Source organism: Pseudopipra pipra, chromosome W (assembly GCF_036250125.1).
Source record: "Pseudopipra pipra isolate bDixPip1 chromosome W, bDixPip1.hap1, whole genome shotgun sequence".
NCBI lineage: Eukaryota > Metazoa > Chordata > Aves > Passeriformes > Pipridae > Pseudopipra > Pseudopipra pipra.
Genome location: NC_087580.1, coordinates 18,949,836 through 19,019,286, shown reverse-complemented (window position 1 = coordinate 19,019,286; position 69,451 = coordinate 18,949,836). Strand labels below are relative to the sequence as shown.

At 56.0% G+C, this 69,451-nt stretch overlaps 1 protein-coding gene and 2 long non-coding RNA genes across 3 annotated transcripts; all 3 read right to left on the bottom strand.

Moving 5' to 3' along the window:
* Window positions 1-20,833: 20,833 nt before the first annotated feature.
* Window positions 20,834-30,035, bottom strand: LOC135406435 (uncharacterized). The gene is made up of 3 exons (XR_010426248.1): window positions 29,880-30,035; window positions 28,432-29,690; window positions 20,834-27,926 (listed from the first exon to the last, which is right to left on the bottom strand). It is a non-coding gene; the product is annotated as an uncharacterized LOC135406435 (long non-coding RNA).
* An 83-nt stretch (window positions 30,036-30,118) lies between these two features.
* LOC135404899 (serine/threonine-protein kinase pim-2-like) lies at window positions 30,119-32,419 on the bottom strand. Its single transcript, XM_064639628.1, has 4 exons — window positions 31,690-32,419; window positions 30,824-31,484; window positions 30,302-30,478; window positions 30,119-30,153 (listed from the first exon to the last, which is right to left on the bottom strand). The coding sequence occupies exons 1-4, from the start codon at window positions 32,335-32,337 to the stop codon at window positions 30,119-30,121; spliced, it is 1,521 nt and encodes a 506-aa protein (XP_064495698.1). The 5' UTR covers window positions 32,338-32,419.
* Window positions 32,420-46,761: 14,342 nt separating this feature from the next.
* Window positions 46,762-54,408, bottom strand: LOC135406451 (uncharacterized). Its single transcript, XR_010426259.1, has 3 exons — window positions 53,548-54,408; window positions 52,618-52,730; window positions 46,762-52,113 (listed from the first exon to the last, which is right to left on the bottom strand). It is a non-coding gene; the product is annotated as an uncharacterized LOC135406451 (long non-coding RNA).
* Between the last annotated feature and the right edge of the window lie 15,043 nt (window positions 54,409-69,451).

Below are 69,451 nucleotides of genomic sequence, written 5' to 3'. Positions count from 1 at the left end.
ATTCCAACACCTGCCTGTGTCTGCCTGGAATGGGGAGGGAGTGCAGGGTGGCCCCAGCAAATGGCAGCAAGCAGATCCAGCAAGGCCCAAAGGGCACCAAGGGCACCCAAAGGGCACCCCGGGCCTGAGTCACTGCCAGAGGTGCAGGCTCTCACGCAGGGTCACTCCCCTGTCCCCTTCGCCTGGGGAAGCAGCCCTTTGGCGTGGCAGCCAGGACACATGGGTCCCGTGCAGGACTCGCGCAGACGGCCCCACGCCCAAAGCAGCCCTGAGCAGAGCCTGGGCACCATCCTGCCGCTCTGGGGCTTTGGAAGGCTGCTCCCAGTGAGCCCACCGTGTCCCCAGTCACCCCAGCGCAGCCTCAGACAGGGCTCCTCCGGGCTGCCCTGGGGCTGCATTGGACAGGGCCCATAAGGGAGAGGGAAGAATGCGCTGGCAACCACATGCGGGGCCTCACAGGAGCCCAGGGAGACGACATCCGTAGATCTCGGGGAGGTGACACTCGGAAGGTCTCGACCTCTGTCTTGGGGGGGATGGCGAGCCACTCAGGAGTTGATGGGTCAGGATCAAAGGGCGGGCAGGCTGGGAATGGGCACACTGCTGTGGGGGTTTGCTCCAGGCCTCCTGAGCAGGAGCAAGATGGGGAGGAGACCTCTACAGGCAGCTTGAAGCAGCCTCCAGGTCACAGTCCCTGCTTCTCGTGGAGACTTCAACTGCCCTGGTGCTTTCCCCGGAGGGTGGTCGGGCACTGGAACGGGCTGCCCAGGGCAGTGGTCACGGCCCCAAGGCTGCCAGAGCTCAAGGAGCGTTTGGACAACGCTCTCAGGCACACGGTGGGATGGCTGTGCTGTCCTGCACAGGGCCAGGAGTTGGACTGGGCGACCCTTGTGGGTCCCTTCCAAGGCAGGATGTTATGTGATTCGAGCTCTTTGGTTAAGCCTTCCTCTGGCCAGGAAGAGCTGGCAAAGCTGTTGGGGGTGGGGCAGAAGAAGGGAAGTGTGGCAGGAAGAATGTAGCAATGAACCATGGGAGTTGTGGTCTCCCGGGTTCTCAGACAATATTTGATTGTCTTTGGTTAGAGGGTCACGTGACATGTTCAGGCGTGGTATTTAAACCTGGGCAGTTTGAATAAATGGTATTTCTGCTCTGGCACTTGTTCGTGTCAGAGTGGGGTTCGTGCCTTGAACAGCACCTCAAATGGAGCCCGAACAGGGTCTTCAGCAGGTTACCGGCAACCAGGAGCAGAAGCTCTGGGGAACCTGTCCGGGGGTGTCCATATCGCCAAAACCAAAAGGAAGAAAAGAAAGAATTCAGCGCGCTGGGTTACCTCTGCAAAAAGGAACAAAAAAGGAAGAAAAAAGGACCAGAAGAAAGGACAACAGAGCTTCCGCACAGAGGTAACCAAAAATTGGCGAATATGGGAGGGTGGTTTACCCGTCAGGAGGGAATTACTCCAAAAATCAAACAAACAGCAGAAGCTGTCTCTCAACTTTTACAAGAACAACCATAGAAGAAAGTAAGTTATGGGACTTGTTATATTGGATTTCGTTGCCTGAACCTGCATTCCCTCTGACTGGACCTTGTCAAGTGTCATCTTGGAGGAAAATAGGGAACAAAATTATTGAAAAAGCCAGTGAGGGAAAAACAGACGCCCTCAAGAATTTGCCTACATGGAAAGACATTATGATAGCCTTGAATAAGCACTACAGAAAGGCAAATGCACCCGGGAGAGTGGACTTCCCCCCCCTTCACTCCTTTCCCCTCAACCCCCCCCCCTTCAACCCCAGCCCCCCCACCGACCGAGTGGGGCAGGGGGGGAATGCACGTTGGTCAGGGGGGATGAGGGGGAGGGGGAGCCCTTGGGGGGAACAGTGCAGTGGCAGCGTGTGGTGTGAAGGAGCATGGCTTGGGGGCTGGCAGCATGAGCATGGCAGCCGGGGGGGATGCTGGCTTTATGCCAGCGCCCATGGCTGCAGCTGAGACCATGCCATACAGAGCAGCAAGCAGTGCTGTTGGAGCCGAGGACCATTACAGAGCAGTGCCGACCCCTGGACCGTTACGGGGCGACCGCTACACGGTGGTTGCACAGTCAATGTGCAGAAGGAGAGTGGCACCGGAGGCACCGCCATGTTGCCCCTGCCGTGTGCCGGAAGTGAAGCCGCCACCCCCAGGTTCAGGCATTTCGCCGGGAAGGGGGGAGGATGACTGTGACGGACAAATAGACAGCGAGTCTATAGAGGACACAGAAGAGAATCTGCTAGCTCCCTTTAGCCAGGGCGCTCCACTAACACCCTTTGGCTGCGCAGCGGCCATGAGACCGCTGCAGAACAACCACGCAGCAACATGGATGCAGCAAGCTTACTCCGGCCGTGAGGCGGAAGTGAAAGTGCCTCTTCCGTCACCACCAGTTCAACCAACTCACAACAAATGCACAACAGTTAAAGCATCACTGTGGCTCTCCTACCCAGAAACCAACCCACAGCCCTCACCAGCCTCAGAACAGCTTCTATGCCGAAGATGGCCTGATGGAGGAGGAAGAAGAGATATTGACTCCCTAGAAAGCTTAGCTGAGCTGTGGCAAACTGAACTCAGTGAGACAAGAGAACCAGAAAAAGGACAAGCAGTTTTGAATCCTGCAAAAGAGGAAGAACAGCAAACATGGCTACGGCTACTACTTCAGCTCGAGGAAGAAGATGTAGACTGGGAAAGCACACAGAACATCTGCCTACCCAAGCCCAGACCATCAGCAAAGTCAAAGCTACCAACGTTGAAGTGGACAGCACGTGTACTGACGGCGTTGCTGGCAATGACAGTGGTTGGTTTTGTACTGCGAGAATTTCAGCTGGGACAACACCATCCACCTCCTGACAGAACCAACAACCTAGAGGTAGCATTGCAAAACACAGCAGACATACAGCTATCAACTACCATGTTTAATTTTCTAAGTCACAGAAGGGCAACTTTACTAATTGACAGATGATCTGCTATTATAAAAAGTTCTTTTGTGTTACAGAGGGTAAGAATAATAATAAGAGGGGCCCCAAATCAAGTATTTACTTCTCACTATTTTAAAATGCTGTTAGACAAGATGCCATACACAACATGGAAAGCCAAACTTAAACAAGTAGCAAACAAACAACCAGTTACAATTTCAACTGCAGAAACACATAACTCTTTATACACAGTCACTGCAAGAGCCTTGAGAAAGCAAAACAAACAAAACCTTCATACAACACAAGCCCAAAGATGCTCCACAAAGTTGCAACATACAGCAATACACACCTCTAGATCTACTCAAAACACAAACATGCATAAATTGACCTATACCCAAATTGAACAATTAGAATGGGAGGCAAAGACAGGAATATCAAACATCCTGATAGCAGCAAAACACGGGACTGAACTACAATCCACCTTGACTGCCTTAACTGACGCCATCCAAAAAGCAGGTCTGCAGCTTGCCCCAGAAAAAATTCAACGCACCCAACCTTGGACCTACCTCGGATGGAGGATCACTCAACAGGAAATCATGCCACAACCAGTGACTTTCAAAGTAACGGACACTATGACCCTGAATGATTTGCAAGGGCTTTTAGGAGCCATTAACTGGCTGAGGCCTGTCTTGGGCATCACAACAGAGGAATTGCACCCCCTCTTCGAGCTACTTAAAGGCGACCCAACTCTCACATCTATTCGATCCCTAACCCCAGAAGCAAAACAAGCTCTGGAAGTATGCTCCCAAGCTGTCGAAAACAGGCAAAGCAGACGACAACCCCCTGACCTGCACATTCGCCTCGCCATCATATCCAGCAAGTTCCAACCTTTTGCTGTCCTTTTCCAATGGGATCAGGCAGAATCTGACCCTTTGAGAATTCTAGAATGGTTATTTCTTCCCCACTCTCCACCTAAGACTGTTTGGACCGTTAATGACATGCTTGCTAAGCTCATTATGAAAGGTAGAGGACATCTGCAGGAGATGGATGGAAGGGATCCTGAGACGATCTACATTCCAGCCACAAAAGACAACTTAGACTGGCTTCTTGCAGAGGACACTGGGTTTCAGACTGCATTAGCGGACTTCCACGGTAATATTTCCATTCACTTCCCGAAACATAAACTCTGGGCGGAAATAGGAAATCTACCCCTGATGGCCACGCGTCGCTGCAAACTACGACCAGTAAATGGAGTCACAGTCTTCACTGATGCATCTGGACGATCGAAAAAAGCCATCGTGACATGGAAGAACCCTGCCACAGGACAATGGGACAATAAGGTACAAACCTTGGACCAAGGTTCTGTACAGGTTTTAGAACTAGCAGCTATCCGCATGGCATTTGAATTGTTCCATGATCAACCTATGAATGTTGTCACAGATTCTCACTATGCAGCAGGGTTGGTCTCACGTCTCGAAGCCTCCTTCCTTCGAGATGTCACTAATCCTCACTTATTTACAGAAATTCGTACCATATGGTTTCTTATCAACCACAGAAAATTTGATTTTTACATAATGCACACTCGGTCACACACAGAACTTCCAGGACCCATAGCAGAGGGCAATCAAAAAGCTGATGCAACTGCTATGGCAACTACAGTTCCCAAAATTCTGGAACAGGCTAAAGTCTCACACCAGTTCTTCCACCAAAATGCACGTTCATTAAAGAGACAATTCCAAATTACAATAAACCAGACCAGAGACATAATTATGTCATGCTCTGACTGCCAGCGAATTACCCCCATGCCAGCTAAGGAAGGGGTTAATCCCAGGGGCATAACAGCCAATGAAATCTGGCAGACAGACCTTACACATATAGCTGAATTCGGTAAACTAAAATATGTCCATGTTACAGTAGACATGTATTCCAGATACATTAATGCAACAGCACACACGGGAGAAAAAGCCAAAGACGTTATCAGACACTGGCTCAGTTGTTTCGCAATCCTAGGAATTCCAAAAACCATAAAAACCGACAATGGCCCTGCTTATTGTTCTGAAAAAATCAAAACATTTCTCACAGATTGGGGAATACTCCATTCCATAGGTATACCGCATTCACCCACAGGACAAGCGATTGTAGAAAGAGCTCACCGTACACTAAAAGAAATGCTTCAAAGACAAAAAAGAGGGGAGTCGGTATATAGCCCCCAGGAACGCTTACGGAAAGCGTCATATGTTCTAAATTTCTTAAACTGTGATGATACAGACCATAGCAGGTATGAACGCCAACAGAAAACTCAAATACTTTCATCTTCCAAACCACCAGTTATGATCAAAGATCTAATATCTGGGCAATGGTCAGGACCAGTAGATCTCATAACATGGGGAAGGGGATATGCCTGTGTATCCAAGGGTACCAAATTACAATGGGTCCCTTCTAGATGTGTCAGGCCTTATATTAGCCCTCCACCACAACAGGAGCAACCACCAGAAGAAATAAGTGAAGGATTTGGATTAGTAGAAACATGACCAACAATAGTAAACACATCACACAGTGGGGAGAAAAAAAAAAAAAAAAAAAAGGGGGAAAAGAGATATGGGTCTGTTCCCTATGTGTGTAAATCTACATTAACATTTCCTTAAAACAGGGAGAATCACAAAGAAGCAGTAAATGATACAACAGAACCAAAAGAAACATATAAACAGTAACCAAGGCAGAACCAAAAGAAACACATAAACAGTAACCAATACAGAACCAAAACTCCATGAGTCAAACACAATAAAGGGTTTAAGAGTGCATTGTAAGGAGAGAATGAAACGGTGGCCACCGGAGTATGAATGAGAAAGTTGAGTGGAAGCATGTATATGTGTGTGAAAGCAAGTACACTTTATAGCAAGACATCTTAAACACTACTTCAGACAACACCACCTCAGACACAACATCTACAACCCAACACATTTCCCTTTTAAATAAAGATGATGCCATTACACAAAGTCACCCTCAGATAAAAGGTTATCCACACCTACAAACCCTGGGTAATTTGAGATTGCTTGAATATTGCACGAACCAATAAAGTTGTCAACAGTTCAATAAAGGCCTTGTGACGATAGGCCCTGTTTTTTATAATTAGTTGAAATAAGATTGGTTCTAATAAGAATGTTAAAAACATAGTGTTTCTCAACTTGTTAATAAAAAGAGGAGGGAGATGTGGCAGGAAGAATGTAGCAATGAACCATGGGAGTTGTGGTCTCCCGGGTTCTCAGACAATATTTGATTGTCATTGGTTAGAGGGTCACGTGACATGTTCAGGCGTGGTATTTAAACCTGGGCAGTTTGAATAAACGGTAATTCTGCTCTGGCACTTGTTCGTGTCAGAGTGGGGTTCGTGCCTTGAACAGCACCTCAGGGAAGCCCCAGCATTACTGCTGTCTCTATGACACAATGGGAGGCCCGACATTCCATCCCTGGAGACACTCCAAGAGGAGCATCCAGACCTGTGTCCAGTCAACAGAAGCGACCGGCCACCGAGCGTGACTGACCATGGCCCTGTCAGCTCTGTGGCGCCGCTCTGTGAGCTGGAGATCAGCCCTGACCCGGCTCGTGCAGCTCTTCTGCTCCCCCCAAAGCTCCGGCACCAAAGGTGAGGACAGAGCCTGACCCCGAAAGCCCCGCAGTGCACGGTGGGGACATTCACAGCCCTTCCTCCTCTGCACCTCGCCCTCCTCCTCCTCCTCCTCAGTCCTCTCAGCGCCTGATGGCCCCAGCTCGGGATGTGACTTCCAGGCTTTGCTCTTTCTCACAGGCTCAGCCAACCTGCCTCCACCAGCCCCACTGGCAAGCAGCCCTGGCGTTGCTGTTCCATCCAACACTGCCCGGGGGGGGCCCCAGGGCAGTGGGAAGCCCCTGGCTGGGGCAGACCAACGTGCCCCCCAGGGTCAACTGCAGCCCTACCACCATCAGGGGAGAGCAGTGGCCCCGGTCCCAGCAGCGCGGCACAGCCAGCGCAGCCCTGCCAGCTCAGCCAACCCCTCCGGGACACCCCTGGGCAGTGGCAGCCCCCCAGACGGGAGCACCCCCATGGATGTGGACGTCACCCCGGCACTTAACATCAGCCTGGCCAGTGACGTCTCCATGGAGGAGGACGCCCCCCGCGGCTGCGACCTCTCACTGGCCACCGACGTCCCCATGGAGGAGGACACCGCCCGCGGCTGTGACCTCTCGCTGGCCAGCGACGTCTCCATGGAGGAGGACGCCCCCCGAGGCTGCGACCTCTCGCTGGCCAGCGATGTCGCCATGGAGGAGGACACCTCCCCGCCCAGGCACACCACCGCCAGCCCCTCAGCCGCACCCCAGCTCCAAGCCACCAGGGAGCCTGGGGTGACTCCAACCAGCCGCGCTCTGCTGAGTGGGAAGGTCCTGCCGCAGGGGACTCAGGGGCACTTGGCTTCCTCCCCGGGGGCTGCAGGGACCAGCCAGGATGGTGGCAGCAGCGTCCCCGCGCCCACGGACCGCAGAGACACCAAGCTGGAAAGGCGGGGGGCGAAGAGGAAGGGGGGCTCTGAGCCAGGGCCTGCCATGAAGATCAAGGCTCCCGCAGCCGGGGCTGGGGCAGGAAGATTGGCTTAGGCCTGTTAAAGGGATAGGTCGTTTGGGGACCTATCCCTGTTTGAGGGATAGGTCGTTTGGGGACCTATCCCAGGTTGAGGCATAGATCGTTTGGGGATCTATGCCAGTTGGAGGGATAGATCGTTTGGGGATCTATCCCAGCGGGAGGGAGGGAGGGTGTTTATGTGGGGAAGATGTAGATAGAGATGTAGGGAAGATGTAGAGATAGATGTAGACGTAGATGTCGGTGGACAGAAATTGTGTGAACAATTTCAGCTGCATTTCTGAGACCTTCCCCTTGGCATGGCTGGGTGCAGAGAGTAAAAAATACTGCGCCACTTCTATGGCGCAGGCCTTGTGCCAAGGTGAAGGAGGAGTTGTTCTGGCAGGAAAACAAGGCTTATGGACACCTGCTGATATCCAATTAGTACTGTACACCACAGTATGTTTGCCTTATGTATCCAATGTAACCTGGGGAAGAACCACATGTCTGTGTGTCGCAGGCAGCATATGAGCTGTCTGTCCTCTAATAAAGCGGACATTTTTGCCAATCCTGTTGATTTGTGTGCATTTCTGTCTGACCCCCTCCGCCGTTCCGTAGATATAGTTAACAGTTTTCTTCTGGTTACGGAAGAAAAGATTTTATTCCAACACCTGCCTGTGTCTGCCTGGAATGGGGAGGGAGTGCAGGGTGGCCCCAGCAAATGGCAGCAAGCAGATCCAGCAAGGCCCAAAGGGCACCAAGGGCACCCAAAGGGCACCCCGGGCCTGAGTCACTGCCAGAGGTGCAGGCTCTCACGCAGGGTCACTCCCCTGTCCCCTTCGCCTGGGGAAGCAGCCCTTTGGCGTGGCAGCCAGGACACATGGGTCCCGTGCAGGACTCGCGCAGACGGCCCCACGCCCAAAGCAGCCCTGAGCAGAGCCTGGGCACCATCCTGCCGCTCTGGGGCTTTGGAAGGCTGCTCCCAGTGAGCCCACCGTGTCCCCGGTCACCCCAGCGCAGCCCCAGACAGGGCTCCTCCGGGCTGCCCTGGGGCTGCATTGGACAGGGCCCATAAGGGAGAGGGAAGAATGCGCTGGCAACCACATGCGGGGCCTCACAGGAGCCCAGGGAGACGACATCCGTAGATCTCGGGGAGGTGACACTCGGAAGGTCTCGACCTCTGTCTTGGGGGGGATGGCGAGACACTCAGGAGTTGATGGGTCAGGATCAAAGGGCGGGCAGGCTGGGAATGGGCACACTGCTGTGGGGGTTTGCTCCAGGCCTCCTGAGCAGGAGCAAGATGGGGAGGAGACCTCTACAGGCAGCTTGAAGCAGCCTCCAGGTCACAGTCCCTGCTTCTCGTGGAGACTTCAACTGCCCTGGCGGCAGCTGGAGAAGCAACACAGCCAAGCACCAAGAGTCCAGCAAGTTCCCGGAAAGCGGTGACGACAACTTCCTGGCCCAGGGGGCTGGAGCCTCTGACAAGCCAAAGGAATGCTGTGCTGCTCCACCTCTTCCTAACACACAGCAAAGACCTTGTTGGAGATGGGAAGGTGCGGGACAGCCGGGGCTGTAGAGACCATGGGATTGTGGTCGTCTGAAATTCCAGCCAGTGGGAAACACAGAAATAGCCAGGAGATCGAGGAGCCGACGAAAAAAAATAAACTTTTATTGCAATAAAAGGGAGACTTCACTGGACAAACCGCAGTGAGGTGGCTCAGCTCAGTGGAGGTCGCAGCCCCCTTTTAGCCCCTTTGAGTGGCGGTCTGAAAAATAAAAGCTAGACACAATCCCAGTATGGGGAACTGGAATAGTTTATTGAACACGAGAACACTATTGTAAAGGCATCTGGGGCTGTATGTTAATGAAGGGGACAACCTATGTTAATTGGGGAGTTACACAAATTTTTACTGCAATTTCCAAACAGTTAATTTTTCTTCTAGTAGGATTACATGGGGGACAGAGGGATTACAGGGGTTTAGACATGGTTTGATACAATCATCTGAAACGTCCTTTCTGATTTCTGCTGGAGCCAAGCTTGATCCATGAGGTAGAACTTTAACAGGTCTTCTGAGAAGGGTCCAGCTCCTTCAGATCACGAGGTTTTTGTCAGCCTATGTTTTCCTTTGCTGAAAGCTGGGTTTGGGTTCCCACACCTTTGCCCCTTTTTTTTTTATTTTTCTAAAAAAATAAATGCCATCCCGGGACACGGCTTTGATGGCCACCTGCAAGCCAAGGGGAAGGGCGGGTTGAGCTCGCCGCCCGTCCCGCCCTCCTCCTCCTCCTCCTTCTCCTCCTCCTGCTGCACTCACCGGGGCTCCGTCCGCCAGGCAGGTCCCCGCGTAGACGCGGCCGAAGCCGCCGCTGCCCAGCAGCGAATGCAGCCGGTAGCGCTCGTGCAGCGGCTCCTTGGCCTTCGGTGCGGGCGAGACGTGGCCGTCAGCGTTGGGGCCGGGGCCCGGCACGGCCCCCGAGCGCCCCTCAAGCGGCCCGGGCCGGGCTTCCCCAGCCGCAGCGGGCAGCGGCGGCTCGCTGCCGGCGGCCGGGCTGGCGAGCGGCGGAGCTCTGGCCGGGGAAGCCGCCGAGGAGGCGGCAGCGGCCGCGGCGCCCGCGGCCCCCGCCGGCCCCGGCAGGCGCCGGGCTCGAGCCAGGCGGAGCCAAGGGGCGGCGAGGCCGAGCCCGTCCCACAGCCAGCCCCACAGGAGCGCCCAGCAGCGCCACAGCCGGCGCGCCGGGAGCCGGGCGAGGGCGAGACCGCGCCGGGCCGCCCAGGGCCGGGGACGGGGCGGCCCCGCCCGGCACAGGGGAACGGCCGGGGCCATGGCCCGGGCCGGCAAGGGGAGGGGGGACCGGGAACGGGACAGGGACAGCGGGAGTGGGACACTGGCACAGGGACACCGGCACAGGGACACCAGCACAGGGACACTGGGACAGCGGGACACCGGGAGAGGGAGAGGAGGACGAAGAGCTCGAGCAAGGAGAGCCCGAACAAGAGTCAGAGCGAGAGCGCGTCGCTACAGTCGCTGCTGCTGCCGAAGCGCAGGGGCCGTTGGTCCGTTGGTCCGTTTGTCCGTTCCCCGTTGGCCCCCGCGAGCCCCGGGGGCAGCCCCGGCCGCTCCGCTCCCAACCAGCCCCGGCCGCAGTCACGGAGCTCCCCTTCCTCCCGCCCCCACGCCAAGACCACGGCCTTTTGGAGCTGCTTCACTTTAGTTCAACTTCTTGGCTGCCAAGTTTGCAACTTCCCGCCGCTGCTCGGACCCCATCCCGCCCGCTCGGCCCGCGCTGCTGTCGCTTCCTCCCAGGCCAGCCGGGCTCGGCACTTGCCCCTCAACTTTGGCAAGGGCTTTGCTCAGTGAGGAGCCCCGGCACGTCCGGCCAGCGCCAGGCAGAGCCAGCCCCGGGGGAGGGCAGAGCAGGACGATCGGCAGGGGAAATGCAGCCCTTTGGGGTCAGCGCTGCTCCCCGACCACACCAGGGCTCTTCCTGTTTTCCCGCCTGGTTTGAGGGAAAATCGGCGGCTGCAGAGAGGATCAAGCAGAAGAGAATTAGAAGACTCTTCTTGCTGCCCTTTGGATGCCAGTCCCTCCTAAGAAATGCAGGCTTAATTTGGAATGGACACGATGGAGCAGCTTTTTCAGCACCCAATACTTAACAGCTGCCTTTCAGGGGACAATGGGAAAAGGGGGGAGAACGGGAGAAAAGGGGGGCTGGGACCTCCAAAGTGAGCGAGGAGGGGGCTGAGACTGTGAAACCGAGCAGGGCACGGGGAAGAAACACCCCCAAACCGAGCTGGGGGGGAGCTGGGGACGGTGGGGATGATGGGAAAGGGGTGGGAGAGGGGAGAAAAGGGGTGTTGGACAGTGGGCAGGGGGACAGAGGGCAGGGGGTTCCCACATGGGTCTCCCCTGTCCCCCATCACTTGAGCCCTGGAGCGGTTCCCTGGGGCTCTGGGAGGGGGCAGATCCACCCTGGGAATGTCCACTGCTTCTGTAACCCTTTGTGTGCTTGCTCTGGTGACAATTGTGCACAGGTGCCCAAGCCCCCTGTCCGTCCCTGGGGGGCTGATGGGGGGACTCCCCCACCCAGTAACTGGTGCTGCAGCAGCTGTGGGGCAGAGGGGGGTGGGAAAGGGGGGTCCGGGGTGGCCCCCTGAGCTCCCAACCTGCTGGGGGGGCTGAGGGCTGCTGGGGGGGCACCCCCTGCCCTGTGTCCCTGCACACCCAGGGCTGTTCCAGGTCCTGGGAAAAGCCGAGTGAACGGCCCCGACCGGGAGAGGTTCCTGCCCGGGTACATCTCCAACTGGGAGCAGCTCAGGCACTTCAGCAGAGATTTGGGCACCTGGGGGGACACCCCGTGTGGGGAGACCCAGGCCAGGCACTGGAACAGCCAAGGGGAGTTCCTGGAGAACAGACAGGATCAGGGGACATGAACTGCTGGCACAACTACGACAATGTGGCCCTGTTTGCCCAGGCTGGGAACCCCCATTTTTGGGGTAATCTCCCCCACATCCCACCAGAAACTCCAAATCCTCCCAAATATTCCCCTGGATCTCCAAATGACCCCAAATGCCAGTAAAATGGTGGGGCTTTAGATGTCTTTGTTGAATGTCTTTGTTTTAAATTCAACAAATCAGCTCTTCCCACTGAATTTTCCAGGTCAGTTTGTGACCCCATGGATGTTTCTCCCACTGTGTTCACCCAGGTGCCTGTGGGGAACCAGGAGGATGTGGAGACCACCAGCCAGGTGTCTTCCCAATGTGGGAAGACATCACTCCTCCAGTGGGTGATGGAGTTGGAGCAGCAGACAAAGCTCTTCCCACAGTCAAGGCACCTTTAGGGCTTCCCTTACTGGTGGGTCCGTTGGTGTGAGGTCAAGGCAGAGCTCTGGCTGAAGCTCTTCCCACACTCCCCACACTTGTAGGGCCTGTTCCCGCTGTGGATGTGCCAGTGGGTGACGAGGTGGGAGTTCTGGTTGAAGCTCTTCCCACAGTGGGTGCAGAGGAAGGGCCTCTCCCCTGTGTGTGTCCGCTCATGCAGGAGGAGATTCCCGCTGGTCTGAAACCTCTTCTTGCATTCCAAGCACCTGTAGGGCCGTTCTCCAGTGTGGGTGCGCTGGTGGCAGATCAGGTTGGAGCTGCAGATGAAGCTCTTCCCACATTCCCCACACATGTAGGGCCGTTCCCCGGTGTGGGTGCGCTGGTGGCAGATCAGGTGGGAGCTCTGGCTGAAGCTCTTCCAACAGTCCAAGCACTTGAAGGGCTTTTTCCTGGTGTGAGGCTGCTCATGGACATCCAGGTCAGGGCTCTGGCTCAAGCTCTCGTTGCCTTCCTGGCACAGGGTGGGTCTTTCCTCCTCAGAGCACCCTGGGCTGGCTTTGGAGACCCTCCTCCTGGGGTACCTTCGTGGCTTTCCCTCCCCGCTGCCTTCCTGCGCCGTGGAGCCCTTCAAAACGGCCTCTCCCACCAGGCTCTGCCGGGGGGATTTGTCCTCCGGGCTCTCCGTCCTCAGCTCGGGGCCTGGGGCAGGAGGGAAGAAGGACAGGGAGGGGATTTGCCTCCGGCCCACAGGGAAGGCCAAGGACATCCCCCCCAACTCCGGCCCCGGCAGGACGGTGGCGGCAGCGGGGTTGTCCTGCAGCCGGGGGCGATGCTCAGCTGGGAGATACAGGACAAGACAGGGGCAAAGGGGCACTGACTTCCTCCTCACCTGCCTGGGGGTCCTGGGGCATCTTCCTCTTCCTCGCAGCCTCCTCCTCTATTCGGCCAAGCTTTGGGAAGGAGAAATCCTGCTGTGTGGGGAAAAACAAAGGATGAGTGCTTTGGCTGGGGGTTCCTCCTGCCCAAGGCCATCTCTAGATGTTACTGGGCGGCTTCTGGCCAAGAAAACCTCCAAACCACCAAGATTCAGCCCAAAACAACCCTCTCAGCAGTGGAGTTCCCCCTCGCTGGTCCATCCACTTTGGGGTTCTGGGGTCCCTCCTGGGTGGGCTGCTGGAGGTCTCACATGCATTGGGGAACCCCCTCTCCAGGGTTCCCGCCCTCTCTGGGCTGCCGGAGATCCCGGGAATCCCAGGGGTCCTTCCTTTATGGGCTCCTCACTTTGCCATTCTGGGGATCCCCCTTCTCTGGGCTGCTGGGGGTCCCGGGGGTCCCGGGGGCTCCCCTCTCCGGGGGCCCTTTTAGGGTGGTCGGGGGGTTTCGGGGTCCCAGGGTCCCTTCTCCCCTGACTCTCGCCTTCGAGGTGCTGGCGATCCCAAGGTGTCCAGCCCTCTCTCCAGGCTGCCGGGGGTCCCGGCTCCCCCCACCGCCCTCGCTGCTCCCCCCTCCTCTCCAGACTGCCGGGAGCTCCCCCTCTCCGGGCCCCCGTTTCAGATTCCAACCCCCGCCTGTCCCAGGGGTCCCCAAAGCCGGTGGGTTTGTCCCGTGTCCCCCCCACTCCCCGCCGGTATCCGGCGATCGCCACGTGGCTCCGGGGACCCAACATCCCCCTGCTCATCGTCGGGGCTGTGCCGGGAACCCACCCCGGGACCCCAAAAAACACCTCCCGGGGATCCCCAATATCCCCCCAAGGGGCATTTGCGGCTCAGCTTGGGGGTCCTGCAAGATCCAAACATCCCCCCGCCCCCCCAAAAAAAAATGCCAGAGTGCCTCAAGATATTTGGGGCGAGCTCCCCCTCCCCGGTCACCTGCGGGATGCGGGGGGCGATGCTCCCGGGACGCGGGGGCTGCGGATACAGCGGGCCGTGCATCCACGTGCGTTCTTTCTCCTCCTCCTCCTTCCCCTCCTCCCCCTCTCCCTCCTCCTCTCCCTCCTTCTCTTTCTCCTCCCCTCCTATTCCCACTCCTCCCATTCCCGTGGGAGCTGGGGCAGGTCGGGATGGGGCAGCGCTGGGCTCTTGGCCGCTCCCGCCCGCACTCGGCCCCCGCCGCAGCCGCCACGGCCGGGGCGGCGCGGGGGGGCCCGGCCTGGGCACCCCCCACCTCCCCTTTGCCCAAATTCCCGTCCCGGGGGGCGCTGGGGCCGAGGGGGGACCCTGGGGGGGTCCGGGGAGCGCTGGGCGCTGCGGGTCTGGCTGGCAACTGATGAGTCATCAGCGCTGCGCGCTCGGATTGGCTGAGCACTGCTTTGGGGGTGGGGCTGCAGGAAAGGGGGTTCTTTGCAGGGAAGACATTTGGAGCTGGAAGGACTCCAAAGCTGAGCCGCAAATGCCCCTGGGGGGGATCGGGGGGGGTCCGCGGGAGGGGATTTGGTTTTGGGGGTGTACCGGTGGCGGTTCCCGGCAGAGCCCCGGCGGTGGGCGGGGGGATGCGGGGTCCCCCCCGCGGTGGGGGTTGGTCTTGTTGGAAATGATCCAACTTGCCCAAAATTTTCGTCAGTGGCAGCAGCTGACCGGGTTTCTTTTCACGGGCTCTTGTCGCTTTGATCTTTAAAGCACCCAAACTTGGAGTTTCTCTGCACTGGCTCTGATGAGCTTCCATAAACAAAGCCCGAGGGAGCTGAAGATTGGACATCTGGGATCTTAAATTCCTGGTCCTTCAAGGACCTGTTGGAGGAACCAGAAGGTCCAAAGGGGATTAACAAAGACATTGCAGCCTGAGAGTTGGAGACTCTGTGTCTGAGGAGGAGTGCTAAGAGGACCAAAGAACGTGGACCAAATTAGCCAGTTAAGGATAGAATACTAATTAGAGTCTTAATTAATGAAGAGAATTCATTAGTTCATTAATTGGGGTAAATTAGAAGCAATGAACATGAATTTGTTTGTTTGTTCAAATGTAGAAATATGTGAAAAGTCTGGAAAGGGACAGGTGGGGCTGGAATGATTGGCTCCCTGTCTCTGGGAGCCAGAACAAAGCAGTGCCTGGCTCACCAACACTTCCCAGGGGCGTTGGAGGGTTTCATTTCTTCCCAACGATTTTCAGGGACAATTCTTGGTGAGCCAGGTGGGACAATGCTGTCGACCCTCCAGGGATTCCGGGACCCTGAGGACTCCAGCGAGCAGTGAAAATATTCTTCTGGGAGATCTCAGTCCCTGGATCTGGTGAGTTCAAAGCAAGATCCCTGGAATTTTATTAAGGCATTGCTGAGCATAGAAAAGGTATACCTAAGCATCCTAGAAATGGAGCTCTAGAACAGAATAGAATAGAATTGGGTTGTGAAAGTGATGCTAGAACTGTAAAAGGAGGAGTGTGATATTTGGCTTATGAGAAGAAATCCCTACTGACTGAGTGAAAGGGGTGGGTTCCAGGCCCCAGGTGTGGGTCAGGGGTGGGTTCCAGGCCCCAGGTGTGGGTCAGGGGGTGGGTTCCAGGCCCCAGGTGTGGGTCAGGGGGTGGGTTCCAGGCCCCAGGTGTGGTTCAGGGGGTGGGTTCCAGGCCCCAGGTGTGGGTCAGGGGGTGGGTTCCAGGCCCCAGGTGTGCTTTGCCCACAGATCAGTCACACACAGAGCTCTTGCCCATAGAGCTGCTTTGGGGAGGGCTTTGCTCAGGGAACTGTGTTTGTCAAAGCCAATGGTCAGTGCTGGAGAAAGTGAAGTGTTTGGGGAGTGTGTGTTACTGGGAGTGTGTGTTATAGTATTAGAATCCTGTCTGACTCGGGGATGCCCATAATAGATATAAAAAAGAAAAAATTCACTTGCTGTAAGTGTTAAATGCAGTAGTTTGTTCTTGGGTGCATTTTAAAGCATTTGATGCACATTAAATATTTGAAGGAAGGTAAATTGCCACAGCAGCTGTTAAGCTGGGATTGTGTGTTCAGAGCATTCTTTAGTGTCAGCTTTAGTGTTTGCAGGGGTTGGATTTGTGTTAATTGTGCCGATATTCCATTAGTGATTAGTGAATTAGAGATTCAGTTTGTGGATTATAATACGTTTTTTCAGTTGCTGTTGTTTTGTCAGAGAAAAGAGAAGTGAACTGAAATCTCTAGATTTGTTCTTTGAACTGAGCAATAGTCAGGGTTTGGGAAGGTGTGGTTTGATGCCAGGGAGCAGCAGCAGCTGGGGAGGTTCCTCCAACTGCAGGGGAAGGAGGCAGAAATGGTCCCAGTGAGAGAGGAGCAGAGGAAAGGATTTGGGTTTGGAAAGCTTTGGAGGGTTTAGTGTGAGAGCAGGGATTTGGAATGTGCGTGGGGAAGGGACAAACAGGAGCTGCCACAGCCTGGACTCCCCCCAGGGCTCCTGGCCAGGCAGGAAGGCTCCTGCCCTTGGAAGGTGTGTGGGGGCCCAGAGGTGTCATCCCCAGCTGAACCTCTGCTCCATGGACACTGGGGAGGGAGAACATGGATTTCTTGGGAGATCCTGGAGTGGCGTGTTGGGTTTGAAAGAGGAGGAAAGGACAATTTAGTCAGAAACAATTCCTGTTGTTGGTGGCACAGGGCAAAAGGAAAATGGGCCTTTCTTTCAACCATTAAAATTTGGAATTGGTAAATGGGTGTTGGCCCTTCAAATTCTTTCTGTGCCTGACTGTGCTGTACCATTCCTAGGCAAGAGATGGATTTAGTGAGTTAAATGACATTTGAAAAAGGGAAAATCCAAGTTAGTGGGTGCAGCTGCTCTGTCATTCCTGGGTTTTGGTGTCATTGTGTCACTCAGGGATCCTGAGGAGGGTGAAGCCCTTCTGTGCAGGACATGGAGATGGTCCCTGGCTTGTCCAAATGCATTAAATGCTGCTGCTGAAGGAGCCCCCCCAGTGATTTTATCTGCATTGACCCCCTGGAGCCCACGGGCACCTGCTCCTGCCTGGACAGAAACCAGGAGTTTCCTTGGACTGGTGTCCCCCAGGAAGGACGTTTTCCCCCCTGTTTCTGAGGCTTTTAATAGTCTTTGATCAATAAATATTTCTCCATGTGATTTCTCCTGTGGTGTCTTCTTGAAGCCTGAAGCAAGCAGAGGAGGGGATGCCAAAGATCCGCCCTCCCCTCTCTATTGTCACTCTGCACCCCCCAGGCCCTTCCTCTGCAGTGTCCTGTCTCCCTGGACATCCCCCCTGGAACTTGTGCCCTTCCCTGCTGGCACGGGTGGGCACACCCCCCATCCAGTCATGTTCCCAAGCGCTGCCAGGGCCACCTGGGTGACCAGCAGGACATGAGTGGGGGTGGCTTGTGAGGGAGTCCCCAAACTCTCCCTGTCCCCAGAGAGCAGAGCCACGGGGAACAGGGCAGGTCCCCCAGCAGGTCCCACTGCAAATGGCCTGGTTTGTGCTCCAGGGAGGAACAGGCAAGGACCCAGCTTGGGAGAAGATGCTCCAGGAAAGGACCAAGAGGGTCCAAGACACAGGATTTGGGGCAGGAACACACCTTAGTGCCCCCTCACATACATGTGGTGTGAGTGAGAACAGCCCAGGGCAGAAACACCCACCTGCCCGGGGGCCCCAGCAGTGGGTCAGCACCAGGCTGCAAACAGGGCAGGGCAAAACTTGGCCCTGCAGACCCCACAACTGAGGCCAAAGAGAGACCAGCCAGGCCACCACCCCCAGCCCAGCCTATTGCACCTCCGGCCACAAGAGTGGGGACCAAAGCTGTGCTTCTCCTTCCTCCTCTGCACCCAGGAGCCACAGCCCGGGGCACGATCCTGCCCCCAGCAGCACAGACTGCCAGGTCCCTGAGCCCCTGGGGCAGGAGCTCCTCGGGGTGCAGCCCCTGGGCCCTGCAGCACCACAACCTCCTGTAGGGCTGCCCCTGCCTGGGCTCCAACTGCCCAGCATGAGGGAAACCAGGAGCCAGAGAGCAGAGCTGGGGGCCTGCAGAACATCAGCATTCCCTGCCCTGCACAGCCAGGACAGTTTTCCAGAGCTCACTTAAAACAGCCCCTCCAGAACTTTCAGGGTGTTCCACAGGGCCCAGTCAGTCCCAGGATGATCCCAGTCAGTCCCAGGATGATCCCAGTCAGTCCCAGGATGACCCCAGTCACTCCTGGTCTCTCCCAGTATATCCCAGTTGCCCCCAGCTGCCCCCCCACCCCGAGCTGCCGTCGGACGCCGCCCCCCAAGATGCTGACGGGGGTCGGGGGCTCCGTGCTGGGGTTCCTCTGCCTGGGCCTGCATGGAATGAAGGGGCCAAGGTGACACTGCAGGGCCTCCTGGAACCAAAGAACCCTGAGACATTTGGGAACCTCCTGCAATCAAGGGACAATTGGGAGCCTGCAGGGCCTCCTGGAAAAAAGGGACCCTGAGACACTGTGGAAACTCCTGGAATCCAGGGGCCTTTGTGACATGGGGGCCTCATGGAACCAAAGGAACCTGGAAACATTTGGGAAGTTGTGGAATCAAGGGACCATTGTGACACTGCAGGGCCTGATGGAATTACAGGCACACTGGGACACTGTGGCAGGACATTCCCCCCTGGAATGGGACCAAGACAATGCCCTATTTGCAAATGTATCAGTGCTGGGCTGAGAGGGGCCCAGGCCAGGCCAGGAGATGTTGGAACCAGTCTGGGTTCAACCCTGAATTAACATCCTGATGGTGAGGCAACCCCTGGAGTCCAAGGGCTGTCAGTCCATCACTTTATACTATAAAGTTCCAGTCCCCTTTCCCAGGGGCAGGTTCTTCCAACATAACCCCTCTTGGGGTGTATGGTTGGAGATTCCCCCCTTGGCTGGGGAACCCCCCTCAAGGTCAGTCCTCGAGGGTGAGCAAAAGAGATCTCCCCAGGAGCCTTGGTCTGGGGGAGTTACATCACATGTCTACTTAATAATCATTTATTTTTTGCCAGTTTTAGTATAATTCCTTCAATTATATTGTACTTATCCTGTACTACTGGTAGTTTTAGTGTTTATATTGTGTAGTAAATAATTCTGATTAAAATTTTTTGTCTGTTCATCTGTGATAATGATGAGTTCATTTTATATCAATATATCTGATTTTCCATCATTAAAACCTGCAGGACAAAAGTGGTTCAATCACAGCTCTGTAATTCCTTAAATTCCAACCCTTGGCATAATCCAGGACTGAGATTGGATCCAGCCGCCCCCAGGCTCCTCTCTGAGCAGGAGTTTAGAAAGCCAGGGAGTCCTTTCTGCACCTCGGGACTCAAGGGCAGGACTTCTTTAATGAACTTTGTCTAAGCCTTCCACTCCCCCCGGCAACAGGGGATGACAGGGAAAAGGGAGGGGAAAGGGGAGAAAAGGTGGGAAAAGGGGGTGGGACCCCTTCAGCTGAGCGGTTGAGGGGGTGGGACCCCCAGAGCAGAGCACGGGGAAGCTGTGGTTTGATGGGATGATCAGAAAGGGGTGGGAGAGAAGGGAAAAGGGGTGGGATCCCCAAAACTGAGTGTGAGGGGGGTTGCGACCCCCAGCCTAAGTGGGAGGGGTTGGGAGCCCCTGGCTGAGCACGGAGGGGGTCTGGAAACTGGGGGGACGTTGGGAAAGAGGAGGGAGAGTGGGGAAGAGGGAGGTGGGACAGAAGGTCGAGGGGTCCCTTTGTGTCCCCCATCACATGAGGCTTGGAGGGATTCCCTGGAGCTCAGGGGGGTTGGATCCACACTGGGGGAGTCCCTGTCCATCCCTGCGGGTCTGATGGGACACGTCACAAGACCCTGCCCTTAAAATGTGGGGCTTTTCTCGTATAAAGTGCTGGACTGTCAGTCAGGTGTGTCCAGGCTGTGCCAGCCCAGCAGCCTTGGAGAAGTTCTCAGGGGTGAATTAGGAATGTTGTCCCATGGAATTAGGGGACCGTTGTGACACTGCAGGGCCCCAGGGAACTCTTTTGCCCGCGACGAGGGTCAGCACAAGAGACACCGACACCAACTTTGGAGAACAAGTGTGTAATTTTCCTGCAGTGCAGAGCAGCAAAGAATGACAAAAGGCTGAGCTCAGTAACGCACCTCATCCTTCCTACCAAGAGTGCCTGGAGTGAGTAGAAAAGCTCCCTGCCCAGTTGCCCTCATCTGTTCCCCTCAGCCAGGCCCGCCCGGCAGCGGGGGAGCCCCGGTCGCAGCCAAGGGTTGGAGAACCCCTCCCGGGCACGGGAAATCCCACCCAGGGCGTCCACTCGTAGGGGAGGGCTCCATCTGTGCTGGGAGGGGGTCCAGCTTTTCTGGCCTTGCAGAAACAAGCTCACAGAGCTACGAGTGTGCAAAACCATCTGGCTCCCTTCTCCTCCTGGGTTCCACCCACAGCCTGGCCAGGGCTTAAGGGGAAAACCCAGGCAGTCAACCTGCCCCATCTGCTGCCAAACAAGGCCACACATCCACTGCCAGGGCCTTGACCACTCTCTAAAGACAGGAAGATAAAGATCACATTTTGCTCACAATCAGACATAAGATTTGATTAAGGAACACATTCAAATATCATTCACTAATGAGCTGAGACTCACAGATCTCACTAAGAAGCACATTTATTTTGTTCAGGGGCAGGTACACGGGGAGTCTTTCCACACTGCATCTTTGACCAACAAACATACACAGTTTTAGCTAAGGAGCAAATACAGGGATAAACAGACTGTTAGGTTGGAAGGTTCATCTAGAGCTCAGCTTTGGCTCAGGGCCTGTTGTTCAGCCTCAGCACTTCAGTGACAGCCACACAGGGCTTTACATGACACACACAGTTTCCAGATTCATTAGATATTCTCCCTTACTTAAGACATAGATGTTACTTTGCTTTACACAGTCAGCCCCCCTATTGCAAGTCCTTAGTTGGTCCTTTGGGGTCTCCTTCAGGGCTCTCTGGTGGGTTTTTTGGTATCTGGTGCCCCCCAAAGTTGAGGTGTCCACTTCTTGACCTCGGTTCTGAGCAGACACAGTGTCATTACCTTTCACCACAAAGACTGGAACGTTTGGGTTTGATCTTCTCTGGGCCCACAGAGCTCAGCTTCCATCCTGTTTGCTTAGTTACATCCCTGATCCAGTTCTCCAGGACCTCTCCAAGATTACAGTTCTCCTTCCTTGGCCATAGAGAAATGTTGGGAGCAGTCTTCTATATCCCACATCAAATCCCCCTTTTTTCAGACTAAGCTCCTGAAGGGATGGAGTGTCTTAGGAGCTTTATTTCATTTTACAGCTCAAGGCATTAGAACAGCTACAGCACTGAATCCTGATGCAAGCTGAAATACAAATGCCCTTCCAGCTTTGGGGCAACCCTTCCCAGGTGTTATTTCCACACACCAATCCCACCCCGTTCCTTTGGGGACCGGCCAAGGATCAGTCATTTCCCCAGCAGGAAGGGTTTGAGGACATTGGGGGTGATTTCCCACAAACGGGCCACTCTCATTAACACAATCCACTTGTCCTGTTCCTTTAGTGGGGGTCACAGCTTTGGACACAGGCAGGATTGTCAGAGGTGGTGGGGGGGTACTTGCACACTGACTGCTGGTCTACTTTTTGGGGAACACAAGTGCTCACCCAGTGACCAGGAATCATTTCTGCCAGAACAGGGAAGGCAGAAATGGTGAATGGCTTCCTTGTCTTTTCAGGTAAAGGAGTGCACACCCAGCAATCCCTTGGAGGCAACACTTGGGTCACGTTTGAGACTGAAAGGAGATGTAAATTTTGCTCCCAAGTCAAGACCCAATTAACTATTGTCAGGAGAGCCAAAGCAGACTTAAGCATTTGGTTTCTTCTCAGACAACCTCTCAATTACCCAAGGGGCTCTGGCCTTTGGAATTCTGCAATAATGCATCCCTGATTTGACTTGCTGTACCACTTCTACAATCAAGTGAGCTCCTCTGTCTGATGACATTCCCAAATGTACCTCGAATCCAGGGATTCTTGGATTCAACAATATTCCACTCACTTCCCCAGCCCAGTTGGTGTGACAAGGAACAGCCTCTGGCCACCCAGAGAAGGTATCCCCCAAGACCAGGAGATCTTTACACCCCCATTTTCTGGGCAATTCAGTCACATCCATCTGCCAACATTCACCTGCAGCATTTCTACATTTTCCATCACCTGTTCCCACTCCAGTGGCAGGGTTTGGATTATTTCTCTTCCACACACCACACTGTTGACTCACTGCTTGTACAGCTGGGGTCAGTTTTGGACCAAGAACCCACTTGGACAAATGTTACAGTGCAGAAACAAATACAAACACAAAACAAGGATCAGTGGAGAAAACAAAGCCAGAGACCAAATGGGGGAACACCAAATAACCCACCCAAAGAGCTGGAAGATCCACACGTCTTAGAGGGACAGGATTCCCCAAAAGAATGCCTTATTATCCAATGGGATCTTCCCCCATCCCAGACCAGTCCAGGGATCTGTGGTCTTCTCCAGGAAAGTCCTGGGGCCGGCGTGAAGATCCAGAGATCCCTCGGATCCACGGGAGATCAGGCAGAGGGTCCCATCTGGGGCCAGAAATGGTGCCCAAAAGCAGCAGAAAGCAAGTCCTTAACCCCAGCTGGGAGGTGTTAAGAAGCAGGCATTCTTTAGGGCAGCGTGCTGGACGCCTGCAGGAGAGTTCTTCTAATCCAGCCTGCTCAGGGACACAGGCAGGGCTTGGGATTACACACACTGATTCCAGAGGCATTGGATATTCCCCCTTACTGAACACATGTCCATTACTGTGCTTTACACAGTCACACCCCTATTGCAAGTCCCTACTTGGTCATTTGGGGTCTTCTCTGGGGGTCTCTGGTGGGTTTTTTGGCATCTGGTGCCCCCCAAAGCTCAGGTGTCTGCTTCTTGACCTCGGTTCTCAGCATCACTGCTTTTCCCCACAGAGACCGTCATGTTTGGTTTGATCTTCTCTGGGTCCCCAGAGCTCAGCTCACATCCTGTTTGCTTGAGTTCCAGCCCTGATCCAATTCTCCAGGACTTCTCTAAGATTCTGTTGTTCCTTATTTGGCCAGAGCAGAATCTTGGGAGCAATGTTCTACTTCTCCCAAACCAAGGCTCCCCCTGCACCAGCCACTGCCAAACAAGGCCAGACATCGACTGCCATGGCCTCCACCACTCTCCAGATACAGAAAGATCAGATTTTGCTCACAATCAGACATCTTTTGTTAAGGAACAGATACAAACAGGATTCACTGATGAGCCCAGACTAACAGATCTTCCTAAGAAGCACACCTGTTTGGTTCAGGAGCAGATACACAGGTGGAGTCCCATCCCACCACATTTGTACCAACAAATAGACCCAGTTTTAGCTCAGGAGCAGATACATGGAGACACAGCCCATTAGGTTGGAAGGTTCATCTAGAGCTCAGCTTTGGCTCAGGGGCTGTTGTTCAGCCTCAGCACTTCAGTGACAGCCACACAGGGCTTTACATTACACACACAGTTTCCAGATTCCTTACAGAGTCTTGCTTACTTAATACAGACACTTGTGGGCAACACTTGGATCACCTTTGGCACTAAAAAGACATGTAAATTTTCCTCCCACGTCAACAGTGTTTGAACTGTTGTCAGAAGAGCAAAACAAGAGTGAAGCATTTTGTTTCTGCAGTCAAGTGGGAACCTCTGTCTGATGACATTCCCAAAGGCATCCCAAATACAGGGAGGATTGCACTGAACAGGATTGCAGTCTCTTTCCCAACCTGCTTAGTGCAACAAGGAACAGCCTCTGGCCACCCAGAGAAGGTATCCCCCAAGACCAGGAGATCTTTACACCCCCCTTTTCTGGGCAATTCAGTCACATCCATCTGCCAACATTCACCTGCAGCATTTCTGCATTTTCCATCACCTGTTCCCACTCCAGTGGCAGGGTTTGGATTATTTCTCTACCACACACCACACTGCTGACTCACTGCTTGTACAGCTGGGGTCAGTTTTGGACCAAGAACCCACTTGGACAAATGTTACAGTGCAGAAACAAATACAAACACAAAACAAGGATCAGTGGAGAAAACAAAGCCAGAGACCAAATGGGGGAACACCAAATAACCCACCCAAAGAGCTGGAAGATCCACACGTCTTAGAGGGACAGGATTCCCCAAAAGAATGCCTTATTATCCAATGGGATCTTCCCCCATCCCAGACCAGTCCGGGGATCTGTGGTCTTCTCCAGGAAAGTCCTGGGGCCGGCGTGAAGATCCAGAGATCCCTCGGATCCACGGGAGATCAGGCAGAGGGTCCCATCTGGGGCCAGAAATGGTGCCCAAAAGCAGCAGAAAGCAAGTCCTTAACCCCAGCTGGGAGGTGTTAAGAAGCAGGCATTCTTTAGGGCAGCGTGCTGGACGCCTGCAGGAGAGTTCTTCTAATCCAGCCTGCTCAGGGACACAGGCAGGGCTTGGGATTACACACACTGATTCCAGAGGCATTGGATATTCCCCCTTACTGAACACATGTCCATTACTGTGCTTTACACAGTCACACCCCTATTGCAAGTCCCTACTTGGTCATTTGGGGTCTTCTCTGGGGGTCTCTGGTGGGTTTTTTGGCATCTGGTGCCCCCCAAAGCTCAGGTGTCTGCTTCTTGACCTCGGTTCTCAGCATCACTGCTTTTCCCCACAGAGACCGTCATGTTTGGTTTGATCTTCTCTGGGTCCCCAGAGCTCAGCTCACATCCTGTTTGCTTGAGTTCCAGCCCTGATCCAATTCTCCAGGACTTCTCTAAGATTCTGTTGTTCCTTATTTGGCCAGAGCAGAATCTTGGGAGCAATGTTCTACTTCTCCCAAACCAAGGCTCCCCCTGCACCAGCCACTGCCAAACAAGGCCAGACATCGACTGCCATGGCCTCCACCACTCTCCAGATACAGAAAGATCAGATTTTGCTCACAATCAGACATCTTTTGTTAAGGAACAGATACAAACAGGATTCACTGATGAGCCCAGACTAACAGATCTTCCTAAGAAGCACACCTGTTTGGTTCAGGAGCAGATACACAGGTGGAGTCCCATCCCACCACATTTGTACCAACAAATAGACCCAGTTTTAGCTCAGGAGCAGATACATGGAGACACAGCCCATTAGGTTGGAAGGTTCATCTAGAGCTCAGCTTTGGCTCAGGGGCTGTTGTTCAGCCTCAGCACTTCAGTGACAGCCACACAGGGCTTTACATTACACACACAGTTTCCAGATTCCTTACAGAGTCTTGCTTACTTAATACAGACACTTGTGGGCAACACTTGGATCACCTTTGGCACTAAAAAGACATGTAAATTTTCCTCCCACGTCAACAGTGTTTGAACTGTTGTCAGAAGAGCAAAACAAGAGTGAAGCATTTTGTTTCTGCAGTCAAGTGGGAACCTCTGTCTGATGACATTCCCAAAGGCATCCCAAATACAGGGAGGATTGCACTGAACAGGATTGCAGTCTCTTTCCCAACCTGCTTAGTGCAACAAGGAACAGCCTCTGGCCACCCAGAGAAGGTATCCCCCAAGACCAGGAGATCTTTACACCCCCCTTTTCTGGGCAATTCAGTCACATCCATCTGCCAACATTCACCTGCAGCATTTCTGCATTTTCCATCACCTGTTCCCACTCCAGTGGCAGGGTTTGGATTATTTCTCTTCCACACACCACACTGCTGACTCACTGCTTGTACAACTGGGGTCAGTTTTGGACCAAGAACCCACTTGGGCAAATGTTTCAATAATTTGCTTCACTCCAAGGAATCCCCTCATGTTCCCCATCCACCAGGTCACAGGAGATTGGCTCAGGGACTATTATTTGCCCACTTGGGGGAACTGCCCAGCCTCCTGGAGCAAAGTTTGCTCTACGGTTTCAAGGAGTTGACAATCCTTAGCACTAGACTCATTTTCTTCTACTGGGAGAAGGATCTCTGTCAGGATCTCTGACCTGGTGGTGGGGAGTTCTGTGCATCCAGAGAATTGTTTTCCATGCCGGACAAAGCTGCCCCCACTGGGAAACAATTCCCAACCAGGACTTTCCAAGGGGCTGTCTCCTAAGTCAGCTCTGCCCCAATACACTTCTCCTCTAGTCTGGAAGCAATCCCGCTCTGGGCTTCCTTTGCTGGGGCTGGGGCAGTTGACAGGTTGCTTCTTTCCTTCCTGGCCCAGCCTCCCTTGTCCTTGGAGAATTCCAAAGCCCACGGAGGCTCCTGGGCTCTGGACTACTTGCACTTTGTGTTTGGGATACCCCATATCCACTCAGCCCAAGGAAATTCCACAGGGCCACAGTCTGACCCCAACGTTGCTGCTCAGCATCAGTGGCATCAAAAGATCATCCCCACACTGCAATAAGGCTCCAAGAGGGTGGGTTTGGACTTCTCCATTCCTCCAGTCCCTTTGCCAATTGAGTTCCAAATATTGGGGCCTATTTTTAAACCCCTGCAAGAGGACCACCAAAGTCAGATGGGTTTTCCTCCCCGGCTTTGCATTTTCCCATTGGAAAGCAAAAAGCTCTTGACTTTCCCAACTCAAAGGGAGACACAAAAAGGCAGTTTTCAAACCTAATGCTGTGAAACATATTAAACCCTCATTTAGGGGAGTTAGCAAAGTGTAAGGATTCACTATGACTGCTTGTATATCTTCTACTCTGTTCTTTACAGCTCTAAGGTCTTGGACTAACTGGCATAGCCTTCCATTTGCCTGCTTGACTGGCAAAACTGGAGCATTCCATTTAGATTCACATTCTTTTCACAAGCAAAATTTCATCAATTGTTCTACAAAGGGTGAGAATCCCTTACAACTTTCTATTTGCAAAGGACATTGCTTTGGCCTCACCAACCCCACTCCAGGTTTCTCTGGAATTCTCACGGGTTCTGCTCTCTTGGATCATGGAGGCACCTCTCCAGCCCATCCTGTTGGAACCACTGCATCCCCAAGTGATGGTGGCAGATGGATTACTTCTGCTTTGGGAGACTCTCATGCAAAACTAGAAACTTCCACAGAATTAGGCTCTGCAATAATAACCTATATTGGACCATTTTTCAATTGGATTGTGGCATTTCATTTTGCCAAGAGATCTCTCCCAAGCAGAGGCTTTGGGGAATTGGGGAAATACAAAAACTGGGGAGCCAACCACTGTTTTCCCAATTTCAAAGCCACAGCATTAAAAATGGCCCAGTTTCCCAATTCCCTGGCACACCAGACAATTGTTCTAGAATTGTCCCTTGAGTTTCATTTCCCTGCATTTAACACAGAGGAACAAGTTCCCACAGCCACAAACAATTGTGCTTAGCTTGGCTGGAACCAGATGTTCTGATGGGGAAGAATCCTCTGGTGCCCCCTCAGTCGTCTTCAGTGATGCCACGAGAGGGTTCGGAGGGTTCTGAAGTTTCAGTTGCGGACAATCCCATTTCCAGTGTCCATCTTTCTTACAGGATGCACAGGGACTGATCCCAAGTCTCCTGGGGGGATGTTTGAAGCAGGCTGCCCACGCTCTCATCCTCTTCCTCTCCCCGGGGCACCATTTCCTCAGGGATTTCTTCCAGAACTGCAACTCCAACCTCCAACAATGTCCCCAAATTAGACTGATCTTGTCCCTCAGCTTGATTTTCCTTTCCGGGCTCACACCAAGGGCTCTGAGGGCGCTGCATTCACACCACAATCTTTCTGCCCTTTCACACGTTCTGCAAAGGGAAAAACACAGCACCAGACATAACCTCCTTCCACTTCTGTTCCCCTTCTCAAACAGCATCAACTGGAACAATGGATTCTAATTCAGTGTTCCAGAACAGCCACCCATTGATTCCAACACTCCATTAAATTCTCCCTGGGAGCTGTTCCTCCGGGGGGGGCCGCCAATCTTCATCCAATATTGCAAAATGCAACCAAGGGGGGACTTCTTCCAAATTCCCCCTTCAGATTGCCCACTTCCCAGCTCTAAACAGTAGACCCAAAATGGTACAATACAGAAACAAATACAAGTACAGAACAATAGTGATCCATAAAACAAAGCCAGAGACCAAATTCCAGAATACCAAAGGACCCACCCAAAGGGCTCGAAGATCCACAGGTCTCAGATGAGCAGGATTCCCAAAATACCAAAGAACCCCCCAGTGCGCTGAAAGATCCATACGTTTGACATGGGCAGGATTCCCCAAAAGAATGCCTTGTTATCCACTGGGATCTTACCTGTGTCCCAGACTGGGCTGGGGATCTGTGCTCTTCTGCAGCAAAGTCCTGGTGCTGGCGTGAAGATCCAGAGATCCCTCGGATCCGCGGGAGATCAGGCAGAGGTGTCCTGTCTGGGGGCCAAAAATGATACCCAAAAGCTGCTGAGATACAGCTCGAGCAAGCTGAAAACTAAACTGTCATTTGGGGTCATCCCAGATCGATTGGATTTCAGCAATTACTCAACACAGGTGCCACCTCCTCCAGCCAAGCCCAGGAGATCAACCTCCTCAGCAGCTGCAAGAGCGGGATGTTCATGTGCCTGCTGCCATCTCCCCAAAGCCATTATCCCACTGCTGCTGACAAGATGGGCAAGATGAGCATCTACCTCCCAAGATCTGCTGCCGCAAGAAGAGCGTGTCCCAAAGGATGTCCTCAGCCTTCTCAGAGGGGACGTCAGATCCTCTCCAGGGATGGTCCCAGCCCTTCCCAACCCGGACTGGGCACCAGCTCCAACTCTTCCCTGGAAAACAAACAACAAATTCATGAACAGAGATTACAAACCAAAAGTGGAAACAAGAAAAAAAGGTAAAATGTTAACCTTCTGTCAGGGTTCTGAGGAAGGCCCAAGCCCTGCAGGCCAAAGAGAAACCCCACCTCCTCCAGCTGAGGAAAACCCAGGCCTTCTCCCTGCCCTGCTGCACTGGCCCAAAGAAAGGCTCCTAAGCCAAGGCAGCCCAAGCCTTTCCTGGCCTGCAGCCCAAAGCAGCTGGTGTTCTGCAGCCCCGCCTTTGCTCCCCCCACGGGGGTTTGTTTTTGGCAGGCTGGCTGCCCCTGCCCCAGCCCCGCCCAGCAAAGGGGCAGTGGCAGAGGCTGGGGGCAGAGCCGGGCTCCCATTTCACACCCAGCCCAGAGCACCCGCCCGCCCTCCTGCCAAGAAGCAGCTTGGCAGCCGGCTGAAGAATTCCTCAGGTTCCCCATCAGCAAAGGGGGAACCTTCGGTGCCCAGCCAGGCTGAGCAATGCCCGTGTCCGGGAGCACCCCCTGGGTGTGGACTCATCTGCAAACGGCGTGTGGAGCACGGCTTGGAGGAAGGGGCCAGAATCAAAGGCCATCCTCTTCAGCTCGCCGGCGTCCAGGTCAACTGAGAGCTTGTCATCCCTGACATCGTCCTCGATGTCTCCAGCAGCAGGCCCACCCGGCACAGCTTCTCCAGAGGCCCCTTCTCCTTCCCTGGGGGCCAGACCAGGCTGTCAGCGTTCTGCTGAGGGCCCAGCTGTCTGTGAAGCGGGACGAGCAAAACCAGGTTGGATGGTGGCCACCAGCACTTGGGAGACCGGGTCTGCAGCCCAGCTCCAGCACAAAGAGGGGCGTGTTCCCATGGGATGACCCCCCCCCAGTGCTACAGGCTGACAAAAAAGTCTGGTTTCCTTTGGTTCTTATTGCCAAGAGATGTGTGGAGGTGTTACCTGCCAGGCCCCGGGATCAAAGGGAGCACGTGGATCTCTCCCGTCTTCTAGGGCAGGGGAATGCCCTGCACCCAAGGATGGCACAACAGGTCTTCCAGTGCTGGCCTGTCCGAGGGGCGGATGGACAAACACCACCTGATAAGGTGCTGGCAACCTGGGGGGAAAATGGCCGGTCAGTTGGAGAAGGATCCTGTCCCCTCTGTCCCACTGTCCACGTGCCCAGGCTGTGCTGGCTGTGCTCAGAGCTGTGCCCAAACTTCTCCATCGATTCTCCCTTTTGGAGGAGAGCAGGATGGCAGGACACAGGCCACCTCCTCCAGCCACCCATGGGACACAAACAGCTTCAAGAGCGGCGTCCTCGTGAGCCCGCTGCCCTCTCCCAACACCGTTATTCCCCCCGTGCCACAAAGATTGGTATCCACCTGGAGAGACCCGTGCTGGGAACGGGAGCTGGGCCCAGATGGTGTTGGGGCCTTTGCGGAAAGGGTGCTTCCCGCAGACCATCTGGTAGAGCAGGATGCCCAGGGACCAGATGGTCGCCTCCTCGCCGTGGTAGCGCTTGAGGTAGATCCACTCTGGCGGGCTGTATGACAGTGTTCCTACGGAATACAGACGCAGTTCAGCAGGTGGATGCTGCCTGCTCCCAGAGCCTCACCCCAGCAGCCCTGGCAATGTGGGGCCTGCCCCAGTGGCACACGCTGTGACCCACTGCCTTCTCGCCGGCCCCTGACTCTTGGTTACAAACTCTGGGTTGGAGAAGAAGCCGCTGGTGTCCAAGAGGGCAGCGGAAGCCCTGGCAAGGCCCAACCATTTCATGCAAGGGAAAAACCCACCCAGTGGTGGGGAAAAGCCGTGCCTTCTCCCCGCCCCACTGCACTGCCCCCAACAATTCATCATAAGCCAAGGCAAACAAGGCGAGCGGAGCAGCCCAAGCCCTTCCTCGCCTGCACACCAAGCCATCTGGTGCACAGTTCTGACCCCCTTCTCTGCTACCCTCACGGGGGTTTTGGTCAGGCTGGCTCCCCCCTGCCCCAGACCCAGCCCGGGACAGGGTGGGTGGCACAGGCTGTCGCCAAGGCCGGGGCCTGTCTCACAGTAACCCCCAGCCCCATCCAAAAGCAACTTGGCTGAAGAACTAATCCTGTTCCCCCTCGGCCAAAGGGGCAATCTCCACTGCCACACCCGGGCATGGCCATGCGATGCCCGGCACCAGGAGCATCCCCCGGCTGTGGGCTCACCTGCAAACTGGGTGTAGACCGTGTCCTTAAGGAAGGTGCCACATCCAAAGTCGAGGAGCTTGGCCTCGCCGGTGGCCAGGTGGAGGAGGATGTTCTGGGGCTTGATGTCCCGGTGCAGGACGCCGCAGCTGGTGCAGTGCCGCACGGCCTGCAGCACCTGGCGGAACAGCCCCCACGCCATCTCCTCCGGCAGGAACCCCCACGCCCTCAGTAAGCGAGAGAGGTCCTGAGACGGCTCCGGATGCTCCATCACCAACAGGAACCCGTTGGGGAGCTCGAACCACTCCAGCAGCTGGATGACCCCAGGGAAGCCATTGGACACCTTGTCCAGCAGCACGATCTCCAGGGGGGCCCGGGTGCCGTCGGGCTGCGGGGGGACCACGGGGTCGTCAGTGGGGCTGATGCCGTGCCTGTCTGCCTGCTCCCCCTCGGCCAGCCCTGGATGCTCCCCGTCCCCCACCGAGCCCACGCCCACTCTCCCTCCAGGTGTCCCGGCGGCTTCCACCCTGCCGGGCCTCGGCTCGTCCCCGCCCGTCCCGCCCCGCTTTCTGCCGCTGGCCCCGCTCGCTCACCAGCTCGCCCCAGCGCCGGATGCCATCCCGGGACACGGCTTTGATGGCCACCTGCAAGCCGAGGGGAAGGGCGGGTTGAGCTCGCCGCCCGTCCCGCCCTCCTCCTCCTCCTCCTCCTCCTCCTCCTGCTGCACTCACCGGGGCTCCGTCCGCCAGGCAGGTCCCCGCGTAGACGCGGCCGAAGCCGCCGCTGCCCAGCAGCGAATGCAGCCGGTAGCGCTCGTGCAGCGGCTCCTTGGCCTTCGGTGCGGGCGAGACGTGGCCGTCAGCGCTGGGGCCGGGGCCCGGCACGGCCCCCGAGCGCCCCTCAAGCGGCCCGGGCCGGGCTTCCCCAGCCGCAGCGGGCAGCGGCGGCTCGCTGCCGGCGGCCGGGCTGGCGAGCGGCGGAGCTCTGGCCGGGGAAGCCGCCGAGGAGGCGGCAGCGGCCGCGGCGCCCGCGGCCCCCGCCGGCCCCGGCAGGCGCCGGGCTCGAGCCAGGCGGAGCCAAGGGGCGGCGAGGCCGAGCCCGTCCCACAGCCAGCCCCACAGGAGCGCCCAGCAGCGCCACAGCCGGCGCGCCGGGAGCCGGGCGAGGGCGAGACCGCGCCGGGCCGCCCAGGGCCGGGGACGGGGCGGCCCCGCCCGGCACAGGGGAACGGCCGGGGCCATGGCCCGGGCCGGCAAGGGGAGGGGGGACCGGGAACGGGACAGGGACAGCGGGAGTGGGACACTGGCACAGGGACACCGGCAATGGGACACCGGCACAGGGACACTGGGACAGCGGGACACCGGGAGAGGGAGAGGAGGACGAAGAGCTCGAGCAAGGAGAGCCCGAACAAGAGTCAGAGCGAGAGCGCGTCGCTACAGTCGCTGCTGCTGCCGCTGCTGCTGCCGAAGCGCAGGGGCCGTTGGTCCGTTGGTCCGTTTGTCCGTTCCCCGTTGGCCCCCGCGAGCCCCGGGGGCAGCCCCGGCCGCTCCGCTCCCAACCAGCCCCGGCCGCAGTCACGGAGCTCCCCTTCCTCCCGCCCCCACGCCAAGACCACGGCCTTTTGGAGCTGCTTCACTTTAGTTCAACTTCTTGGCTGCCAAGTTTGCAACTTCCCGCCGCTGCTCGGACCCCATCCCGCCCGCTCGGCCCGCGCTGCTGTCGCTTCCTCCCAGGCCAGCCGGGCTCGGCACTTGCCCCTCAACTTTGGCAAGGGCTTTGCTCAGTGAGGAGCCCCGGCACGTCCGGCCAGCGCCAGGCAGAGCCAGCCCCGGGGGAGGGCAGAGCAGGAGCATCGGCAGGGGAAATGCAGCCCTTTGGGGTCAGCGCTGCTCCCCGACCACACCAGGGCTCTTCCTGTTCTCCCGCCTGGTTTGAGGGAAAATGGGCAGCTGCACAGAGGATCAAGCAGAAGAGAATTAGAAGACTCTTCTTGCTGCCCTTTGGATGCCAGTCCCTCCTAAGAAATGCAGGCTTAATTTGGAATGGACACGATGGAGCAGCTTTTTCAGCACCCAATATTTAACAGCTGCCTTTCAGGGAACAATGGGAAAAGGGGGGAGAACGGGAGAAAAGGGGGGCTGGGACCTCCAAAGTGAGCGAGGAGGGGGCTGAGACTGTGAAACCGAGCAGGGCACGGGGAAGAAACACCCCCAAACCGAGCTGGGGGGGAGCTGGGGACGGTGGGGATGATGGGAAAAGGGTGGGAGAGGGGAGAAAAGGGGTGTTGGACAGTGGGCAGGGGGACAGAGGGCAGGGGGTTCCCACATGGGTCTCCCCTGTCCCCCATCACTTGAGCCCTGGAGCGGTTCCCTGGGGCTCTGGGAGGGGGCAGATCCGCCCTGGGAATGTCCACTGCTTCTGTAACCCTTTGTGTGCTTGCTCTGGTGACGATTGTGCACAGGTGCCCAACCCCCCTGTCCAACCCTGGGGGGCTGATGGGGGGACTCCCCCACCCAGTAACTGGTGCTGCAGCAGCTGTGGGGCAGAGGGGGGTGGGAAAGGGGGGTCCGGGGTGGCCCCCTGAGCTCCCAACCTGCTGGGGGGGCTGAGGGCTGCTGGGGGGGCACCCCCTGACCTGTGTCCCTGCACACCCAGGGCTGTTCCAGGTCCTGGGAAAAGCCGAGTGAACGGCCCCGACCGGGAGAGGTTCCTGCCCGGGTACATCTCCAACTGGGAGCAGCTCAGGCACTTCAGCAGAGATTTGGGCACCTGGGGGGGACACCCCGTGTGGGGAGACCCAGGCCAGGCACTGGAACAGCCAAGGGGAGTTCCTGGAGAACAGACAGGATCAGGGGGACATGAACTGCTGGCACAACTACGAGAATGTGGCCCCGTTTGCCCAGGCTGGGAACCCCCATTTTTGGGGTAATCTCCCCCACATCCCACCAGAAACTCCAAATCCTCCCAAATATTCCCCTGGATCTCCAAATGACCCCAAATGCCAGTAAAATGGTGGGGCTTTAGATGTCTTTGTTGAATGTCTTTGTTTTAAATTCAACAAATCAGCTCTTCCCACTGAATTTCCCAGGTCAGTTTGTGACCCCATGGATGTTTCTCCCACTGTGTTCACCCAGGTGCCTGTGGGGAACCAGGAGGATGTGGAGACCACCAGCCAGGTGTCTTCCCAATGTGGGAAGACATCACTCCTCCAGTGGGTGATGGAGTTGGAGCAGCAGACAAAGCTCTTCCCACAGTCGAGGCACCTTTAGGGCTTCCCTTACTGGTGGGTCCGTTGGTGTGAGGTCAAGGCAGAGCTCTGGCTGAAGCTCTTCCCACACTCCCCACACTTGTAGGGCCTCTCCCCGCTGTGGATGTGCCGGTGGCTGACGAGGTGGGAGTTCTGGATGAAGCCCTTCCCACAGTGGGTGCAGAGGAAGGGCCTCTCCCCTGTGTGTGTCCGCTCATGCAGGAGGAGATTCCCGCTGGTCTGAAACCTCTTCTTGCATTCCAAGCACTTGTAGGGCCGTTCTCCAGTGTGGGTGCGCTGGTGGCAGATCAGGTTGGAGCTGCAGATGAAGCTCTTCCCACATTCCCCACACATGTAGGGCCGTTCCCCGCTGTGGGTGCGCTGGTGGCAGATCAGGTGGGAGCTCTGGCTGAAGCTCTTCCAACAGTCCAAGCACTTGGAGGGCTTTTTCCTGGTGTGAGGCTGCTCATGGACATCCAGGTCAGGGCTCTGGCTCAAGCCCTCGTCGCCTTCCCGGCACAGGGTGGGTCTTTCCTCCTCAGAGCACCCTGGGCTGGCTTTGGAGACCCTCCTCCTGGGGTACCTTCGTGGCTTTCCCTCCCCGCTGCCTTCCTGCGCCGTGGAGCCCTTCAAAACGGCCTCTCCCACCAGGCTCTGCCGGGGGGATTTGTCCTCCGGGCTCTCCGTCCTCAGCTCGGGGCCTGGGGCAGGAGGGAAGAAGGACAGGGAGGGGATTTGCCTCCGGCCCACAGGGAAGGCCAAGGACATCCCCCCAACTCCGGCCTCGGCAGGACGGTGGCGGCAGCGGGGTTGTCCTGCAGCCGGGGGTGATGCTCAGCTGGGAGATACAGGACAAGACAGGGCAAAGGGGCACTGACTTCCTCCTCACCTGCCTGGGGTCCTGGGGCATCTTCCTCTTCCTCGCAGCCCCCTCCTCCATCTGGCCAAGGTTTGGGAAGGAGAAATCCTGCTGTGTGGGGAAAAACAAAGTGTGAGTGCATTGGCTTGTGGGTTCCTCCTGCCCAAGGCCATCTCTAGATGTTACTGGGCGGCTTCTGGCCAAGAAAACCTCCAAACCACCAAGATTCAGCCCAAAACAACCCTCTCAGCAGTGGAGTTCCCCCTCGCTGGTCCATCCACTTTGGGGTTCTGGGGTCCCTCCTGGGTGGGCTGCTGGAGGTCTCACATGTATTGGGGAACCCGCTCTCCAGGGTTCCCGCCCTCTCTGGGCTGCCGGAGATCCCGGGAATCCCAGGGGTCCTTCCTTTATGGGCTCCTCACTTTGCCATTCTGGGGATCCCCCTTCTCTGGGCTGCTGGGGGTCCCGGGGGTCCCGGGGGCTCCCCTCTCCGGGGGCCCTTTTAGGGTGGTCGGGGGGTTTCGGGGTCCCAGGGTCCCTTCTCCCCTGACTCTCGCCTTCGGGGTGCTGGCGATCCCAAGGTGTCCAGCCCTCTCTCCAGGCTGCCGGGGGTCCCGGCTCCCCCCACCGCCCTCGCTGCTCCCCCCTCCTCTCCAGACTGCCGGGAGTTCCCCCTCTCCGGGCCCCCGTTTCAGATTCCAACCCCCGCCTGTCCCAGGGGTCCCCAAAGCCGGTGGGTTTGTCCCGTGTCCCCCCCACTCCCCGCCGGTATCCGGCGATCGCCACGTGGCTCCGGGGACCCAACATCCCCCTGCTCATCGTCGGGGCTGTGCCAGGAACCCACCCCGGGACCCCCAAAAAACACCTCCCGGGGATCCCCAATATCCCCCCAAGGGGCATTTGCGGCTCAGCTTTGGGGTCCTGCAAGACCCAAACATCCCCCTGCAGCCCAAAAAAAATCCCAGAGTGCCTCAAGATATTTGGGGCGAGCTCCCCCTCCCCGGTCACCTGCGGGATGCGGGGGGCGATGCTCCCGGGACGCGGGGGCTGCGGATACAGCGGGCGGTGCATCCACGTGCGTTCTTTCTCCTCCTCCTCCTTCCCCTCCTTCCCCTCCCCCTCCTCCTCTCCCTCCCTCTCTTTCTCCTCCCCTCCTATTCCCACTCCTCCCATTCCCGTGGGAGCTGGGGCAGGTCGGGATGGGGCAGCGCTGGGCTCTTGGCCGCTCCCGCCCGCACTCGGCCCCCGCCGCAGCCGCCACGGCCGGGACGGCGCGGGGGGGCCCGGCCTGGGCACCCCCCACCTCCCCTTTGCCCAAATTCCCGTCCCGGGGGGCGCTGGGGCCGAGGGGGGACCCTGGGGGGGTCCGGGGGGAGCGCTGGGCGCTGCGGGTCTGGCTGGCAACTGATGAGTCATCAGCGCTGCGGGCTCGGATTGGCTGAGCACTGCTTTGGGGGCGGGGCTGCAGGAAAGGGGGTTCTTTGCAGGGGAAGACATTTGGAGCTGGAAGGACTCCAAAGCTGACTCTGTGTCTGAGGAGGAGTGCTAACAGGACCAAAGAACGTGGACCAAATTAGCCAGTTAAGGATAGACTACTAATTAGAGTCTTAATTAATGAAGAGAATTCATTAGTTCATTAATTGGGGTAAATTAGAAGCAATGAACATGAATTTGTTTGTTTGTTCAAATGTAGAAATGTGTGAAAAGTCTGGAAAGGGACAGGTGGGGCTGGAATGATTGGCTCCCTGTCTCTGGGAGCCAGAACAAAGCAGTGCCTGGCTCACCAACACTTCCCAGGGGCGTTGGAGGGTTTCATTTCTTCCCAACGATTTTCAGGGACAATTCTTGGTGAGCCAGGTGGGACAATGCTGTCGACCCTCCAGGGATTCCGGGACCCTGAGGACTCCAGCGAGCAGTGAAAATATTCTTCTGGGAGATCTCAGTCCCTGGATCTGGTGAGTTCAAAGCAAGATCCCTGGAATTTTATTAAGGCATTGCTGAGCATAGAAAAGGTATACCTAAGCATCCTAGAAATGGAGCTCTAGAACAGAATAGAATAGAATTGGGTTGTGAAAGTGATGCTAGAACTGTAAAAGAAGGAGTGTGATATTTGGCTTATGAGAAGAAATCCCTACTGACTGAGTGAAAGGGGTGGGTTCCAGGCCCCAGGTGTGGTTCAGGGGGTGGGTTCCAGGCCCCAGGTGTGGTTCAGGGGGTGGGTTCCAGGCCCCAGGTGTTGGTCAGGGGGTGGGTTCCAGGCCCCAGGTGTGGGTCAGGGGGTGGGTTCCAGGCCCCAGGTGTGGTTCAGGGGGTGGGTTCCAGGCCCCAGGTGTGGGTCAGGGGGTGGGTTCCAGGCCCCAGGTGTGGGTCAGGGGGTGGGTTCCAGGCCCCAGGTGTGGGTCAGGGGGTGGGTTCCAGGCCCCCCGTGTGCTTTGCCCACAGATCAGTCACACACAGAGCTCTTGCCCATAGAGCTGCTTTGGGGAGGGCTTTGCTCAGGGAACTGTGTTTGTCAAACCCAATGGTCAGTGCTGGAGAAAGTGAAGTGTTTGGGGAGTGTGTGTTACTGGGAGTGTGTGTTATAGTATTAGAATCCTGTCTGACTCAGGGATGCCCATAATAGATATAAAAAAGGAAAATTCACTTGCTGTAAGTGTTAAATGCAGTAGTTTGTTCTTGGGTGCATTTTAAAGCATTTGATGCACATTAAATATTTGAAGGAAGGTAAATTGCCACAGCAGCTGTTAAGTTGGGATTGTGTGTTCAGAGCATTCTTTAGTGTCAGCTTTAGTGTTTGCAGGGGTTGGATTTGTGTTAATTGTGCCAATATTCAATTAGTGATTAGTGAATTAGAGATTCAGTTTGTGGATTATAATACGGTTTTTCAGTTGCTGTTGTTTTGTCAGAGAAAAGAGAAGTGAACTGAAATCTCTAGATTTGTTCTTTGAACTGAGCAATAGTCAGGGTTTGGGAAGGTGTGGTTTTATGCCAGGGAGCAGCAGCAGCTGGGGAGGTTCCTCCAGCTGCAGGGGAAGGAGGCAGAAATGGTCCCAGTGAGAGAGGAGCAGAGGAAAGGATTTGGGTTTGGAAAGCTTTGGAGGGTTTAGTGTGAGAGCAGGGATTTGGAATGTGCGTGGGGAAGGGACAAACAGGAGCTGCCACAGCCTGGACTCCCCCCAGGGCTCCCGGCCAGGCAGGAAGGCTCCTGCCCTTGGAAGGTGTGTGGGGGCCCAGAGGTGTCATCCCCAGCTGAACCTCTGCTCCATGGACACTGGGGAGGGAGAACATGGATTTCTTGGGAGATCCTGGAGTGGCGTGTTGGGTTTGAAATAAGAGTAAAGGACAATTTAGTCAGAAATGATTCCTGTTGTTGGTGGCACAGGGCAAAAGGAAAATGGGCCTTTCTTTCAACCATTAAAATTTGGAATTGGTAAATGGGTGTTGGCCCTTCAAATTCTTTCTGTGCCTGACTGTGCTGTACCATTCCTAGGCAAGAGATGGATTTAGTGAGTTAAATGACATTTGAAAAAGGGAAAATCCAAGTTAGTGGGTGCAGCTGCTCTGTCATTCCTGGGTTTTGGTGTCATTGTGTCACTCAGGGATCCTGAGGAGGGTGAAGCCCTTCTGTGCAGGACATGGAGATGGTCCCTGGCCTGTTCAAATGCATTAAATGCTGCTGCTGAAGGAGCCCCCCCAGTGATTTTATCTGCATTGACCCCCTGGAGCCCACGGGCACCTGCTCCTGCCTGGACAGAAACCAGGAGTTTCCTTGGACTGGTGTCCCCCAGGAAGGACGTTTTCCCCCCTGTTTCTGAGGCTTTTAATAGTCTTTGATCAATAAATATTTCTCCATGTGATTTCTCCTGTGGTGTCTTCTTGAAGCCTGAAGCAAGCAGAGGAGGGGATGCCAAAGATCCGCCCTCCCCTCTCTATTGTCACTCTGCACCCCCCAGGCCCTTCCTCTGCAGTGTCCTGTCTCCCTGGACATCCCCCCTGGAACTTGTGCCCTTCCCTGCTGGCACGGGTGGGCACACCCCCCATCCCAGTCATGTTCCCAAGCACTGCCAGGGCCACCTGGGTGACCAGCAGGACATGAGTGGGGGTGGCTTGTGAGGGAGTCCCCAAAGGCTCCCTGTCCCCAGAGAGCAGAGCCACGGGGACCAGGGCAGGTCCCCCAGCAGGTCCCACTGCAAATGGCCCGGTTTGTGCTCCAGGGAGGAGGTTTTATCACAAGCAGGGGTTTCCAGGGCTGCCTCGTGCGCAGACACCTGGGGGCCATTTTGTTTGGAAAGCTGAGGAGCCATTTTGTGGTCAGGGACTGGTGGGCTGCTTGTGGTTCTGCTTAAAGTTCCTGATTGCTGCTGCTTACAGTCCTGCCTACCTGCTGCTCCACACAGCTCTGTTGGGGTTGCCCATTGCTGCTCATTGTTGCCTACTGCTCCTGACAGTTCTGCTTCCTCACTGCTGCAGTGCCAAGGTGAGCCGGGAAGAACGTGAGGTGGTGGGAGCAGCCTGGGCTCACTGCCAAGGGACCGTGCGGCCGGGGCAGGGAAACAACCTGACAGGGGGATGGGGACAACCAAGGGACTGCAGCAGAAAGCAAAGATGGCCTGTGAAGGAAGAAAAGAGCGAGGCCTGGCATGGGAGGAGCGAGGGAGTGGTTCTGCAAATCGAAGGCTCTTAAAAGGGCTCGTCCCTCCCATCCTGGGGGTGCTGGAACCTGGTCACGAGTTGGGTGCACCCAACGCTGTTAATAAAGTTCTTTGTTTCACTTATTTGGCCATCTCCGAAATTTTAATGAGAGCTATTTCTCCCAGGGCAGGAGAACACACCTTAGTGCCCCCTCACATACATGTGGTGTGAGTGAGAACAGCCCAGGGCAGAAACACCCACCTGCCTGGGGGCCCCAGCAGTGGGTCAGCACCAGGCTGCAAACAGGGCAGGGCAAAACTTGGCCCTGCAGACCCCACAACCGAGGCCAAAGAGAGACCAGCCAGGCCACCACCCCCAGCCCAGCCTGTTGCACCTCCGGCCACAAGAGTGGGGACCAAAGCTGTGCTTCTCCTTCCTCCTCTGCACCCAGGAGCCACAGCCCGGGGCACGATCCTGCCCCCAGCAGCACAGACTGCCAGGTCCCTGAGCCCCTGGGGCAGGAGCTCCTCGGGGTGCAGCCCCTGGGCCCTGCAGCACCACAACCTCCTGTAGGGCTGCCCCTGCCTGGGCTCCAACTGCCCAGCACGAGGGAAACCAGGAGCCAGAGAGCAGAGCTGGGGGCCTGCAGAACATCAGCATTCCCTGCCCTGCACAGCCAGGACAGTTTTCCAGAGCTCACTTAAAACAGCCCCTCCAGAACTTTCAGGGTGTTCCACAGGGCCCAGTCAGTCCCAGGATGATCCCAGTCAGTCCCAGGATGACCCCAGTCAGCCCTGGTCTCTCCCAGTATATCCCAGTTGCCCCCAGCTGCCCCCCCACCCTGAGCTGCCGTCGGACGCCGCCCCCCAAGATGCTGACGGGGGTCGGGGGCTCCGTGCTGGGGTTCCTCTGCCTGGGCCTGCATGGAATGAAGGGGCCAAGGTGACACTGCAGGGCCTCCTGGAACCAAAGAACCCTGAGACATTTGGGAACCTCCTGCAATCAAGGGACAATTGGGAGCCTGCAGGGCCTCCTGGAAAAAAGGGACCCTGAGACACTGTGGAAACTCCTGGAATCCAGGGGCCTTTGTGACATGGGGGCCTCATGGAACCAAAGGAACCTGGAAACATTTGGGAAGTTGTGGAATCAAGGGACCATTGTGACACTGCAGGGCCTGATGGAATTACAGGCACACTGGGACACTGTGGCAGGACATTCCCCCCTGGAATGGGACCAAGACAATGCCCTATTTGCAAATGTATCAGTGCTGAGCTGAGAGGGGCCCAGGCCAGGCCAGGAGATGTTGGAACCAGTCTGGGTTCAACCCTGAATTAACATCCTGATGGTGAGGCAACCCCTGGAGTCCAAGGGCTGTCAGTCCATCACTTTATACTATAAAGTTCCAGTCCCCTTTCCCAGGGGCAGGTTCTTCCAACATAACCCCTCTTGGGGTGTATGGTTGGAGATTCCCCCCTTGGCTGGGGAACCCCCCCAAGGTCAGTCCTCGAGGGTGAGCAAAAGAGATCTCCCCAGGAGCCTTGGCCTGCGGGAATTATCAAATGTCTACTTAATAGTTATTAATTTTTTGCCAGTTTTAGTATAATTCCTTCAATTATATTGTACTTATCCTGTACTACTGGTAGTTTTAGTGTTTATATTGTGTAGTAAATAATTCTGATTAAAATTTTTTGTCTGTTCTTCTGTGATAATGATGAGTTCATTTTATATCAATATATCTGATTTGCCATCATTAAAACCTGCAGGGCAAAAGTGGTTCAATCACAGCTCTGTAATTCCTTAAATTCCAACCCTTGGCATAATCCAGGACTGAGATTGGATCCAGCCACCCCCAGGCTCCTCTCTGAGCAGGAGTTTAGAAAGCCAGGGAGTCCTTTCTGCACCTCGGGACTCAAGGGCAGGACTTCTTTAATGAACTTTGTCTAAGCCTTCCACTCCCCCCGGCAACAGGGGATGACAGGGAAAAGGGAGGGGAAAGGGGAGAAAAGGTGGGAAAAGGGGGTGGGACCCCTTCAGCTGAGCGGTTGAGGGGGTGGGACCCCCAGAGCAGAGCACGGGGAAGCTGTGGTTTGATGGGATGATCAGAAAGGGGTGGGAGAGAAGGGAAAAGGGGTGGGATCCCCAAAACTGAGTGTGAGGGGGGTTGCGACCCCCAGCCTAAGTGGGAGGGGTTGGGAGCCCCTGGCTGAGCACGGAGGGGGTCTGGAAACTGGGGGGACGTTGGGAAAGAGGAGGGAGAGTGGGGAAGAGGGAGGTGGGACAGAAGGTCGAGGGGTCCCTTTGTGTCCCCCATCACATGAGGCTTGGAGGGATTCCCTGGAGCTCGGGGGGGTTGGATCCACACTGGGGGTGTCCCTGTCCATCCCTGGGGGTCTGATGGGACACGTCACAAGAACCTGTCCTTAAAATGTGGGGCTTTTCTCGTATAAAGTGCTGGACTGTCAGTCAGGTGTGTCCAGGCTGTGCCAGCCCAGCAGCCTTGGAGAAGTTCTCAGGGGTGTCACCTGTTTGTTCCTTTGCCCGGGGATTTTCCCAGCTCTGCCACATCTTCCCCTCCCTCTCAGGATGTTTCCCTTTGGAATTGAGGAGTCAGGCTGGTTTCAGCATTATTCAACCCAAAAGCAGCGTGACTCCCCTTCTTCATTTCCTGCCGGGGGTTTTGCAAACAGGGCCTTGTTGGAGTTGTTTTACCCCATTCCAGGCAAAGCATCCTGCTACAGGACCCCCATGGGACCCCCTACGCCCTGTCTCACCCTTTCCCTCACTGTCCCACCCGTTTCTCACCCTCCCTGCAATCCCCTGCTCCCCCCACAGCTCGGTTTGGGGGTGGCCCCCTCCCCCACCCTGCTCAGTTCAAGGTCTCAGCCCCTTCTCACTCACTTTGACGATGCAAAGCTCGTCCCTTTTCCCCCCTCTCCCACCCCTTTCCCGTCAGACCCCCAAACTCCAGCTGCCCCAGTTGCTCCCACTAAATCTGGGAGTCCTACCTCCCCCTTTCTCTCAGTTTTGTGGGTCCCACCCCCCTCCTTCTCCATTTGGGGACCCCAGCTGTTCCGATCCGCTTCGATGCAGAGGGGAACCAGGTTCTAAAACACTCCCATAAGCCAGGTTAAGGCACAAACGAGGCCAGATGCTGGATCCCAAAACGAGAATTCAACTTTGTTTTGGAACACAAAAGAGCAGAGAGAAAGAAGGGAGATAGGGCAGTGGGACAAGCTAAGGGGAACTGTTAAAAGCACAGGACAGGAGTTAGCAGCACCAGGAAGTGCCGCTGCCTTGCAAGCTGGTAGATCTCTGCTGGGCTTCTGCCCTGGTCGCCTTGTAGCCTCCGAGGAACGAACCCAACCCGCAGGGGAAGGGGGTGGCAGCAGCTCCCGCAGCAGTCCTGCAACAGCTCCCCACAGTCCCCGGGCACGGCCTTAAATCCCCTCGCCGTGGGACCCCTGGATGCCCCCTGGCCCCTTCACCAGGATCCAAGCAAAGGTCTCCTGGCACCGAGATGGGCCCCGAGTGTCCCTTGGCTGGTTCCCCGGTCTCCAAGCGAGATCCGCCGGGCACACCTTCTCCCATTTTTTGATTGTCACAAGTTTTTCTCTGTTTTGCTCCTCTGCCTGCCTCTGCTGGCTTGCTGGGTGCCTCCTGGGGCTTTTGCAAGGAGCTCGGCCCCTGCAGCAGCCCGGCTGTGGCACCAAGGCTTTGGAACTCTGCTAAGGGAAAAGGTGAAGTTGCTGTTGGGCCAATGTTCCACTGCTACTGCTAAGGGAAAATGTGAAGCTGCGGTGGATGGGGAGGATGTGGAGTTGCCCTGGAACTGGCCCAGTTGAATTAAAGTGCAGGTTGAAGGGTCGGTGCTGTTGCTAAGAGAGCAGCCCTGTTGCCGGGGAGCAGCCAATGGGGAGCTGCCCAGAGGCAGCCAATGGGGAAGCTGCGTGGTGGCGCAAAGGGCCAGCCAATGGGAGAGTGCGATGGAGCCAAGTGTCGCCAATAGCCAGCCAATGGGACCCCGAGCGGACGGGCAGCCAATGAGGAGCTGTGGCCGGGAAGGTGCTGAGGGACTGCGCATGCTCTGGGCCAGTCACCGTGGGGGGCTTTTCCCAATTGTCCCCTGTTCAACTCCCTTCAGCCTCCAACCCTGATAATTCCTGGCATCCCCCTGTCACTGCAGAGATCCACGTGGGTTCTGCACTTGACCGCCCTGGGGGAGGGGGTGAGCAGGGCATAACCAAGCTCAGGTGTGGACACCTGACATTTCTGGGGGTACCTAGAAGAGAAACTTTGGGCAAGGTGACTGTGGTTAAACCTGTCTGGCCATCCAGGGACAGCCAAGTTGCTCTCTCACTTTCCCTCCTCAGTCAGACAAGAGGAGAAAAGCAGGTGAAGAAATCCTTTGTCAACAGAAAGGGAGATTAACTGGAGAGAGGAAAGCAAAAAGCAAAGGCCACGTGCAGAAACCAAGAAAACCCCTGGGAGGCAAGAATTCAGTCCATGGAGAGGTTTCTTTGGAAGACAAATGTATTAATGAAGGACATCCACGTCTGCCCCCTGCCCACCTTCCTTTCTGCCTTCCTTTCTCTCAGTTTATTGCTGATCATGCCATCCCATGGAATGGAATATCCCTTGGGTCAGTCCAGCCCAGCTGTCCCAGCCATGTCCCCTGTGAAACACTTGCCCAGCAGAGCCCATTGGGTGGGGGTGGTTGCAGAGACGCTCCCTGTGGGGCCAGCACTGCCCAGGGACAGCCAAAGCCTTGGGCTGGGACCAACAGCGCTGCAGCCACGAGCACCAACCCAGCAGGACAGGGGCTGCTCTGGGCAAAGGGAACTGCAGCCCAGCCACAGCCAGGGCAGGGCTGCTCAGGGGGCTCTGCCAGCCTCTGGTATTCTGGGACTCAATGAAGCTTTTCCTTGGAGAGCTCTTTGAAGGCCCAAGTGAGAGAGAGGCAGAAGTGCAGCTGTCAAATGCAGCAGGATAAACACAGCAGTTCCTGTGAGGAACATTTCTGCCCTCAATCTGGGGAAGGGCCTGTGAGGTCCCTTCTCTCTGCAGGAGCTGATGGCTCAGCCCGTGACTCAGGGCTGGGCCAGGGGCTCTCCAGCTGCCCCTGCCCTGGCCTGTGACAGCCCAGCACAAGGCCCCTGGCTGGCACAGGCCCTGGGAGATCCCCTGTGCCTGAGGGCCTGGGCTCCCTCCAGCAACGGGGCTTCTCTTTGGGCTGCCCCGTCCCTCGTGCTGAGCGCAGGATGGGACAGCAGCAGGCACAGCTGGGCCCTGTCTGTGCCCGCAGCTGAAAGGAGCAGCCTGGGCACAGCACGGGGAGGCTGCTGCTGGCAGGGCACAGCAAAGGGCCCGGGCAGGCTGGGCACTGGCACCCCCTTGTCCTTCCCTCAGCGTCACCCCCCAAGGCAGTGCCCCCGGCAGAGCCCTGAGCCAGGCGGGAGGGACAGGATCTGCCTTCCCCGGGCTGGGGGTCAGGGCTGGGCCTTTCTGCTGCCTCCAACCAAGCCAGGCTGTGCTCAACATCTCAGCTGCCTGCACAGAGCCTTTGCCTCCCTGCACTCACGGCCCCCAAGGATCTGCTGGAGAGTCCCTGGGGAGGCTTTGTCAGGAATGGCCCTTGGGGGGCTCCTGAAGGCTTCAAGGGACTGCAGGGTTTTCCAAGGCCTTTGGCTTTTGCTTTGGAATCTCGCAGAAGTTTGTGCAACCCTGACCTCCAGTTCTCTGCTCTAATGAGTCCCTGAAGAGGCTTGGTCAGGAAGGGCCCTCAATGGGGCTCGTTAATGCTTGAAGGGACTAAAGGTTTATTCAGGTCCTTTGCCTTTCCTTTTGACTCTGAGTCTAGGAGAGGTTTGATCAATCATGGTCTCCAATTCTCTGCTTTAATTAGTCCCTGGAGAGGCTTTGTCAGTAGGTCCTCCAGGGTTTTTAAGGAGCTTTGGGATTTCCTTTGGAAACTGAGCCTTTGAGAGCTTTGTGCAATCATGGCCTCCAATCCTCTCCTCCAACCAGTCCATGAGGAGCCTGTCTTGGGAATGGCCCTCAGTGGGACCCATTAATGCTTTGAGATACTTTGGGTTCTTCTTCTGACTTTCACTTCTGGACAGGTTTGTGCAATCTCCCCTCAGTACCTGAGGTTCAAGGACTCAGCACCAAAAGCCCCCCGGGGCTCATTCAGACAAAGCAAGTCCTAACAAACCACGGCCCTTCCTGGGATTTTCCTCCAGTCTAGACAGTACATTAGGAATGTTGTCCCAGGAATCAGGGGACCATTGTGACACTGCAGGGCCCCAGGGAACTCTTTTGCCCGCGACGAGGGTCAGCACAAGAGACACCGACACCAACTGTGGAGAACAAGTGTGTAATTTTCCTGCAGTGCAAAGCAGCAAAGAATGACAAAAGGCTGAGCTCAGTAACGCACCTCATCGTTCCTACCAAGAGTGCCTGGAGTGAGTAGAAAAGCTCCCTGCCCAGTTGCCCTCATCTGTTCCCCTCAGCCAGGCCCGCCCGGCAGCGGGGGAGCCCCGGTCGCAGCCAAGGGTTGGAGAACCCCTCCCGGGCCCGGGAAATCCCACCCAGGGCGTCCACTCGTAGGGGAGGGCTCCATCTGTGCTGGGAGGGGGTCCAGCTTTTCTGGCCTTGCAGAAACAAGCTCACAGAGCTACGAGTGTGCAAAACCATCTGGCTCCCTTCTCCTCCTGGGTTCCACCCACAGCCTGGCCAGGGCTTAAGGGGAAAACCCAGGCAGTCAACCTGCCCCATCTGCTGCCAAACAAGGCCACACATCCACTGCCAGGGCCTTGACCACTCTCTAAAGACAGGAAGATAAAGATCACATTTTGCTCACAATCAGACATAAGATTTGATTAAGGAACACATTCAAATATCATTCACTAATGAGCTGAGACTCACAGATCTCACTAAGAAGCACATTTATTTTGTTCAGGGGCAGGTACACGGGGAGTCTTTCCACACTGCATCTTTGACCAACAAACATACACAGTTTTAGCTAAGGAGCAAATACAGGGATAAACAGACTGTTAGGTTGGAAGGTTCATCTAGAGCTCAGCTTTGGCTCAGGGCCTGTTGTTCAGCCTCAGCACTTCAGTGACAGCCACACAGGGCTTTACATGACACACACAGTTTCCAGATTCATTAGATATTCTCCCTTACTTAAGACATAGATGTTACTTTGCTTTACACAGTCAGCCCCCCTATTGCAAGTCCTTAGTTGGTCCTTTGGGGTCTCCTTCAGGGCTCTCTGGTGGGTTTTTTGGTATCTGGTGCCCCCCAAAGTTGAGGTGTCCACTTCTTGACCTCGGTTCTGAGCAGACACAGTGTCATTACCTTTCACCACAAAGACTGGAACGTTTGGGTTTGATCTTCTCTGGGCCCACAGAGCTCAGCTTCCATCCTGTTTGCTTAGTTACATCCCTGATCCAGTTCTCCAGGACCTCTCCAAGATTGGCCATAGAGAAATGTTGGGAGCAGTCTTCTATATCCCACATCAAATCCCCCTTTTTTCAGACTAAGCTCCTGAAGGGATAGAGTGTCTTAGGAGCTTTATTTCATTTTACAGCTCAAGGCATTAGAACAGCTACAGCACTGAATCCTGATGCAAGCTGAAATACAAATGCCCTTCCAGCTTTGGGGCAACCCTTCCCAGGTGTTATTTCCACACACCAATCCCACCCCGTTCCTTTGGGGACCGGCCAAGGATCAGTCATTTCCCCAGCAGGAAGGGTTTGAGGACATTGGGGGTGATTTCCCACAAACGGGCCCCTCTCATTAACACAATCCACTTGTCCTGTTCCTTTAGTGGGGGTCACAGCTTTGGACACAGGCAGGATTGTCAGAGGTGGTGGGGGGTACTTGCACACTGACTGCTGGGTCTACTTTTTGGGGAACACAAGTGCTCACCCAGTGACCAGGAATCATTTCTGCCAGAACAGGGAAGGCAGAAATGGTGAATGGCTTCCTTGTCTTTTCAGGTAAAGGAGTGCACACCCAGCAATCCCTTGGAGGCAACACTTGGGTCACGTTTGAGACTAAAAGGAGATGTAAATTTTGCTCCCAAGTCAAGACCCAATTAACTATTGTCAGGAGAGCCAAAGCAGACTTAAGCATTTGGTTTCTTCTCAGACAACCTCTCAATTACCCAAGGGGCTCTGGCCTTTGGAATTCTGCAATAATGCATCCCTGATTTGACTTGTTGTACCACTTCTACAATCAAGTGGGCACCTCTGTCTGATGACATTCCCAAATGTACCTCGAATCCAGGGATTCTTGGATTCAACAGTATTCCACTCACTTCCCCAGCCCGGTTGGTGTGACAAGGAACAGCCTCTGGCCACCCAGAGAAGGTATCCCCCAAGACTAGGAGATCTTTACACCCTCCTTTTCTGGGCAATTCAGTCACATCCATCTGCCAACATTCACCTGCAGCATTTCTACATTTTCCATCACCTGTTCCCACTCCAGTGGCAGGGTTTGGATTATTTCTCTACCACACACCACACTGCTGACTCACTGCTTGTACAGCTGGAGTCAGTTTTGGACCAAGAACCCACTTGTGCAAATGTTACAGTGCAGAAACAAATACAAACACAAAACAAGGATCAGTGGAGAAAACAAAGCCAGAGACCAAATGGGGGAACACCAAATAACCCACCCAAAGAGCTGGAAGATCCACACGTCTTAGAGGGACAGGATTCCCCAAAAGAATGCCTTATTAGCCAGTGGGATCTTCCCCCATCCCAGACCAGTCCGGGGATCTGTGGTCTTCTCCAGGAAAGTCCTGGGGCCGGCGTGAAGATCCAGAGATCCCTCGGATCCACGGGAGATCAGGCAGAGGGTCCCATCTGGGGCCAGAAATGGTGCCCCAAAGCAGCAGAAAGCAAGTCCTTAACCCCAGCTGGGAGGTGTTAAGAAGCAGGCATTCTTTAGGGCAGCGTGCTGGACGCCTGCAGGAGAGTTCTTCTAATCCAGCCTGCTCAGGGACACAGGCAGGGCTTGGGATTACACCCACTGATTCCAGAGGCATTGGATATTCCCCCTTACTGAACACATGTCCATTACTGTGCTTTACACAGTCACACCCCTATTGCAAGTCCCTACTTGGTCATTTGGGGTCTTCTCTGGGGGTCTCTGGTGGGTTTTTTGGCATCTGGTGCCCCCCAAAGCTCAGGTGTCTGCTTCTTGACCTCGGTTCTCAGCATCACTGCTTTTCCCCACAGAGACCGTCATGTTTGGTTTGATCTTCTCTGGGTCCCCAGAGCTCAGCTCACATCCTGTTTGCTTGAGTTCCAGCCCTGATCCAATTCTCCAGGACTTCTCTAAGATTCTGTTGTTCCTTATTTGGCCAGAGCAGAATCTTGGGAGCAATGTTCTACTTCTCCCAAACCAAGGCTCCCCCTGCACCAGCCACTGCCAAACAAGGCCAGACATCGACTGCCATGGCCTCCACCACTCTCCAGATACAGAAAGAGAAAGATCAGATTTTGCTCACAATCAGACATCTTTTGTTAAGGAACAGATACAAACAGGATTCACTGATGAGCCCAGACTAACAGATCTTCCTAAGAAGCACACCTGTTTGGTTCAGGAGCAGATACACAGGTGGAGTCCCATCCCACCACATTTGTACCAACAAATAGACCCAGTTTTAGCTCAGGAGCAGATACATGGAGACACAGCCCATTAGGTTGGAAGGTTCATCTAGAGCTCAGCTTTGGCTCAGGGGCTGTTGTTCAGCCTCAGCACTTCAGTGACAGCCACACAGGGCTTTACATTACACACACAGTTTCCAGATTCCTTACAGAGTCTTGCTTACTTAATACAGACACTTGTGGGCAACACTTGGATCACCTTTGGCACTAAAAAGACATGTAAATTTTCCTCCCACGTCAACAGTGTTTGAACTGTTGTCAGAAGAGCAAAACAAGAGTGAAGCATTTTGTTTCTGCAGTCAAGTGGGAACCTCTGTCTGATGACATTCCCAAAGGCATCCCAAATACAGGGAGGATTGCACTGAACAGGATTGCAGTCTCTTTCCCAACCTGCTTAGTGCAACAAGGAACAGCCTCTGGCCACCCAGAGAAGGTATCCCCCAAGACCAGGAGATCTTTACACCCCCCTTTTCTGGGCAATTCAGTCACATCCATCTGCCAACATTCACCTGCAGCATTTCTGCATTTTCCATCACCTGTTCCCACTCCAGTGGCAGGGTTTGGATTATTTCTCTTCCACACACCACACTGCTGACTCACTGCTTGTACAACTGGGGTCAGTTTTGGACCAAGAACCCACTTGGGCAAATGTTTCAATAATTTGCTTCACTCCAAGGAATCCCCTCATGTTCCCCATCCACCAGGTCACAGGAGATTGGCTCAGGGACTATTATTTGCCCACTTGGGGGAACTGCCCAGCCTCCTGGAGCAAAGTTTGCTCTACTGTTTCAAGGAGTTGACAATCCTTAGCACTAGACTCATTTTCTTCTACTGGGAGAAGGATCTCTGTCAGGATCTCTGACCTGGTGGGGGGGAGTTCTGTGCATCCAGAGAATTGTTTTCCATGCCGGACAAAGCTGCCCCCACTGGGAAACAATTCCCAACCAGGACTTTCCAAGGGGCTGTCTCCTAAGTCAGCTCTGCCAATACACTTCTCCTCTAGTCTGGAAGCAATCCCGCTCTGGGCTTCCTTTGCTGGGGCTGGGGCAGTTGACAGGTTGCTTCTTTCCTTCCTGGCCCAGCCTCCCTTGTCCTTGGAGAATTCCAAAGCCCACGGAGGCTCCTGGGCTCTGGACTACTTGCACTTTGTGTTTGGGATACCCCATATCCACTCAGCCCAAGGAAATTCCACAGGGCCACAGTCTGACCCCAACGTTGCTGCTCAGCATCAGTGGCATCAAAAGATCATCCCCACACTGCAATAAGGCTCCAAGAGGGTGGGTTTGGACTTCTCCATTCCTCCAGTCCCTTTGCCAATTGAGTTCCAGATATTGGGGGGCTATTTTTAAACCCCTGCAAGAGGACCACCAAAGTCAGATGGGTTTTCCTCCCCAGCTTTGCATTTTCCCATTGGAAAGCAAAAAGCTCTTGACTTTCCCAACTCAAAGGGAGACACAAAAAGGCAGCTTTCCAATCTAATCCTGTGAAACATATTAAACTTTCATTTAGGGGAGTTAGCAAAGTGTAAGGATTCACTATGACTGCTTGTATATCTTCTACTCTGTTCTTTACAGCTCTAAGGTCTTGGACTAACTGGCATAGCCTTCCATTTGCCTGCTTGACTGGCAAAACTGGAGCATTCCATTTAGATTCACATTCTTTTCACAAGCAAAATTTCATCAATTGTTCTACAAAGGGTGAGAATCCCTTACAACTTTCTATTTGCAAAGGACATTGCTTTGGCCTCACCAACCCCACTCCAGGTTTCTCTGGAATTCTCACGGGTTCTGCTCTCTTGGATCATGGAGGCACCTCTCCAGCCCATCCTGTTGGAACCACTGCATCCCCAAGTGATGGTGGCAGATGGATTACTTCTGCTTTGGGAGACTCTCATGCAAAACTAGAAACTTCCACAGAATTAGGCTCTGCAATAATAACCTATATTGGACCATTTTTCAATTGGATTGTGGCATTTCATTTTGCCAAGAGATCTCTCCCAAGCAGAGGCTTTGGGGAATTGGGGAAATACAAAAACTGGGGAGCCAACCACTGTTTTCCCAATTTCAAAGCCACAGCATTAAAAATGGCCCAGTTTCCCAATTCCCTGGCACACCAGACAATTGTTCTAGAATTGTCCCTTGAGTTTCATTTCCCTGCATTTAACACAGAGGAACAAGTTCCCACAGCCACAAACAATTGTGCTTAGCTTGGCTGGAACCAGATGTTCTGATGGGGAAGAATCCTCTGGTGCCCCCTCAGTCGTCTTCAGTGATGCCACGAGAGGGTTCGGAGGGTTCTGAAGTTTCAGTTGCGGACAATCCCATTTCCAGTGTCCATCTTTCTTACAGGATGCACAGGGACTGATCCCAAGTCTCCTGGGGGGGATGTTTGAAGCAGGCTGCCCATGCTCTCGTCCTCTTCCTCTCCCCGGGGGCACCATTTCCTCAGGGATTTCTTCCAGAACTGCAACTCCAACCTCCAACAATGTCCCCAAATTAGACTGATCTTGTCCCTCAGCTTGATTTTCCTTTCCGGGCTCACACCAAGGGCTCTGAGGGCGCTGCATTCACACCACAATCTTTCTGCCCTTTCACACGTTCTGCAAAGGGAAAAACACAGCACCAGACATAACCTCCTTCCACTTCTGTTCCCCTTCTCAAACAGCATCAGCTGGAACAATGGATTCTAATTCAGTGTTCCAGAACAGCCACCCATTGATTCCAACACTCCATTAAATTCTCCCTGGGAGCTGTTCCTCCGGGGGGGCCGCCAATCTTCATCCAATATTGCAAAATGCAACCAAGGGGGGACTTCTTCCAAATTCCCCCTTCAGATTGCCCACTTCCCAGCTCTAAACAGTAGACCCAAAATGGTACAATACAGAAACAAATACAAGTACAGAACAATAGTGATCGATAAAACAAAGCCAGAGACCAAATTCCAGAATAACAAAGGACCCACCCAAAGGGCTCGAAGATCCACAGGTCTCAGATGAGCAGGATTCCCAAAATACCAAAGAACCCCCCAGTGCACTGAAAGATCCATACGTTTGACATGGGCAGGATTCCCCAAAAGAATGCCTTGTTATCCACTGGGATCTTACCTGTGTCCCAGACTGGGCTGGGGATCTGTGCTCTTCTGCAGCAAAGTCCTGGTGCTGGCGTGAAGATCCAGAGATCCCTCGGATCCGCGGGAGATCAGGCAGAGGTGTCCTGTCTGGGGGCCAAAAATGACACTGAAAAGCAGCAGAAACAAACTTCTTCACCCCAATTTGGAGATGTTAAAAAGAGCATTCTTCTTTATTCAGCATGCTGGGCGTTCAGAGGAGAGCTCCTCTAATGCACCGTGCCAAAGGACAGACAGGGCTGTTTATTACACACACTGTTTACATGTGCATTCAATAGTCTGGCTTACTTAATACAGATTCAGTACTTTGCTTTACACAGCCACACCCCTATTGGAAGTCCTTTTCTGGTCCTTCCGGGCCTTCTCTGTCATCCTGACCTCAGTTCTTGAGCAGCACAGCACCATTGTGTTTCACCACCAAAAATAAAGTTTGTTCTTTCATTATCTGGGTACCCAGAGCTTAGTTTGCATCCTGCTGGTTTGGGACATCCCTTATCTAATTCTCTAGGACTTCTCCAGGATTACATTGTTCCTCATTTGGGCACTCCGGGGGACTGTGAGTTTCTATTTCTTCTCTCAGTGGTTTGATGGAGACCATGAGGAGCTGGGAACTCATTGCAGGGACAGGAGGGAGCAGTTGGGAAGTACTAGGCAGGTGGGGGAGAGAAGTGTTCAGAGAACAGCTGAGATACAGCTCGAGCAAGCTGAAAACTAAACTGTCATTTGGGGTCATCCCAGATCGATTGGATTTCAGCAATTACTCAACACAGGTGCCACCTCCTCCAGCCAAGCCCAGGAGATCAACCTCCTCAGCAGCTGCAAGAGCGGGATGTTCATGTGCCTGCTGCCATCTCCCCAAAGCCATTATCCCACTGCTGCTGACAAGATGGGCAAGAGGAGCATCTACCTCCCAAGATCTGCTGCTGCAAGAAGAGCGTGTCCCAAAGGATGTCCTCAGCCTTCTCAGAGGGGACGTCAGATCCTCTCCAGGGATGGTCCCAGCCCTTCCCAACCCGGACTGGGCACCAGCTCCAACTCTTCCCTGGAAAACAAACAACAAATTCATGAACAGAGATTACAAACCAAAAGTGGAAACAAGAAAAAAAGGTAAAATGTTAACCTTCTGTCAGGGTTCTGAGGAAGGCCCAAGCCCTGCAGGCCAAAGGAAAACCCCACCTCCTCCAGCTGAGGAAAACCCAGGCCTTCTCCCTGCCCTGCAGCACTGGCCCAAAGAAAGGCTCCTAAGCCAAGGCAGCCCAAGCCTTTCCTGGCCTGCAGCCCAAAGCAGCTGGTGTTCTGCAGCCCTGCCTTTGCTCCCCCCACGGGGGTTTGTTTTTGGCAGGCTGGCTGCCCCTGCCCCAGCCCCGCCCAGCAAAGGGGCAGTGGCAGAGGCTGGGGGCAGAGCCGGGCTCCCCTTTCACAGCCAGCCCAGAGCACCCGCCCGCCCTCCTGCCAAGAAGCAGCTTGGCAGCCGGCTGAAGAATTCCTCAGGTTCCCCATCAGCAAAGGGGGAACCTTCGGTGCCCAGCCAGGCTGAGCAATGCCCGTGTCCGGGAGCACCCCCTGGGTGTGGACTCATCTGCAAACGGCGTGTGGAGCACGGCTTGGAGGAAGGGGCCAGAATCAAAGTCCATCCTCTTCAGCTCGCCGGCGTCCAGGTCAACTGAGAGCTTGTCATCCCTGACATCGTCCTCGATGTCTCCAGCAGCAGGCCCACCCGGCACAGCTTCTCCAGAGGCCCCTTCTCCTTCCCTGGGGGCCAGACCAGGCTGTCAGCGTTCTGCCCAGGGCCCAGCTGTCTGTGAAGCGGGACGAGCAAAACCAGGTTGGATGGTGGCCACCAGCACTTGGGAGACCGGGTCTGCAGCCCAGCTCCAGCACAAAGAGGGGCGTGTTCCCATGGGATGACCCCCCCCCAGTGCTACAGGCTGACAAAAAAGTCTGGTTTCCTTTGCTTCTTATTGCCAAGAGATGTGTGGAGGTGTTACCTGCCAGGCCCCGGGATCAAAGGGAGCACGTGGATCTCTCCCGTCTTCTAGGGCAGGGGAATGCCCTGCACCCAAGGATGGCACAACAGGTCTTCCAGTGCTGGCCTGTCCGAGGGGCGGATGGACAAACACCACCTGATAAGGTGCTGGCAGCCTGGGGGGAAAATGGCCGGTCAGTTGGAGAAGGATCCTGTCCCCTCTGTCCCACTGTCCACGTGCCCAGGCTGTGCTGGCTGTGCTCAGAGCTGTGCCCAAACTTCTCCATCGATTCTCCCTTTTGGAGGAGAGCAGGATGGCAGGACACAGGCCACCTCCTCCAGCCACCCATGGGACACAAACAGCTTCAAGAGCGGCGTCCTCGTGAGCCCGCTGCCCTCTCCCAACACCGTTATTCCCCCTGTGCCACAAAGATTGGTATCCACCTGGAGAGACCCGTGCTGGGAACGGGAGCTGGGCCCAGATGGTGTTGGGGCCTTTGCGGAAAGGGTGCTTCCCGCAGACCATCTGGTAGAGCAGGATGCCCAGGGACCAGATGGTCGCCTCCTCGCCGTGGTAGCGCTTGAGGTAGATCCACTCTGGCGGGCTGTATGACAGTGTTCCTACGGAATACAGACGCAGTTCAGCAGGTGGATGCTGCCTGCTCCCAGAGCCTCACCCCAGCAGCCCTGGCAATGTGGGGCCTGCCCCAGTGGCACACGCTGTGACCCACTGCCTTCTCGCCGGCCCCTGACTCTTGGTTACAAACTCTGGGTTGGAGAAGAAGCCGCTGGTGTCCAAGAGGGCAGCGGAAGCCCTGGCAAGGCCCAACCATTTCATGCAAGGGAAAAACCCACCCAGTGGTGGGGAAAAGCCGTGCCTTCTCCCCGCCCCACTGCACTGCCTCAACAATTCATCATAAGCCAAGGCAAACAAGGCGAGCAGAGCAGCCCAAGCCCTTCCTCGCCTGCACACCAAGCCAGCTGGTGCACAGTTCTGACCCCCTTCTCTGCTACCCTCATGGGGGTTTTGGTCAGGCTGGCTCCCCCCTGCCCCAGACCCAGCCCGGGACAGGGTGGGTGGCACAGGCTGTCGCCAAGGCCGGGGCCTGTCTCACTGTAACCCCCCAGCCCCATCCAAAAGCAACTTGGCTGAAGAACTAATCCTGTTCCCCCTCGGCCAAAGGGGCAATCTCCACTGCCACACCTGGGCATGGCCATGCGATGCCCGGCACCAGGAGCATCCCCCGGCTGTGGGCTCACCTGCAAACTGGGTGTAGACCGTGTCCTTAAGGAAGGTGCCACATCCAAAGTCGAGGAGCTTGGCCTCGCCGCTGGCCAGGTGGAGGAGGATGTTCTGGGGCTTGATGTCCCGGTGCAGGACGCCGCAGCTGGTGCAGTGCCGCACGGCCTGCAGCACCTGGCGGAACAGCCCCCACGCCATCTCCTCCGGCAGGAACCCCCACGCCCTCAGTAAGCGAGAGAGGTCCTGAGACGGCTCCGGATGCTCCATCACCAACAGGAACCCGTTGGGGAGCTCGAACCACTCCAGCAGCTGGATGACCCCAGGGAAGCCATTGGACACCTTGTCCAGCAGCACGATCTCCAGGGGGGCCCGGGTGCCGTCAGGCTGCGGGGGGACCACGGGGTCGTCAGTGGGGCTGATGCCGTGCCTGTCTGCCTGCTCCCCCTCGGCCAGCCCTGGATGCTCCCCGTCCCCCACCGAGCCCACGCCCACTCTCCCTCCAGGTGTCCCGGCGGCTTCCACCCTGCCGGGCCTCGGCTCGTCCCCGCCCGTCCCGCCCCGCTTTCTGCCGCTGGCCCCGCTCGCTCACCAGCTCGCCCCAGCGCCGGATGCCATCCCGGGACACGGCTTTGATGGCCACCTGCAAGCCAAGGGGAAGGGCGGGTTGAGCTCGCCGCCCGTCCCGCCCTCCTCCTCCTCCTCCTCCTCCTCCTCCTGCTGCACTCACCGGGGCTCCGTCCGCCAGGCAGGTCCCCGCGTAGACGCGGCCGAAGCCGCCGCTGCCCAGCAGCGAATGCAGCCGGTAGCGCTCGTGCAGCGGCTCCTTGGCCTTCGGTGCGGGCGAGACGTGGCCGTCAGCGTTGGGGCCGGGGCCCGGCACGGCCCCCGAGCGCCCCTCAAGCGGCCCGGGCCGGGCTTCCCCAGCCGCAGCGGGCAGCGGCGGCTCGCTGCCGGCGGCCGGGCTGGCGAGCGGCGGAGCTCTGGCCGGGGAAGCCGCCGAGGAGGCGGCAGCGGCCGCGGCGCCCGCGGCCCCCGCCGGCCCCGGCAGGCGCCGGGCTCGAGCCAGGCGGAGCCAAGGGGCGGCGAGGCCGAGCCCGTCCCACAGCCAGCCCCACAGGAGCGCCCAGCAGCGCCACAGCCGGCGCGCAGGGAGCCGGGCGAGGGCGAGACCGCGCCGGGCCGCCCAGGGCCGGGGACGGGGCGGCCCCGCCCGGCACAGGGGAACGGCCGGGGCCATGGCCTGGGCCGGCAAGGGGAGGGGGACACCGGCAATGGGACAGGGACCGCGGGAGTGGGACACTGGGACAGGGACACCGGCACAGGGACACCGGTACAGGGACACTGGGACAGCGGGACACCGGGAGAGGGAGAGGAGGACGAAGAGCTCGAGCAAGGAGAGCCCGAACAAGAGTCAGAGCGAGAGCGCGTCGCTACAGTCGCTGCTGCTGCCGCTGCTGCTGCCGAAGCGCAGGGGCCGTTGGTCCGTTGGTCCGTTTGTCCGTTCCCCGTTGGCCCCCGCGAGCCCCGGGGGCAGCCCCGGCCGCTCCGCTCCCAACCAGCCCCGGCCGCAGTCACGGAGCTCCCCTTCCTCCCGCCCCCACGCCAAGACCACGGCCTTTTGGAGCTGCTTCACTTTAGTTCAACTTCTTGGCTGCCAAGTTTGCAACTTCCCGCCGCTGCTCGGACCCCATCCCGCCCGCTCGGCCCGCGCTGCTGTCGCTTCCTCCCAGGCCAGCCGGGCTCGGCACTTGCCCCTCAACTTTGGCAAGGGCTTTGCTCAGTGAGGAGCCCCGGCACGTCCGGCCAGCGCCAGGCAGAGCCAGCCCCGGGGGAGGGCAGAGCAGGAGCATCGGCAGGGGAAATGCAGCCCTTTGGGGTCAGCGCTGCTCCCCGACCACACCAGGGCTCTTCCTGTTTTCCCGCCTGGTTTGAGGGAAAATGGGCAGCTGCAGAGAGGATCAAGCAGAAGAGAATTAGAAGACTCTTCTTGCTGCCCTTTGGATGCCAGTCCCTCCTAAGAAATGCAGGCTTAATTTGGAATGGACACGATGGAGCAGCTTTTTCAGCACCCAATATTTAACAGCTACCTTTCAGGGGACAATGGGAAAAGGGGGGAGAACGGGAGAAAAGGGGGGCTGGGACCTCCAAAGTGAGCGAGGAGGGGGCTGAGACTGTGAAACCGAGCAGGGCACGGGGAAGAAACACCCCCAAACCGAGCTGGGGGGGAGCTGGGGACGGTGGGGATGATGGGAAAGGGGTGGGAGAGGGGAGAAAAGGGGTGTTGGACAGTGGGCAGGGGGACAGAGGGCAGGGGGTTCCCACATGGGTCTCCCCTGTCCCCCATCACTTGAGCCCTGGAGCGGTTCCCTGGGGCTCTGGGAGGGGGCAGATCCGCCCTGGGAATGTCCACTGCTTCTGTAACCCTTTGTGTGCTTGCTCTGGTGACGATTGTGCACAGGTGCCCAAGCCCCCTGTCCGTCCCTGGGGGGCTGATGGGGGGACTCCCCCACCCAGTAACTGGTGCTGCAGCAGCTGTGGGGCAGAGGGGGGTGGGAAAGGGGTGTCCGGGGTGGCCCCCTGAGCTCCCAACCTGCTGGGGGGGCTGAGGGCTGCTGGGGGGGCACCCCCTGACCTGTGTCCCTGCACACCCAGGGCTGTTCCAGGTCCTGGGAAAAGCCGAGTGAACGGCCCCGACCGGGAGAGGTTCCTGCCTGGGTACATCTCCAACTGGGAGCAGCTCAGGCACTTCAGCAGAGATTTGGGCACCTGGGGGGGACACCCCGTGTGGGGAGATCCAGGCCAGGCACTGGAACAGCCAAGGGGAGTTCCTGGAGAACAGACAGGATCAGGGGACATGAACTGCTGGCACAACTACGACAATGTGGCCCCGTTTGCCCGGCCTGGGAACCCCCATTTTGGGGTAATCTCCCCCACATCCCACCAGAAACAACAAATCCTCCCAAATATTCCCCTGGATCTCCAAATGACCCCAAATCCCAGTAAAATGGTGGGGCTTTAGATGTCTTTGTTGAATGTCTTTGTTTTAAATTCAACAAATCAGCTCTTCCCACTGAATTTCCCAGGTCAGTTTGTGACCCCATGGATGTTTCTCCCACTGTGTTCACCCAGGTGCCTGTGGGGAACCAGGAGGATGTGGAGACCACCAGCCAGGTGTCTTCCCAATGTGGGAAGACATCACTCCTCCAGTGGGTGATGGAGTTGGAGCAGCAGACAAAGCTCTTCCCACAGTCGAGGCACCTTTAGTGCTTCCCTTACTGGTGGGTCCGTTGGTGTGAGGTCAAGGCAGAGCTCTGGCTGAAGCTCTTCCCACACTCCCCACACTTGTAGGGCCTCTCCCCGCTGTGGATGTGCCGGTGGCTGACGAGGTGGGAGTTCTGGATGAAGCCCTTCCCACAGTGGGTGCAGAGGAAGGGCCTCTCCCCTGTGTGTGTCCGCTCATGCAGGAGGAGATTCCCGCTGGTCTGAAACCTCTTCTTGCATTCCAAGCACCTGTAGGGCCGTTCTCCAGTGTGGATGCGCTGGTGGCAGATCAGGTGGGAGCTCTGGCTGAAGCTCTTCCAACAGTCCAAGCACTTGAAGGGCTTTTTCCTGGTGTGAAGCTGCTCATGGACGTCCAGGTCAGGGCTCTGGCTCAAGCTTTCGTCCCCTTCCCGGCACAGGGTGGGTCTTTCCTCCTCAGAGCATCCTGGGCTGGCTTTGGAGACCCTCCTCCTGGGGCACCTTCGTGGCTTTCCCTCCCCGCTGCCTTCCTGCGCCGTGGAGCCCTTCAAAACGGCCTCTCCCACCAGGCTCTGCCGGGGGGATTTGTCCTCCGGGCTCTCCGTCCTCAGCTCGGGGCCTGGGGCAGGAGGGAAGAAGGACAGGGAGGGGATTTGCCTCCGGCCCAGAGGGAAGGCCAAGGACATCCCCCCAACTCCGGCCCCGGCAGGACGGCGGCGGCAGCAGGGTTGTCCTGCAGCCGGGGGCGATGCTCAGCTGGGAGATACAGGACAAGACAGGGGCAAAGGGGCACTGACTTCCTCCTCACCTGCCTGGGGGTCCTGGGGCATCTTCCTCTTCCTCGCAGCCTCCTCCTCCATCTGGCCAAGCTTTGGGAAGGAATTATTCTATGTAAACTCATTCCCTTCTGCCCAGAGTAACTCAAACTAATACACATATATCAGACTTACAGGCTCATGCCATAGAGTTTAGAGACAGACTTCCCAAAGGGATGAATTTTTCCTGGTTTAGGAGGGAAAACAAGGTGTGGGTGCATTGGGTTGGCGGTCCCTCTGTTACAACCCACCCCAGGAAAAGAGGGGGGGTAACCCAGGTTTTATCAATAATTCCTTTGGGGTGGATTAAAGCGAAACGACACTAAATAATCGGTGTCTGAAAACATATATTGACAAGATTTATTTTCACAATTTTGTATCAATAGGGATGTTAACATTTTGGGTGCTGTCATAACCTTTCGGGGGAGGAGGAAAACAAATGCATAGGGCAGAGAAAGACAGGGTAAGAGTAAGGGAGAGCAAGAGAAAAAAAAGGAAAGGTGAGAGTGGTATAATCACCACCCACTGGATCCAGCGACGTCTTGATCCACAGGCGGTGGGGGAGAAGAAGAAGAAAAACCCCGCCAAAACCCCCAAAGTCACCAGTCAGTATCTATATCCTTTGCAGCTCCCCCAAGGCGGGGAGTTGTTTCCATAGGGTGCTGTCTCCCTTTTTGGCGCGGAGTTCGTGGTCTCTTCCCACCTTTTCTTTTCGGGGCTTGACATCTTCTGCACTGGAGGAGGGGGGATGGGCCCAGTTGCCCATCAGAAAGTCAAAAGCCTGCAGAAGTCTCTTAGAATGCAGAAATCATTAACTGTTCCAGTCTCTGACACCCTCCTGCCCAGCTCCATCTCTAGAAGTCACCTGGAATCACCAGGAATCACCTCCAAACCACCAAGATTCAGCCCAAAACAACCCTCTCAGCAGTGGAGTTCCCCCTCGCTGGTCCATCCACTTTGGGGTTCTGGGGTCCCTCCTGGGTGGGCTGCTGGAGGTCTCACATGTATTGGGGAACCCGCTCTCCAGGGTTCCCGCCCTCTCTGGGCTGCCGGAGATCCCGGGAATCCCAGGGGTCCTTCCTTTATGGGCTCCTCACTTTGCCATTCTGGGGATCCCCCTTCTCTGGGCTGCTGGGGGTCCCGGGGGTCCCGGGGGCTCCCCTCTCCGGGGGCCCTTTTAGGGTGGTCGGGGGGTTTCGGGGTCCCAGGGTCCCTTCTCCCCTGACTCTCGCCTTCGGGGTGCTGGCGATCCCAAGGTGTCCAGCCCTCTCTCCAGGCTGCCGGGGGTCCCGGCTCCCCCCACCGCCCTCGCTGCTCCCCCCTCCTCTCCAGACTGCCGGGAGTTCCCCCTCTCCGGGCCCCCGTTTCAGATTCCAACCCCCGCCTGTCCCAGGGGTCCCCAAAGCCGGTGGGTTTGTCCCGTGTCCCCCCCACTCCCCGCCGGTATCCGGCGATCGCCACGTGGCTCCGGGGACCCAACATTCCCCTGCTCATCGTCGGGGCTGTGCCGGGAACCCACCCCGGGACCCCAAAAAACACCTCCCGGGGATCCCCAATATCCCCCCAAGGGGCATTTGCGGCTCAGCTTTGGGGTCCTGCAAGATCCAAACATCCCCCTCAAGATATTTGGGGCGAGCTCCCCCTCCCCGGTCACCTGCGGGATGCGGGGGGCGATGCTCCCGGGACGCGGGGGCTGCGGATACAGCGGGCGGTGCATCCACGTGCGTTCTTTCTCCTCCTCCTCCTTCCCCTCCTCCCCCTCTCCCTCCTCCTCTCCCTCCTTCTCTTTCTCCTCCCCTCCTATTCCCACTCCTCCCATTCCCGTGGGAGCTGGGGCAGGTCAGGATGGGGCAGCGCTGGGCTCTTGGCCGCTCCCGCCCGCACTCGGCCCCCGCCGCAGCCGCCACGGCCGGGACGGCGCGGGGGGGCCCGGCCTGGGCACCCCCCACCTCCCCTTTGCCCAAATTCCCGTCCCGGGGGGCGCTGGGGCCGAGGGGGGACCCTGGGGGGGTCCGGGGAGCGCTGGGCGCTGCGGGTCTGGCTGGCAACTGATGAGTCATCAGCGCTGCGCGCTCGGATTGGCTGAGCACTGCTTTGGGGGTGGGGCTGCAGGAAAGGGGGTTCTTTGCAGGGAAGACATTTGGAGCTGGAAGGACTCCAAAGCTGAGCCGCAAATGCCCCTGGGGGGGATCGTGGGGGGTCCGCGGGAGGGGATTTGGTTTTGGGGGTGTCCCGGTGGCGGTTCCCGGCAGAGCCCCGGCGGTGGGCGGGGGGATGCGGGGTCCCCCCCGCGGTGGGGGTTGGTCTTGTTGGAAATGATCCAACTTGCCCAAAATTTTCGTCAGTGGCAGCAGCTGACCGGGTTTCTTTTCACGGGCTCTTGTCGCTTTGATCTTTAAAGCACCCAAACTTGGAGTTTCTCTGCACTGGCTCTGATGAGCTTCCATAAACAAAGCCCGAGGGAGCTGAAGATTGGACATCTGGGATCTTAAATTCCTGGTCCTTCAAGGACCTGTTGGAGGAACCAGAAGGTCCAGAGGGGATTAACAAAGACATTGCAGCCTGAGAGTTGGAGACTCTGTGTCTGAGGAGGAGGGCTAAGAGGACCAAAGAACGTGGACCAAATTAGCCAGTTAAGGATAGACTACTAATTAGAGTCTTAATTAATGAAGAGAATTCATTAGTTCATTAATTGGGGTAAATTAGAAGCAATGAACATGAATTTGTTTGTTTGTTCAAATGTAGAAATGTGTGAAAAGTCTGGAAAGGGACAGGTGGGGCTGGAATGATTGGCTCCCTGTCTCTGGGAGCCAGAACAAAGCAGTGCCTGGCTCACCAACACTTCCCAGGGGCGTTGGAGGGTTTCATTTCTTCCCAACGCTTTTCAGGGACAATTCTTGGTGAGCCAGGTGGGACAATGCTGTCGACCCTCCAGGGATTCCGGGACCCTGAGGACTCCAGCGAGCAGTGAAAATATTCTTCTGGGAGATCTCAGTCCCTGGATCTGGTGAGTTCAAAGCAAGATCCCTGGAATTTTATTAAGGCATTCCTGAGCGTATAAAAGGTATACCTAAGCATCCTAGAAATGGAGCTCTAGAACAGAATAGAATAGAATTGGGTTGTGAAAGTGATGATAAAACTGTAAAAGGAGGAGTGTGATATTTGGCTTATGAGAAGAAATCCCTACTGACTGAGTGAAAGGGGTGGGTTCCAGGCCCCAGGTGTGGTTCAGGGGGTGGGTTCCAGGCCCCAGGTGTGGTTCAGGGGGTGGGTTCCAGGCCCCAGGTGTGGGTCAGGGGGTGGGTTCCAGGCCCCAGGTGTGGGTCAGGGGGTGGGTTCCAGGCCCCAGGTGTTGGTCAGGGGGTGGGTTCCAGGCCCCAGGTGTGCTTTGCCCACAGATCAGTCACACACAGAGCTCTTGCCCATAGAGCTGCTTTGGGGAGGGCTTTGCTCAGGGAACTGTGTTTGTCAAACCCAATGGTCAGTGCTGGAGAAAGTGAAGTGTTTGGGGAGTGTGTGTTACTGGGAGTGTGTGTTATAGTATTAGAATCCTGTCTGACTCGGGGATGCCCATAATAGATATAAAAAAGGAAAATTCACTTGCTGTAGAGTGTTAAATGCAATAGTTTGTTCCTGTGTGCATTTTAAAGCATTTGGTGCACATTAAATATTTGAAGGAAGGTAAATTGCCACAGCAGCTGTTAAGCTGGGATTGTGTGTTCAGAGCATTCTTTAGTGTCAGCTTTGGTGTTTGTAAGGGTTGGATTTGTGTTAATTGTGCCGATATTCAATTAGTGATTAGTGAATTAGAGATTCAGTTTGTGGATTATAATACGGTTTTTCAGTTGCTGTTGTTTTGTCAGAGAAAAGAGAAGTGAACTGAAATCTCTAGATTTGTTCTTTGAACTGAGCAATAGTCAGGGTTTGGGAAGGTGTGGTTTGATGCCAGGGAGCAGCAGCAGCTGGGGAGGTTCCTCCAGCTGCAGGGGAAGGAGGCAGAAATGGTCCCAGTGAGAGAGGAGCAGAGGAAAGGATTTGGGTTTGGAAAGCTTTGGAGGGTTTAGTGTGAGAGCAGGGATTTGGAATGTGCGTGGGGAAGGGACAAACAGGAGCTGCCACAGCCTGGACTCCCCCCAGGGCTCCCGGCCAGGCAGGAAGGCTCCTGCCCTTGGAAGGTGTGTGGGGGCCCAGAGGTGTCATCCCCAGCTGAACCTCTGCTCCATGGACACTGGGGAGGGAGAACATGGATTTCTTGGGAGATCCTGGAGTGGCGTGTTGGGTTTGAAAGAGGAGGAAAGGACAATTTAGTCAGAAACGATTCCTGTTGTTGGTGGCACAGGGCAAAAGGAAAATGGGCCTTTCTTTCAACCATTAAAATTTGGAATTGGTAAATGGGTGTTGGCCCTTCAAATTCTTTATGTGCCTGACTGTGCTGTACCATTCCTAGGCAAGAGATGGATTTAGTGAGTTAAATGACATTTGAAAAAGGAAAAATCCAAGTTTTTCGGTGCAGCTGCTCTGTCATTCCTGGGTTTTGGTGTCATTGTGTCACTCAGGGATCCTGAGGAGGGTGAAGCCCTTCTGTGCAGGACATGGAGATGGTCCCTGGCCTGTCCAAATGCATTAAATGCTGCTGCTGAAGGAGCCCCCCCAGTGATTTTATCTGCATTGACCCCCTGGAGCCCACGGGCACCTGCTCCTGCCTGGACAGAAACCAGGAGTTTCCTTGGACTGGTGTCCCCCAGGAAGGACGTTTTCCCCCCTGTTTCTGAGGCTTTTAATAGTCTTTGATCAATAAATATTTCTCCATGTGATTTCTCCTTGTGGTGTCTTCTTGAAGCCTGAAGCAAGCAGAGGAGGGGATGCCAAAGATCCGCCCTCCCCTCTCTATTGTCACTCTGCACCCCCCAGGCCCTTCCTCTGCAGTGTCCTGTCTCCCTGGACATCCCCCCTGGAACTTGTGCCCTTCCCTGCTGGCACGGGTGGGCACACCCCCCATCCCAGTCATGTTCCCAAGCACTGCCAGGGCCACCTGGGTGACCAGCGGGACATGAGTGGGGGTGGCTTGTGAGAGAGTCCCCAAAGGCTCCCTGTCCCCAGAGAGCAGAGCCACGGGGACCAGGGCAGGTCCCCCAGCAGGTCCCACTGCAAATGGCCCGGTTTGTGCTCCAGGGAGGAGGTTTTATCACAAGCAGGGGTTTCCAGGGCTGCCTCGTGCGCAGACACCTGGGGGCCATTTTGTTTGGAAAGCTGAGGAGCCATTTTGTGGTCAGGGACTGGTGGGCTGCTTGTGGTTCTGCTTAAAGTTCCTGATTGCTGCTGCTTACAGTCCTGCCTACCTGCTGCTCCACACAGCTCTGTTGGGGTTGCCCATTGCTGCTCATTGTTGCCTACTGCTCCTGACAGTTCTGCTTCCTCACTGCTGCAGTGCCAAGGTGAGCCGGGAAGAACGTGAGGTGGTGGGAGCAGCCTGGGCTCACTGCCAAGGGACCGTGCGGCCGGGGCAGGGAAACAACCTGACAGGGGGATGGGGACAACCAAGGGACTGCAGCAGAAAGCAAAGATGGCCTGTGAAGGAAGAAAAGAGCGAGGCCTGGCATGGGAGGAGCGAGGGAGTGGTTCTGCAAATCGAAGGCTCTTAAAAGGGCTCGTCCCTCCCATCCTGGGGGTGCTGGAACCTGGTCACGAGTTGGGTGCACCCAACGCTGTTAATAAAGTTCTTTGTTTCACTTATTTGGCCATTTCCGAAATTTTAATGAGAGCTATTTCTCCCAGGGCAGGAGAACACACCTTAGTGCCCCCTCACATACATGTGGTGTGAGTGAGAACAGCCCAGGGCAGAAACACCCACCTGCCTGGGGGCCCCAGCAGTGGGTCAGCACCAGGCTGCAAACAGGGCAGGGCAAAACTTGGCCCTGCAGACCCCACAACCGAGGCCAAAGAGAGACCAGCCAGGCCACCACCCCCAGCCCAGCCTATTGCACCTCCGGCCACAAGAGTGGGGACCAAAGCTGTGCTTCTCCTTCCTCCTCTGCACCCAGGAGCCACAGCCCGGGGCACGATCCTGCCCCCAGCAGCACAGACTGCCAGGTCCCTGAGCCCCTGGGGCAGGAGCTCCTCGGGGTGCAGCCCCTGGGCCCTGCAGCACCACAACCTCCTGTAGGGCTGCCCCTGCCTGGGCTCAAACTGCCCAGCACGAGGGAAACCAGGAGCCAGAGAGCAGAGCTGGGGGCCTGCAGAACATCAGCATTTCCTGCCCTGCACAGCCAGGACAGTTTTCCAGAGCTCACTTAAAACAGCCCCTCCAGAACTTTCAGGGTGTTCCACAGGGCCCAGTCAGTCCCAGGATGATCCCAGTCAGTCCCAGGATGATCCCAGTCAGTCCCAGGATGATCCCAGTCACTCCTGGTCTCTCCCAGTATATCCCAGTTGCCCCCAGCTGCCCCCCCACCCCGAGCTGCCGTCGGACGCCGCCCCCCAAGATGCTGACGGGGGTCGGGGGCTCCGTGCTGGGGTTCCTCTGCCTGGGCCTGCATGGAATGAAGGGGCCAAGGTGACACTGCAGGGCCTCCTGGAACCAAAGAACCCTGAGACATTTGGGAACCTCCTGCAATCAAGGGACAATTGGGAGCCTGCAGGGCCTCCTGGAAAAAAGGGACCCTGAGACACTGTGGAAACTCCTGGAATCCAGGGGCCTTTGTGACATGGGGGCCTCATGGAACCAAAGGAACCTGGAAACATTTGGGAAGTTGTGGAATCAAGGGACCATTGTGACACTGCAGGGCCTGATGGAATTACAGGCACACTGGGACACTGTGGCAGGACATTCCCCCCTGGAATGGGACCAAGACAATGCCCTATTTGCAAATGTATCAGTGCTGGGCTGAGAGGGGCCCAGGCCAGGCCAGGAGATGTTGGAACCAGTCTGGGTTCAACCCTGAATTAACATCCTGATGGTGAGGCAACCCCTGGAGTCCAAGGGCTGTCAGTCCATCACTTTATACTGTAAAGTTCCAGTCCCCTTTCCCAGGGGCAGGTTCTTCCAACATAACCCTTCTTGGGGTGTATGGTTGGAGATTCCCCCCTTGGCTGGGGAACCCCCCCCAAGGTCAGTCCTCGAGGGTGAGCAAAAGAGATCTCCCCAGGAGCCTTGGTCTGGGGGAGTTACATCAAATGTCAACTTAATAGTTATTCATTTTTTGCCAGCTTTAGTATAATTCCTTCAATTATATTGTACTTATCCTGTACTACCGGTAGTTTTAGTGTTTAGATTGTGTAGTAAATAATTCTGATTAAAATTTTTTGTCTGTTCATCTGTGATAATGATGAGTTCATTTTATATCAATATATCTGATTTTCCATCATTAAAACCTGCAGGACAAAAGTGGTTCAATCACAGCTCTGTAATTCCTTAAATTCCAACCCTTGGCATAATCCGGGGCTGAGATTGGATCCAGCTGCCCCCAGGCTCCTCTCTGAGCAGGAGTTTAGAAAGCCAGGGAGTCCTTTCTGCACCTCGGGACTCAAGGGCAGGACTTCTTTAATGAACTTTGTCTAAGCCTTCCACTGCCACCGGCAACAGGGGGTGACAGGGAAAAGGGAGGGGAAAGGGGAGAAAAGGTGGGAAAAGGGGGTGAGACCCCTTCAGCTGAGCGGTTGAGGGGGTGGGACCCCCAGAGCAGAGCACGGGGAAGCTGTGGTTTGACGGGATGATCAGAAAGGGGTGGGAGAGAAGGGAAAAGGGGTGGGATCCCCAAAACTGAGTGTGAGGGGGGTTGCGACCCCCAGCCTAAGTGGGAGGGGTTGGGAGCCCCCGGTTGAGCACGGAGGGTCTGGAGATTGGGGGGACGTTGGGAAAGAGGAAGGAGAGGGTGGAAGAGGGAGGTGGGACAGAAGGTCGAGGGGTCCCTTTGTGTCCCCCATCACATGAGGCTTGGAGGGATTCCCTGGAGCTCAGGGGGGTTGGATCCACACTGGGTGAGTCCCTGTCCATCCCTGGGGGTCTGATGGGACACGTCACAAGACCCTGTCCTTAAAATGTGGGGCTTTTCTCGTATAAAGTGCTGGACTGTCAGTCAGGTGTGTCCAGGCTGTGCCAGCCCAGCAGCCTTGGAGAAGTTCTCAGGGGTGTCACCTGTTTGTTCCTTTGCCCGGGGATTTTCCCAGCTCTGCCACATCTTCCCCTCCCTCTCAGGATGTTTCCCTTTGGAATTGAGGAGTCAGGCTGGTTTCAGCATTATTCAACCCAAAAGCAGCGTGACTCCCCTTCTTCATTTCCTGCCGGGGGTTTTGCAAACAGGGCCTTGTTGGAGTTGTTTTACCCCGTTCCAGGCAGAGCATCCTGCTACAGGACCCCCATGGGACCCCCTATGCCCTTTCTCACCCTTTCCCTCACTGTCCCACCTGTTTCCCACCCTCCCTGCAATCCTCTACTCCCCCCACAGCTCGGTTTGGGGGTGGCCCCCTCCCCCACCCTGCTCAGTTCAAGGTCTCAGCCCCTTCTCACTCACTTTGACGATGCAAAGCTCGTCCCTTTTCCCCCCTCTCCCACCCCTTTCCCATCAGACCCCCAAACTCCAGCTGCCCCAGTTGCTCCCACTAAATCTGGGAGTCCTACCTCCCCCTTTCTCTCAGTTTTGTGGGTCCCACCCCCCTCCTTCTCCATTTGGGGACCCCAGCTGTTCCGATCCGCTTCGATGCAGAGGGGAACCAGGTTCTAAAACACTCCCATAAGCCAGGTTAAGGCACAAACGAGGCCAGATGCTGGATCCCAAAACGAGAATTCCACTTTGTTTTGGAACACAAAAGAGCAGAGAGAAAGAAGGGAGATAGGGCAGTGGGACAAGCTAAGGGGAACTGTTAAAAGCACAGGACAGGAGTTAGCAGCACCAGGAAGTGCCGCTGCCTTGCAAGCTGGTAGATCTCTGCTGGGCTTCTGCCCTGGTCGCCTTGTAGCCTCCGAGGAACAAACCCAACCCGCAGGGGAAGGGGGTGGCAGCAGCTCCCGCAGCAGTCCTGCAACAGCTCCCCACAGTCCCCGGGCACGGCCTTAAATCCCCTCGCCGTGGGACCCCTGGATGCCCCCTGGCCCCTTCACCAGGATCCAAGCAAAGGTCTCCTGGCACCGAGATGGGCCCCGAGTGTCCCTTGGCTGGTTCCCCGGTCTCCAAGCGAGATCCGCCTGGTACACCTTCTCCCATTTTTTGATTGTAACAAGTTTTTCTCTTGTTTGCTCCTCTGCCTGCCTCTGCTGGCTTGATGGGTGCCTCCTGGAGCTTTTGCAAGGAGCTCGGCTCCTGCAGCAGCCCGGCTGTGGCACCAAGGCTTTGGAACTCTGCTAAGGGAAAAGGTGAAGTTGCTGTTGGGCCAATGTTCCACTGCTATTGCTAAGGGAAAATGTGAAGCTGCGGTGGATGGGGAGGATGTGGAGTTGCCCTGGAACTGGTCCAGTTGAATTAAAGTGCAGGTTGAAGGGTCGGTGCTGTTGCTAAGAGAGCAGCCCTGTTGCCGGGGAGCAGCCAATGGGGAGCTGCCCAGAGGCAGCCAA

Bases quoted from the DNA above. Each gene is read 5' to 3' on its own strand.
- LOC135404899 (XM_064639628.1), bottom strand. From the start codon at position 32,337: ATGGCCCCGGCCGTTCCCCTGTGCCGGGCGGGGCCGCCCCGTCCCCGG. The intron at 31,485-31,689 runs GTGAGCGAGCGG...GTCCCCCCGCAG, and splicing joins TCCGGCGCTGGGGCGAGCTG to CCCGACGGCACCCGGGCCCC. The intron at 30,154-30,301 runs GTGGATACCAAT...CTCCTCCAAAAG, and splicing joins CCCAGCACGGGTCTCTCCAG to GGAGAATCGATGGAGAAGTT.